This window comes from Symphodus melops (genome assembly GCF_947650265.1).
Source record: "Symphodus melops genome assembly, chromosome: 10".
Classification (NCBI taxonomy): domain Eukaryota; kingdom Metazoa; phylum Chordata; class Actinopteri; order Labriformes; family Labridae; genus Symphodus; species Symphodus melops.
In genome coordinates this window covers 22,307,757-22,367,488 of record NC_136700.1, presented here as the reverse complement: position 1 = coordinate 22,367,488, position 59,732 = coordinate 22,307,757, and the positions used below count along the sequence as shown (strand labels likewise).

The window sequence follows — 59,732 nt, the reverse complement described above, 5'->3', positions numbered from 1 at the left end:
GGCGATATTCAGAGATGTTAAAAGTATGAGGTTGGCACCTGTTGCCATGTTGAATTGTCATATTGGGGCTCCATTAATTTAGTTTTTTCTCCTCATGGTGCACATGCTGAACACTGAGTGAATTTACACATAGTTGACTTAAACTAAAATCAGCTAATCTGGAACCAGGAATGACTGTTATGAGAACCAGGAAAACAGCCCCAGGTTTGGTTGAAAAGAATCCTCAACCGAAGATAAAAAGTAAACAATGACATGGTTGTGGTCTCTTTTTCTGTACTTCACAATGTTACCTTATAGGCTAGAGAGTTCAACTAGCGTACAGGTAGCCAGCAGCCATGCACAGCCACAGAAACTATACGTATTAATTTTGCTGAAATCGTCACACAGGATGACAGTTTAAACCTTTTAGTCCTCCGGCAGACTCCAGGAAACACACTGTCTTAAATACTGGTGCAATTTATATTACGGATTTTACGGAAAATATAAAAAGTCTTGATGTCATTCAGCTGGGCTTCAGGGTCAGATAGGTGAGCTGCCTATAACACAAGCTCACTATCTGACAAAAAAGCTTTTTTGTTAAATTATATGTTGAAAAACCATGGTCCATTTACATACATTTGGTAATAATTTAGTTTAATCTAAGGGCCCAACAGGGTACCCTGTGCACAGCCCATACGCTCTCAGGTCCCCACAATTGTAGGAACATACATACAAAATAGCTTTATTTTATTGTAAGCAACGCATTTAGCATGTAGCTTTCTCAGGTTCACTCAGCTAATCATTTAGTTGTTTGGAAACATCAACAGCTGGTGAGCTTGGAAACATCTTTTTACAGGTTAATCATGAGGCTGATAGAGGAGATTAGCTGAACTAAATAAAAAAAAATCATCAAAGATATCTAACATTTGAAATAACTCAGTTTAACTGTGGGGTAAAGCCTATACAATAAACTTTGCTCTTTTCTTTCATCTTTCACTGAGCCATACAGATATGCACCATCTCTGTCTCTAAACAGACCACAACACAAGAAGTTCATCACTAAACAAGCAGCAAGCCATGTGTTGTTTTCTTTACTCTCCTCCTTTGTTTCACACAGAGAAGGCCAAGCCCTTCACTGTATTAGCAGCCTCCGAGCTCATCCCATGGCCTTCTGCCATTCAGTTACACGAGGACGGATTTCTGGCAAGACTTGAGTCAAACCTCCAGCAGTATTGAGCTTGATTAAAGCAGTGCTGATTTGGATACACATAGAAGGTCTAGCTCTTATGAGGCAGTTTACAGTTAAAATCCACAATTAACAGTGAAATTGTGATTTGACAAATTCACCCAGAGGTATTGAAGTTTGCCAGAAAGTCATGTGGTCAGCTGGACAATTTAGACTGTAACACTAAAAGACAGAAAGCTATATTTAACTCATTGATATTTAAAGATAAGTCATCAAATAAAACAGGCAACACACAACCTCACTCTTTGTCTTTGTAATGATATCTGATCTTGTCTTCAGGCTTCTTTTTCTGTATATAAACGTTTTTACATATTTGTGGATCTAAATTACTTGAAAGTAAATGTTAGCTGGTGTTACACCAGCTATGGACGATGCAAATTAATCTTTGGTGGCTATTTCACCAAATCAGAATGTGCCCACTAAAAGTGTTTCTTTTTTCCCCTTCACATGCTCAGATTGTTTATTACAAATTTTGAACAACATTACAGGAAGAATCCCAACATAAATAGACTTTTCTGTTCAGGAAAGATCATTTTATATTTCTTTTATTTTTTTGTTGTAGTGTGACTTGTGTTTTAAAAAATTAGATTGGGTTATCATTACAACACAAACAGACTAACCAATCATGGCGCAGAAACCCCTCTGTCCTTCATGGTAAATTCAATTATTTAGTTCATGGAGTCTTGCAGCTTTTACGAGAGAGCTTAGCCTATAAGGTCAATTAAAAAAAAAAAAATTGTCCCGAGGGCAATTCAAGAAATGCTCATGGTTCAATATAGATCCATCCATTTTGATGTCTGACATTTAGTAACACTAACTTCCAGTGGCACAAACATGATATTTAAGTGAACAAACTTTGATTTATATATTTCCACTACAAGAGAACATTGCTAGAACAGCACGTCCTCTGCTCAGAAGTCTACTGGTGCATTTCAAACTTTTTATTCTACAACCTGTAATCTGTGAAATATAGCATAGGTTAAAATATCAAATTTCTCCTTGATCATCTATTGTTAGAGCGAATGAGGCTTTCCCAGTACAGTTGATGGTATTATTTGGCTAACTTGGGCTGAAATAATATTAACTGTCAATGCAGTTTGTCTTCCACATACAGTCTTAGCTCCCAGCAGGAGGTTACTTGACCAGGAAATCAATAAATAATAATGCCAGACAGCCCCTCTGCACTTCCTTGTACTGTACATCACATTTTGTCAGAGGTTGGCTTCTTTATCAAACTTGTGTACGCACACTGAGTGGTTTTTTTATGTAATTAACATTTTTAGATAGTTTTAACAAAGTTTGATTCGCAGAAAGTCTGACTGAGGTGAACGTTACTGTAGCAAAAGCAGCACGTCACCAACTTCTGCATCATTAGCTTCATATAGAACTCTCTGGTATATGTACGGATACAACAGAGGTAAGATCATTTAAATAGTGTGTAATCTAAAGTCATATCTCTTTTGGATAGTCAAAACCTTTAAATACATCAAGTAAAGACTCAAGCAGACATGAACGTACTCCAATCTATTGGCCCTTGTTTTTTTTTTCTTCTTTCACTTCTGCATATCTTCAAGACAATTTCAAGACATTCAATCCCGATCTGAAACAGCCTTTTACACATGTACCTCACAGTGGTAGATTATCTGTTTGGTTTGGGTAAGGGGGGACGTCTGGTTGGAGATGAACATGCATAAACCAGACAACTGAGACAAGCATTAAAGATGTAAAGAAGAGAAACTTAGCTCTGCATGAACAATGTTGTTGTTCTCCCCTCTTGCTCGCCATGAATGCTCAAGACTATTACCTGCTGCATTCAAACATCCAGTCACCCAAAATTAATTCACACAGACTTTTAACATGGGGGGCTTAAATCTGCTTAGTGTCGGGTTTAATAGATCCAGCTGTTTTCATTCACACATGCACACCCTGACAATATCTGAAGATTTTCAGGTGTAAAGAGCATATGTGAAAGGGCCATATACTGCATGTCTGTTGTTTGTGCAAACGATTAAGATTGTCAAAACTTTTCATACCGTGGTAATTTTTTCAATACCACATGCCTGAATTGCAGGAGTGTGCTTGCATTTTTTGTTCATTAAAAACAATAAATTGTCAAATATTGCATAGCTAGGACTTGGAACAGTTATCAATGCTGTTTGACTTTTACTAGTTCATGCATTTAAGTTAAACATCTGTTATTTTGACAACCCTTAGGTAGAGTGCAAGAAGAAGAAAAAATAAGTTAAGGTAATGAGACTCTAGCATGAGCATTGTTTTATGGCTCCCTCAATGACACTCTGTTTCATGGACCTTGCTGCAAACAACCTCTTTAAAATCTTTTTTAAAGTTTAGCCCTAAGGAGCAATAGAAACATCAAGACCATAGAGGGACATCTCCACAAAACATGGGTCCTCTTCTGCCACAATCGAGAGAGCTCTTGTGCTTTAATTGTGATGTTTTTTTGTGTTACAATTGCATGCAAGACTTGCGTCCTATTCTGAAAGGATTTTCTGTGGCGGTCTTGATTTTAGCCTTGAAATAATCCTGATCTCCTATTTCTGACAATCAGACATTTCTCTCTGTGCACATGCCAGACTCCCCTCGCTGCTGGCTCTCTGAAATAATTGTCAGCAAACTTTTAATGAAAAATGTCACATTGGATTTTTCTTGATTGTAGTACCCTTTTATTGTTGCAGTTTTTTTCTTATTTTTTCCACCGTGTGATGCATTTAAACTCACCAGTAAATCAGAAGGTTTGGAACTCATTTTGGATACAAGCAGTCTTAAAAACACGGATATAAAGGAATATACAAATCTTAGCTTTAAACACAAGGTTGAACAAAAGCATTGATTTTTTTTTTTTTTTTCATCTCACAACTCAGCAGCAGCAGCCAGACAGTGTCTGACAAATGCATGACGGGTACTGGTGTGGTGGGTTGCAGAGGGAGGGGGGTCAGGCAGGCAGGGAGTGGCAGAAAAATCGACTGGCAGAGTAATGAATGGCTGGCAGCCAGGCTGTCAGCTCATGGTGGTTGTCCTTCGTGGGGGGGGGGGGGGGGGGGGGGGGGCAGGAAGATTTGGGTAAGATGGAGAAGATAGAAAAAGGGCAGGGTTACTTTAAGTACACTGAAACCACTTTAATGTTTTAGCATTTAATGACTATTTAACTACCTGTATTTGGTAACTAGAAACAATTACATCAAATGGTAATCAAATATTGTGACCAAGGGAACTCGCTCTAAGCTAACTCTGGTGCGCTACATCAAATGGCAACATTTATGTTTAATATTGTACATGGTTCCTTTACAAATAAAAGTTAAATAAATTAAAAATAAACAATATTTTTTTGTCCTCAATTTTTTAAAGGCACCATTTTTTAAAGGCACCTAACTGAGTTTAAAGGAAGCCTCCAGTTGTTTTAGTCAATCTGCCTGAAAGCAACAATGTGGTACTTATCCACCTTAAAATAACGGTTTCACAGGTGGATCTACGAGTTCAATAATTTTCAATACAGTGAATGGCATCTCTCCCTTGCCCAATGCCCAAAAACCCACTGCAATGTGATGTTAGACTGTGTTGTTGTCAGCATCATCGATGTAATTGTAGACTCGTATTAAGCTGCTTTACCGGGCGCTGAAAGTCATCCAACTGATGTCTCAGCTTCGCAAAAATAAAATAAATCCATCTTAATCCAAAAAGTTGTCTCTTTCTTTGTCCATCTCCAGGTCAGCTTTGCCTTTTTTAACCTTGCAACCTCAACGAACAATAATGAGTTACCTTCACGCCCACATATCATGGCAACAGCTGACACATACTCCACATGCTAAGACTTTGTAAACAACGGACTGAAGATACTAAAAGAGATCTTGTGATTTTTACGGTAACTTGTGAGTTGACATAGTTTTTTAGCATCTCACAACGTCTTTGCTCACTTTTCATCAGACCTTTGGTCAGCCTTGAAGCGCAGCAAACCAAATTCCTACATAGTGTTGTGTCAGGTGTCCTTTGCAGTCTCTTTACAGATGCCCAGTTCCTGTTTCAGGGTAGCCTGTGGTCACTTTTAGTTTTAGTTGTTTACATTTCCTGAACCTGGAAAGGTCCATTTAAGTTCCTTTAACTGTCAGTTTAAAAGAAACACATATCAGTGTCACTTTAAAGCTGCTTTTGATATTGTTTATGAGGTAAACTTCTTTTGCCAGTTTTAGTTATTCTTTATCTCATTTGAGGAAGCCTCCATTGCACTTCCTATCTTTTTCTGGGTACAATTGAACTCTGTCCACTTGTTTTAAGGTATCCTTAAGTAACCTCTATCTGTTTCCAAGACTGACTGAATGTTAGTTTTGAGGCTTTTTATCTATCGCTTGGTTGGTGTTAAAACTGGATTTGGTTGTTGGGTTTAGGTACAAAAAAATACTTTACCAGTAGGTAAAGTAATAAACAGAGAGAACAAAACCGGCTAAAACAAGGAAAAAGTTGTAAACTTAAGATTAATAAGATTTATTTTATCATCACCAACAACAAATATATTTTTGTGAGTGTGAGCTTGAGATGTGCTCATAAAGTCATGGAGGTGTGAACTCTATCTTGTGCCCTAATTTGTCTCGGAGATCACACCTTCTCTCCATCAATCCACCTGGTTAATATATATATATATATATATATATATATATATATATTGCAGTTATTTTGCTCCTACAGAACTTCTTTTCTTTTCAGCTCAACCCTCACACTTTACTTTTTACACAAGTATGCTAATTGTTATAATTAACAGCAGTTTCTGAGGGCAGAGGCAATCAATATGTTGTTACTAATTTAGCGCCAGTGTGCCAACAGGCTGTTTAATTAGACTCCATAAAGCGTCTTGATTGCTCATTCACTTTATTGCTTTTGTGTGCAGCTGTAGGTGAACAGTTCCAGGTTAATGAGTTGCAGCTTGATGTATGTAACGTAATTTGGTTGTTTTCATGTCAAGGACGGTTGTGGCTCAGTTGCTAGAGTGACTTTACAATACAACCTCTGCCAGCAGTGTGTCAGTGTGTATGAATGGGTGTCACCGATTTTTTGGGGGGGGGATTTGGTGTACATGTGACTTTGCGGTCTCTTGTATGTAGTGCAGGATTTTGCTCTTCCTCATCGGCTCTTTTCAACACAAGATGCTGCTTGATAGAGATGCAGAAATGATGGCAATAATCTGTTAAAAAGACTGTTAAAAAAGTCAAATGAATACGACATGAAAAAGACTTTGTTCAGAACTTTTCTGAAGTTCTCCTTAGACTTAAATATTTATACAGTGTTATATAAGCCATCTCAGTTCAAATTCTATCAATTCATCTGTTTGGGTGTGATTTTTATGATTTTGAAAGACAGGTGCACAGAAATGTCACAATTTTTTACCAGAAAAATTCCACGAAAATATATGTTCTTATAGGTTCTTTTTCATTTATAAGGCTGAGGTTAAATATAATAAAGTTCAAAGTTATGGGTGACTCGATATTACTTAATATAAATACACAAAACAATTGGACAACGAGAAATCCAACAGACACAATGTGTGGATTTCAACATGATTTATGGTGAGCAAAGTTTTGCAAGAAAATTGACAATCAGAGGGAGACTTCCATAAGTATTTTTGAAAATTGTCGTCAAAGTTGAATTTAACTGTGCATGTGGATTGAATCAAGCTGCAGGAAAAAAAGAAGAGCAGACTTTAAATTCAGCAGATCTTTGGGCTGGCAGTGTGGGCCAGACTATAACCTGGAGCGATGGCACTGCAGCATCCATTTCACACTGGCATGTACTGTGTTACGCTACATTCAGGAATCACAGTGAATTTCACTGTCTCCCAAGCTACTACTGCAAGCTGCAACTGCTTCCAAAGTCAATTTAGAATCCCTCTATTTGATTGGACAGTCTGGCGAAATCCTCCCTGGAATTTGATTGGTTATGTGCAGCCGTCTTGAATACCTAGCGACAGTTTTTCTGTGACTCTGCTCACAGGCAGATTTGTCTGCAGGGCTGTTTAACTGGCCAATCACAGTTCAAAGAAACACAGCACCAGCATAATAAACATACGTTATAGAGTAAAGTAGATGGAAGTGATTTGACCTCAGATTCAACTCGTTTTCTGGTAAAGTATTATATCACAGTATTCAAGTATTAAAACGGATTGAGCACATGAACAAATATTCACAAACTTAGATCCTCCTTAAAGAAGCCTGTTTGATAGAGTATCTTCCTCAATTATGTGCTTAAGTCCAGCACAGTATGTTTCTAAAAGTCCCTGTGCTCTTAGATCCCAGTAAAGTCTAATGTAATCTGTATGGTTTTAGTTTCTTTCTGTGCAGAGCATCAGCCAAAAACACCACATTTCCAGATATAACTCACATAAAAGCACCTTAACAGATTGAATAGTGGACACTTGTATTGTCAAAGATGTGGCTGTAATAGAGCAAGTTAATCATTCAAGCTTTAACACAGCTACTATTAGGGCAGATTTTCAACAACAGTCTGCATTTGTACATTCTTTTCAGCTGCAGAGTCACAGCCGGCTTCTTTTAACCATCGTGGACTTTAATGCAAGTGAGACATCAGTCTGAATGCACCCTTAAGCAGGTAGACCTGGTGTAATGGAGATGCAAATCCATTTCAGCACATAACCTATGTCAAAGCCCCAGACAGATGAAGAAACGTGCTGCAGGCGAGCAACGAGTGTGACACTGTTGGCTCTGCTCAGAGTGTCATAGAGCGACAAGCAGAAGACTTGGGGACTCAGGCTGAGCTTTTACCTTTCACAAATGATTACTACTTTGATTTACCCAACACTGTGGTTTAAAGGTTGAGCAATTAGTGTTGCCTCGTGTGTGCACTACAATCAAACGCGTGTATTTGAATGGGGGATGACGGTATGGGAAAATCAATGTTGTGGCAGAGCGTCATATCGGTGACGGTACTGATACAAGTTCAGAGCACACGCCAGTTGGGAGTGACTTGTTTGCAATCCATATACAAACTGAAGTCAAGAGGCTGATTAACACAGTATGTATTACAAAGGTTAAAGGTCTGCAAAATTAATTTGAAGAACATAAATCATCTCATTTTGACAGGTTGGTTTTTGATGATGAATGTCAAGTAAAAAAAGGTGCAGCTAAAAACTTATTGTAGTGAAGGGTGTTTGTAATTTTGAGCCTTTGAAGGATGTCTCACATGAACAGAACAAAAGTCTATTATACCTCGAGGTTAATTAAGAGTATAAAAGTAAAAAAGTATTGAAAAAAATACAGTACATGCCAGGGTTTTGTTTCAAATTTAACACATGTTTTTTTTTTTTTTTTTTTCCCACTTAGCCTGGAGCTGCTTACCAGCAGTGCGTTTCACCAGACAGATTCATGGTCCAAAGACTTTCTTCCACACAAAAGGAAACTCTTGAAAGTATTTCCAGTGATGACAGTTTTTGTAAATCAATACGACTCTATTCACATTTTGAGCCTTTCTTGGCGTTCCAAATCCTTTCAAGAGATGTAATAACCAAGAACATGTTGGTGTTGCCTTCAGAACTTGATGTTCACCTTAGTACTGAGTTTTACATGCATTTAGAGCAGCTTAAAAAAAAATTGTTTTTTAGGCTAACAATGGTTGACATCACTAAGGGTGAATTCACACCAAAGTCCTTTAGCTTGCTTGCTTTTGTCTGACCAAATATTCTTTTTTGGTTTAATGGGGTTTGTTTTCAGGTCGCACTTTTCACAAGAGAACCAGAATTTGTAATCAAATCCATGTGCAGATAAATATGTTCAATCATTGGGCAAAATAGTCTACGGTGGAGTAAAGCAATAATCGTGAAGGGAAAGTAAACAATCATTGGCATCGTTTTTATGCAACATTGTTCAGAGGACCGAGTGATTAATGCCGACTGAATTTTTCCTCATTCATTCTTTTTCTCAACCTGGTGAATACTTCATTTTTATGTGTACTTTTCTAAATGCTTTTCTATGTGGTCCTCTGCCCAAATATCCAGGAGACAGTGTCTCTTCAACACTCCATCATTTTTAGCAAACAACAACACTATGCTGCTAGCCAAACAAGTATTTTCTCATCATGCGTGTGGCAACGGGAGCCTGTTACGTCCAAAAAGGCATGATTTTTAGAAACAGGGCAAAATGAGGTCCGGTCACTTTCTCATCTCAGACAAACTGTATCAGGGTTCGTTTGGAAGCGAACTGAGACCACCTCTTCAGCTGGGTCTTGGTTTTGCTGTTTGGTGTTCACCCGAGTATGTTTTGAAATTCATTTAAGTACCACTAACATGTTTATTCCTGTTGGAAAATTGTCACTTTAACAATGGGTGTGTGTGTGTGTGACTTCTGTGGCTATTGCAGCCAGTCTCAAATGGACACTTGAGGAGCTGCATACCCATATTGGCTTAATTTTTCAACAGCATTCACTTGTTCCTGATGCTGTTTGGACCATTCCCCTCTCTATTTCCACAGATGTTCTGTCCATCCTATATTGTCCTATCAGAAAAGGCAAAAAAAATCCCATGACCAGCGCAGATTAATGTTTTATAATGTAATCACATTTATCTATATGTAAAAAATGTCTGTTATTCTGTGTGCCCCAATTAATATTTGGATTATTGAAGAATAAGCATTTAATGTTCTAAACACGCTCTTAGCAGCCTAGCTTTAGAAAGTTTAGAGAGTGTTTTCCACCTCCCTGGTCTGCACAGCAGGCTTTGATTTTGCTTTTTTTGCTGTCACTGAGCTTATCGTGCTACTGGCACAAACTGAGCCGTTGCTGCAGCTTCGTCCAATCAGCTGCAAACACATGCTCTCCACTTCCTGGTCTTTTATCGACCCATGACATCTGATTGGATTGAGAGGAGCACAAATGCCTTTGTCATCCTTTTATTCCTGAAATGGCGGACACGTTTGAGTTCATTTCTCCTGTCTGGCGGTGTGTTGAAAATGTTGTACCCCAGAGGAGCAAAGGATAAAACTTAACGATCTCCTCTTGAGAGATGGGATCGTTATAGCAGGAAAATAAAAAAGGAAAATCAAGTATTATGCAGGAATAAGGGAAACTGCTGGATTAAAACCATAAAACTTGGACTAAAGTGGGTTATTATTGATATAAAGATGTTTCTTTCAAACAGAGCGCACAGTACACTGCAGAAGTAATGGCACTCAGCTTTCAGTGGCAGCACCAGCTGTGCCCGAGCCAAACGGGCACCGACAGCGATTCAGGCTGAGCAGGGTCATGCGAGGACACGAACACAGAGGGGGGAGGGGGTGGACGAGTTGGTTGAAAGGGGCGGGGAAAGATAGATGGAGAGAGTAGGAAGAAAGTGAGGAAGGCAAAAAGATATTGCGAGGAAAAGGGGAGGGAGGAGAGGAGGAGGAGAGAGCGTTTGTTGTGATGAAGGAAACAAAAGCACAAGGAGAAAGGCAAACAATAGGCTGGGTGTCAGGGTTAGACCAACACATCTTTTTGTTGGTATTCGCAACCAAGAACGACTTTGTGGTTCACACGGACATCGTGAAATCATCATCCACTGCAAGAATTTGAAGCAGACTGTTCATTTCCCTGATCATGTCCAGAATCTGATACAAATACATTTCTTTTTTTTCTCCACAATAATAAATACTGTATGTATTCATTTTAAGTGCCAAGTTAAGTGGTAATCTTAAATCAAGTGTGTGGAGGCTTTGGTGACAATAAGACCTTATGTTAAAATAAGTGTTTGTTGCATTTTTTTTAAGCACAAAACCTCTTCACACTGGACTGTGCTTTTGCAGAGGTTTCCTGATTGACTAGTGTTTATTTAAAAAAATTAAAATGTATCTCGAAAGAAACACCTGAACTGAGCCTTTGTATTAGGTCATGGTTATTTTAAAACTAAATATTCTGTCTGGTTTTTTTTTTACAGTGTACCATTTATGTTGCATTCTACACAATGAGATCCAACTTATCTTTATACAACCGTTTAGATGATATCCTATGAAAGTTTTGCTAAAATCTGTTGTGCAATCTTACTTTAACCCTAGGTCATAAAATACCAAAGCTTATCAATACCTGACTTAGATTGCTAGTTTGTTTAGGTTCAGTTTAAAGTGCCGTTAGCAGGTCCGTGCAGCGATCTTTGGAGGGGCAGGTGCTCAAAGTTACAGTAAAGGGGGGCACATGGAGCACGAATTTGAAACACTATACTTTGTCATGTCACCGGTTGAATGGTGGCAACCTATATCCATAAAGAATGTATCATGGAAAAACAACATACCACATGTGAGGCATCGCTGCAGAGTGAAATATGATTAAAATACAATCTGATAATAAGGGTAGGATCTCAATGATCTTTACACACATCATGGATGAGTATATTCCCCTGATATGCCACATAAGGGAGCAGTGGGAAACAGATTTTGGGGTTCCTCTGTCGGATGAAATATGGAATTTGGCACTCACAGGGGTTCATTCATCCTCTATATGTGCACGGCATGCCTTAAAGTACATCGGCTACATCTCTCTAAGGCAAGACTTGCAAGAATGTTTCCTAACCTGAGCCCGATATGTGACAGGTGTACACAGGTTCCGGCGACTGTTTACCACATGTTTTGGTCCTGCTCAAAACTTACACAGTTCTGGTCTTTATTTGTTGATACTCTCCAAGTCTTATGTCTGCATGGTTGTGCCCTCTTCTACTGTGGGTATCCTTGGTGTGTTTTCAACTCTAACAGATTTGCATTCTCCTCCTAGCTTTCAGAAGGTCATTGGTTTTTCCTCTTTATTAGCAAGACGTTTAATACTATCCAAATGGAAGGACGCATCTCCTCCAACACACAATCAAAGGATTAAAGATATGATGCACAATATTAAACTGGAAAAAACCTGTGTAAATAAAATGTTAAAAAAAAAAGAAAAATACAATCTGATGCACACAAAACACACAGTGACATTTCCGACTAAGACTGTACTGTATAGCCACAAATTTAATCAATTCATAATCTGTCCTTTATTATTCCTAGTGCTAAATTAATGGAGTAAAAAATAATGAAATGATATAGAAATCATGTATTGAAATACTTTTCTTGTTTTATTCAGTTTGACTATTGATGTTTTGCAAGAAAGCAAGGTTCTAAAAATTATAGAATTTGTATGCATATTATAGTTAATTTGTGTGTAAATGTTATAAACAAACATGTACTTATATGTTTTAATGAGAGGTTAAGAAAATCAAAAGTCAAATTATTCTACTATTGTTGTATGTATACTGTAATAGTACAAAATGATGTGAATATGCATATTGCATAGTTTTAATCAAATAATACAGTCTGTACCTCATTGCCTCTAAAAACAGCTTGACAGTAAAATAAAACGTCTCTTTTATACACTTTGCAGAAGACAAAACAGACACAACATGCTGTGTGTGGTTAACTGGCAGCTGTAATTTAAGAGATGTGTGTGTAGATGACACAGAGGATGCTCATTGTTCACTTCGCTTTGTCAGTCATTTCGCAAGAATCCACCGTGCACAAACGAATACCACTGCAAAACCTTCTTGCAGGACCAGTTGTTTTCTACTCAAGGGTATTCTTCGGCTTCACAAGACTAGCAGTGACCGTCTCCGGCAGATTAGCAATAAGTAGCAGGGCATGCACGTCAGGGCAGTGACGTCAGAGTGAGGGCAAGTTGTGGATCATGTGACCAACCAAGATAGATCTAAATTATTATTATTTTATTTTATTTATTATTATTTTGGGAAAACTTTCATACATACACACACAAACACAAAACTGACTTTGACAAAAGGGCACTTTGGGCATTAAGAGGCAAAGGGGCGGGTGCTCCAGCACTTAGCTTGTTGACTGTAATGTGATGAAAGCTGAAGAGTGACAGGAAACGTGAGGCAGAGTGAGTAGGGTAAGTTTGTACCAAACAGTTGCTGACCAGGTGTCAAACCATGTACCAGTCCAACAAGGACTGTTGCCTCAAATATGGGGCGCCCGCCCTACCAATTGTGCCAAAGCAGCGTGTCGTTTTTCCTTCTTTCTTATACATCATTAATGTAAAATGCTCTATTGCCTTTCAATTTTGGTCAAACAGAACGACTGCAAATTTAGAAATTACATGTTGCCAAAGTAGTAATTGAACATTGACTTTCATTGTAACGAGGGATAGAAATCCATAAAAACTATTGGAGTTAATTGAAAGCCTGTTGCGCCTTGCCGGTACTGAAGGCATCCATGCATACCAAGTGGCTTGAGATGAAACATAAAGAAACACACATCCACCAAGAGTGTTTTATTCTGAAAATAATGCATTGTGTCCTGCAAAATAGAAGCCTTTTGTATCTGTGAGGGCTCTGGACAGAGCTGAGACGCAGCGGAGCCAGTGAAAGCACACACATTGATAAAAGTAAAGACCTATCACAGCAGCAGACAAGGACCGAACACGCATCTGCTGGAAGTTAGCCGTTCCTCTAAAAACTGTTTTTGCAGATTTGCAGATTAAACAGAAGCTCCCTCAGGTGGGTTCAGTCCTTGTAGCAGAACAGATAATTGTGTCAGTTTGAAGCAGACATAGAAAGTTAAATGACTTTAGTGTGTGCGTTTCTTACTTTTCCACACGATGTCCCGCCCAAACTGGGCACACAATTTAACGATAAATACATTAGCATTAATTGTTGGTATATGGCATTAACTGTGAGATGCGTTATCGCTCATCATTAGCTGTACTTAGTTCAGCTGACGGAAGCAAAGCAGTAACTTCTAAGGAGACTGAACACGTAGTCTTTGAAGGTGGGAGATAAGTAGAAGTTCTGAAGAAGTAATCACATTTCAAGAAAACAAAACTCATTCCTAATTAATTTTCTCATGGACGAGTCTTTATCTAACAGGAGGACTGATTCATTCCAGTTTCTATCTCTTCTTCCCATCATTTAGTCTGAGTGCAGCTCTGATTTCAATCCTCTTTGCTTTGTAATTTCATAGAACAACAGAAGGATTCCCAAGACCTGAGCCAAACAAGATCACAGATAAACCCTTATGAGGGAAACACTGTCAGAGGAGACTAACAGTCCAAGGCAACACATTCTGATTAGTGGCCTTTGCATGGGGGTCTTTTCTCTGTGGTGAATAAATTAGTAACCGTGCATTAAATTTGTGGCCGTGCAGTATCGGACGGTACAAGAATGTTGAGGAGCTTGGCATTCCAACAAAGATTAGGAAAACTAGTGATAAGTTCATTCTGTGGTCGTCCTCAGCAGGTGCTCCTCTGCTGTGAGGACTAACCTCAGTCATTCTCCAATAACAAAGGTCTGAATGATCTTTTTGCGAATGATATTGGAATAATAATAGGATCAAGGTGATCAGAGTTTCTAGCTTTTTGAGGATTGTTCTGTGCTACGTGTCCTGAGTCCGAACCTCAGATCAAAGGAATGTTCCAGGAGGCCGCCTCTGGGCAGCGTGGTGGTTCAGTCTCCCAGTGACTGAGCGGGCATCCTCTTGGTGTTCCTGCTTTCTGACACTCTCCAAAGACATGCTCCTTAGATGAAGAAGTGAATCTTCCTGTAAGTGTAAATGTGAGCATGAATGGTCGGTTGTTTCTCTGTGAGCCTTATGATTGACTGGCGACCTGTTCACATGATGACAACTTAAATCACTGGATGTTTGGTATAGAAAATGACAGGAGAGATAAAGGCTTACTCCCATCATAGATGAACCAAAATGTTATTTTTAGTAGTGCACATGGTGTTGAAAAGTGTTGTTGCTTGAAGTGTTGAAGGATGAACTAATGGTCCCCAAGCTGTAAAAATAAAGCTGATAAAAACTGAGACATGAAAGGGTCCAGATTTGTGGATTTGAAAATATGGTCCGAAGAGATGATACTTTAATTGCAACTTTTTTTTTTTTCATTTTTCTAAATTCTTCAACTCCTACTCAATAAATGATATTGTTGTGCGCTGCCTCCTTCAGCTGAAAAAGTGTTGAGAGATGTCAATCATTACATTTAGAAATTGAAGCTTGGACTTTCAATGGATTCAAAATAATATCTGTGGTTTAAAACAAGGAAGTTGCATTACCTTAACTACCTTGACCTCTTCCAGATCTTTGCTGAATGACTTTTAAAACTCTTGTTCAGTCAAAGTGTTTTTTCGGCTCATTGTAAAGTAGAGTTTTAATAATTGAAAAGGAAAACAACTAAAGAAATTTAAGAATTTGACTGGCTTTTTATATCGTGGAACTCTTCAGAGGCAGTGCCGCGCAAAGTAATTCTAAAAGACTTCAGATTCAATTGATGCAGCTGTGTTGGAAAATATCTTGGAGTATTGTCACAAAGATCTTAGACATCTACTTGGAGGTCCACGACAATAATATGTTTGAGTCTCTCAGAGCTTAAACTTCAGAAAACAGTAGAGGCGTAGTGGAACTGAACTTTTCAATGTTCGAGGGACAGTTGCAGTGCCTCCATTTTATGTCAAATGAACTCCAGGGAAGATTAGGAGATACTTTTGTCAGACCGGCCGTGGCTGAATAGAGAGAAAGAAAGGGGAAATTTAGAGAGTTTGAGAAAGAAAGCGGCAGAGCAAATGAAACTGGACGATGAAGAACCACGGGGAGACTGAGTGAAAGAAAAAAGGGCTGAAGAGGGAGGGAGAGGTAAGCGATAGAGAGCAGGCCAAATGTGTCTGGGAAAGTTTTGGAGCTGAGGTGCATTGTGGGAGAGCAGACAGTGTGTCTGGGGGGTCTGAGGTGTGGATTAATGCCAGCGATTGGAGGAGGGCTGCCGCAGTTGTGCGTGAGTAGAATATCAGACGGAGGGAGAAGAGAGAAGAGAAGATGGAAAGGGTACAGGGACTGAATTTTTTGGGGGAAAGGGTGTTGATATGTTCCGCTTGAAGACACTACAGACGATGCATGAAAGGTAGTGCCACTAAACTTCAACATAAATGTAAAACAGCACACTTATACAGTCCTCATCTGCATTACGTTTAGTTCTGCTGTTTAAATTTAAATTGGATGAGGATTAATCCTTGAAGTAGGAGGACAACACTCAGGCTCGACTTCTCATTCTTAAAGGTTTCAGATCATTTAAAGTGAGAAGTGAGGTTTCGTTCCAAAATAGTAAAACTCCAGCCTGGGTTTATCGTGTGCGTTTTGAGGCAGACCCCATAATCCACGATCTATGAAATGGCACCATACAACTCTCATTTCTGCTGAGAAGTAATTTGAAGGGATTATGAGGACTGCAGTAAACACGTCCTGTGAAGCCAGACTCAGGCTGAAGGCTTGATACAGTAAAATTTCATTACAGCAAGATTATTGTGGATCTACTTTGAGTTTGAGGCATTTTTCCCTCGTTTATTCCCTCAAGGAAACTTTATATTAGTTACCTGCTTGCTTAGAGTTAGTATTAGAGTTCGTATGTGAAAGGTGGTAAAGGTTTGACTAGAGATCTTCCATCAGATTACTTATAACGCGTCCTTGAAGGGTGCCAGATCTTGTGGCTCACTTCCTCAAACTTCATTCTTTTTTTGGAATTCTTTTATATTCACGGGGGGAAATAAGTGTGTTGGTTTGACACTGATGATCTGTCACTCTGCTCAAAAGCCTCTTTGACCTCGCAGTAAGAATGAAGTCATTTTAAAAATAAAAACACGTAACTATAAAAACCCACAACATGTGTCACTATGAGTCCGTCGACAGTGCCAACAGTTACTGTTGTCTGAGTGTCAAACTTGTGGCTTGGTGGTTCTGTGATACAAAAGGAGACTTATTTCTAATATTATATTTATAGTCTAATATAATATATATTCTAATATAATATCTAACATTCCTACCACCAACTGAACACAAAGTAAACTAGAGTTGAGCACAACAACAATGTTAATGGCTATGAATTAACTGCTCGTTTGTACAGAAGCTTAATTGAAAAGATTTGCATCATCTACAAATCAAACTGGAGTGACCCTTTGCTCGGGCTGGGCGATATGGACCAAGTCTCATATCTTGATATATTTTCACTGAATGGCGATACTCATAATGATGTCTTATATTAAAAGTCAGATGCACAAACTCAACATGTACATGAAAATAAACTACCAGTTTGTGAAATAAATGAATTTTCTGCATTCCAAAATAAACTTTTCAGAGCGAGAGAGAGAGGAAGAGCAGGGTGAAGAGGGAGAGACAGTGAGATAAGAAATGGGTAAACTGGCAGCTCTACCGAAGACGTGTATTACATTATTTTAATTGCAACATAAACTATATTGATATTGCTGATATTGTCTTAACCTTTATCTTGTTTGAAAATATTGCGATATGTCCAGCCCCCACTTTTACTACAGATGTTTTTTGAGAATACCAAGAGAATTTGTCGATGGACCAAACCCAATTGACTATCGGAGAAAACAGTCAAAGAACAGTAATATGAAGATTATGTACAAACTCACTTCAGCGAATAGCACAAAAGAAGTTTCAGAGTTCAGGTTACATGAATGGCTGATGACTCATTTTTGAAAAGTTTCTTGAGCTAACACTTGTAATAAATTGACCCTACACAAAAAAAAAATAAAAAAATTCTCCCTTAGATTTCCAATGATACAATCTGGTTCAGCTTCAGACCGGAGAATGGGTTTTTAACTCTTTGAATCTGCTGCTTCTGATGGAAACTTTCAAGTAGAGAAACATTACAACAGTTTTGTTTTTTCCAAAATTATAAAAGTTGGTGCTTCATTTTGTGCTGTTCTTAATGTAAATGCTTTAATAGTTTCTTCAATGTTTATTTTATTTTTTTTCATCAAAACATATTATTAAACCAATTGTTTTGCTTTGAGCTTCTTTAGGTTGTATGGGTTTCATTTTTGGTACCAAAATGACTAATGAGCTCATACACAAACGGTGCCTTTAATGGTTTATTCACAATATAAGTATTTTATTTAGGATCTAAATATTTAGTCATTTCTAAAGTCTACTGCAAAGATTCAGCCAGTTCCGAGTTGCGCTAAGAGCCACATACAAGTAGTTTTAAGTTGAATATTAATAAAGACAACACATATTCTTGAAAACATTTATGTCAGCAGTAAACACAAACTTTGTTTTAAATGAATTGATAAATTATGCCAATAAAACAGGGACGACTAAATGTGAAGGCTCTGGCTATAACCGTTTGTTTGTTTATTTATTTAGATACATTTTTACAACACAACACTTGCATTTTGTTGAACTTCACTTTTACCTGGTAAATGTGACATTTCCTGCTTTTGAAATTTCCCACAACAACAAAACATCAGTTGCATAAACTGGGCTGAAATGAACCCCTCCCCCAAAAGCAGAAAAAGTAGCATAATCTAACCAAGTGGTATAAAGTTTGAGTTAGAAAGGTGGTCATAAAAGAGGACAGATTAAGTTATGCTGGATGTTGGATGTGATCCAGATAGATGGGATAGGGATTTGATGATATATACTTTTTGTTTTGCAGTGCACATTTGGTGTGAGGACAGTGGTCATCTTTTGGATAATTAGGGATCACATTGCTGTAATGGACAGAAACTGGATGATTTGATAAGTTTCATTTTCGGGCGATCTTTTCCTCACACTTGAATTCCTCAAATGTGATGTCAGCATGCCCTTATTTACCAAACCAGCCTGTGTGACGCCTATAGTTGAACCAAAGAATACCAAAGAGATGAGGGAAGTGAAGAGCTAATTTTGGGGAGTGTCTGTAGCTCTTTTCGCGGCTGCACAGAGATAAGCATTTATTATATTTTAAAGTTTTATATTGAGTACATATCTTGTCCTTCAAGCTGAATTGAATTTTGAAAGAAAGAAAGAAAAAACAGACTCGACTAGCACCACCTCAGCGGAGCATGTGTATCTCTGCTCCAGCAGTTTAAACTGAAGCTGTCTCCCTGTCTCTGAGTGCTGTATTGATTCACTTGGCACCCACTTATGTCCTATAATGGAACAGAGCTCATGTGCTGTCACTAGCATTCGCAGAGCTGCACGACCCTATACCTATTAATTCCCAGACTTAAAAAACATGACAAACAAGTCCTGCACTTGTGGGGTTTTTTTTCAAAATGTCAGCCGCTCTCACGCTCCTATTACTGGAGCTGGATGTTATCAAAAGATATCAGTGTCAGAGGGACCTTTTTCACGAGTATTATGATACAGTCAAATCTGGAGTTGCTCTAGAGCTGCGAAAGGCAGGCATATGGAGAAATGGTCTGTATCTGTGCCTCCGTAAACCAGAGCCAAGTCCCGAAATGACTCCTTCTTCTCTATTCGCAGCTGAGGCTAACTAAAGATTGGTATTTGTTTTTGGTGCATGGAAGCCTTCCAAGAAATGTGTGTGTGTGTGTATTTCTGTTTGCACTTTTGTTAGTGCATCCGCGAGTGTGTACGTGCAGGCCAGTCAGTCTGCTTCTGGCTGTGTGGGACGCTCTGGGAGACGAGGATACACTCGTGTGTGTGTGTGCGTGTGTTTCCAAGTGTTTATGTGTCGGAGTAGTGGGGCATTTTGGGAAAGAGAAGGACTGAGTGAGTAGTTCCTCGGCTGGACTGTCCCTGTTGCATTTTGGTAAAAGTGGGGAGAAGAAGAAGAGGAGGAAGAAGGAGTGTGCAGGGAGGAGAAAAAAAGGAGAAGAAGGAAGGAAAGGGGAGAGGTTCAGGGGTGACAGGAGGATGGCTTCATGGCTGCTTTTTCCTTACGCTGAATCTCCACACTCCCCTTTCTCTTCTTTTTCAGTTTTGCCTGATTCAGCTGAGCGAGGGAAGACAAGAGGAGTTTGAAGACTGAAAAAGAGAAAAAAATCAAGCCAATTTTCATCTTCTTCTCTTTTTTTTAAAGCTGGGATTTTGGCTGTCTTACAAACAGATGTTGCCTGTCATTTGCTTGGGAAGCAGCTTGTAGAGGCAGAAAGATCACGTTCGGCTTATTATTATTACTAACGGGCGGTAAACCAAAATTGTTAAAACACACAAAAAAATCTGTTTTTCTGTTATCGTTTACTTTTTCCTCCTCATTTCATTCTCTTCCCACCTCACTAGTCTCTCCCTCTCTCTCTCTCTTCCCCTTTTTGCTTTTTCTTTTGTCTCACTCTTTCCCACCCTCTCCCTGAGCTCCTTTTCTTTCGGCTGGTTTTGTTACTGTAGTTGCATGTTTGAGCGTCTTTTTTTCTTTTTTGATGGGCCACTGTGGACATGCCTGCCTGTTCCTTCTGCCAAGCACCGTAGGCCCTGCATGTATAGGAAAGACTACGAATCGGTAAGTTATCACGCTACATATGTGTACAGAGAACATTTGTATTTCTTTGCTTTGCTTTCTGGCTTTAAAAAGTGTGTTTGGATTTTGTGACTTCATCATGTTGTTTTTTGTTAATTAGCCATGCTGGGTAAATAGGCCTAAACTGGATGCTACCTGTTGGCTAGCCGTGGCTATCTGTTTACGTTGTGCAATATTACAGTATAAAGTGCTAACAACATGCCACTTCCTCCCTCTCACTTCTTAACCCCTTTTATGCCCCCCTCGGTTTTTTCTCCTGCACACACCTCTTCTGTTGCCGGGTAGAATTAGGCGAGTCTGGAGGGTAGCACCTCTGGTTTTGGCTTGCCGGTTGCTGCCGAACAATGCGACTGGTGGCCTTTAGCTGGTTTGTCGATGCTTTCTGACACAAATGGTGGTGCAGCGGTGGCGGCGTCGGCCGGCAGGGTGCTGTGGACCCCACTGACCTCTTTGTTCGGCCAATCTCAAGGTGTCTTTCAGCGCGCTGGCAAAGACCCACTGACATACTTTGAGCAACTTGGCAACAGCTTCAAAGTCAGACATCTAATTTAAATTCAGGCAGAACGAAGAGAAAGAACGATTCAGCCTGAGAGTCTAAATTCAAGTATTCACTCAAGTACACTTTCTTGCTTTTGCTGCAGTTACATTTGACCTGATTTATCACATTTAAGTTTTGGTTTTTTTACTAATTCAAGCAGACTTTGTCTTTTATCCAAAATATAAAGCTTGTAACTTCATAATAGTTTTAATTACTTAAGTGTGTGCGGTTTGTCTTCAGTTGGTCATATACTTCCTCCTTGATATCAGTGTTTTATCAACATTTTAATAAATAAATTAAGATTTAGTAATCTTATTCTTTAAAGAAATCATCTTAATGTGACATATTTCTGCCACTTTCTCCAATGTGAAGTAAACAGTTTTACAACTAATTTTCTGTTTAATTTTTCCATGCACAAAAGAAAAATCTATAAACCTTAACAGCATCACAAGTAACATATGGGATTTCTGTAGCAGTGTTTACTGTGCACTCAGGCTTCTCTGTGTCATCCCAAAGTCCTGCTCAAATATCTGCAGGTATTGAAGAAGTCAAAACTAGCACAAAATGTTTAATACGCAAGTAAAATTCATTTGCTCAAAGTTTCATATTTTTTAAGTCTCAGTGAATGGGTTCAGCCACGTGCCTTTGAAAATGCTGCTCGAATTTCTCCGCCTATCATCACAATACTAGCTCTCTCACAAGGAAAGGAGAGCTGGCAAAATAATGAACTATAAGGAAATAATAATTTGCAAAAGATGAAGTTCAGTTTGAACCGAGGTGGAGACGATGCAGCGTAGAGTTGGATCAAAGTGAAACCTGGAGTTGAGTAACTGGAGTGAAAGTCCCGAGTAATACTATGTTAAAGTCCCTTCCTTGAAGTTTTTTAAATAAATTATTCTTATTATACAAGTGATGTTGCCTTTATTGCAGCATGTTAATAATCTGTAATCTATTTTATTCAGGGCCTTTGACATAGATCAAAATGAAGTGGAGACCTTATCAGTTGTGTTGGATAATAGCTTCTCTTTTTTAATCAGAAAGTGGCATTATTGTGTGTGAAACATACCACTGATCTAACCCTTGGCTTTTTACTGAGATTTATTTATTGACCTGTAAGAGTTTGTAATTGAAATACTGTTGAAACACTTCTTATATTGGAGATTCAAGTCTTTCTTCTTCTCCCTGCTTCTTTGTTCAACCAAAACCACGAAATGTTACGTATTTTAAGGTTCTTCTTTGAATGGCAGCTTCTCTTTTTTTGTCTTACTTACCAGTTACTCAAAAGCTACTTAGACAAGCCTTTTAAAAATGTGACTAAATAAACGTACATCTTTGTACTTAAAATAAATATGATGCTAAGATCAGTACAATACTGTTCACAATATCTCACAGCCCATCCCTCTAGACAGGGCAACTAAAACACACATCAACCTTTACTCTTTACTAACTCTCATCAAATAGGCTTAGTAATTAAAGTATATACAGCAGTATTGAGTTGAGTATTGACAACAGTTCAATAATAATGACTCAATATTTATCTTTTAGGGAAGTGTCAATACTGCGATCACAATACGATTCTATCACAATTTAGTTTGGACTTATTTACATGAAGACAAAAAAATATAATTGTCTTATTTTAGTTGTCAGATTAAAAATCTCCATTTGTTTCTAATGATTTATACATGCTATTTAGTAACACTTTCAAATTAAAGGTTGTAAAATTACTAATAAAAACATTGCATACTGTTTTCCCATAATAGTGGCACTAATAATAAATAGAAAACATCTCAAATTAAAAGTCTCTTATTCTGAATGAATGAAACAGTATGACACAAAGGTTCATTCTCTGTAAATAAACACATGCAGCCAGTGTTTCTGAAAGTGAAGCTCAGAAAATATTTTTTAAAAGACCGAATTATTCTCAATTTAGCGTCACATAATTTACGTTTTTATTCATGTCTTCAAAAAGTTGCATCTTCTAACATGTTAATCATCAGCCCAGATCATTAAAAAACAACTGCACGTCATATTCTCGGAAACCCTTCCATTCGTTTGCTTGTTTTTTTAATTTTTTTATCGGCTTTGTACTGTTCATACTGTATGTAATTAAGATGTTTTGGTGTCTTGAGCTTGGCAGTGTGCTGCTTTATAACGTGCTGCTTGCTGTTGGTTGTTGTCATTGTATCCTTTCTATCTCAGTCCGTTCAGTATTTGTATCCTGTTTTGTTGCGTCTGTTATTCGCTCGATTCATGTCGACACGCACTGCGTGTCTGTATTACAAATTTCTTCACTTGCATCCGCCATATCTGCACGCCGCTTTTCCTCAGCCGCTTGCGTTGAAAAGAAGGCAAAAATAGGTAGTGCCCTCTGCTGGTTGTAAAAAAAAAAAAAGACTACCGCAATATGTTTCTGACGAGTCTATTTAAATTGTTGATATTCATATTGATTTGTAATTGTGCTGCAATCTTATCGATGTAAACCTTTTTTTATTTTTTTTGGATGTTTTCCTGTGTTTTGAGTTAAGTTCATTGGTCAATGATTTTAGAGACACTGTTTAATCCCTCTGTTCCCATTGTGAGACATGCAAAATGGAGCAATCTGTAAAGTATCAAACCTGTTATTGTTAAAAAAAAAAAAATTTAAAAACAGCTTGGTGAGTGGCCTCGTGCTTCAAAATATGAACATCCGGGCACCGTCTCCAGCTTCACTCGTTTAGCATGAAGAGCTCATAGCCAGTTTAGCGATGTACCGTCTGGTTAGCTTTTAACAATAAGAAGATTGTGATAATGATTTTCTGTTTGTGACAATCAGTAATCTTTCTTAAGTCAGTTTCTTCTCCTTACTTTTGTTTAGCTAGTCAAAATGTGTCAAAAGAACTTTTAATGCAACATAAAAACAATAATGAGCTGGAGCATGATTCTATGAAATGACTCTAGATTTGAGGAAGGGACTTACTGAGCGCGTGCAGAATAACTGCTATGACTCTAGTAAGATTGTTAAGAGTTTTTTAAAACTATATAATCTTAGTTATTTTAACTTTGTTAGCTTAAAATCTTCTGTCATGAAAAAAAATTCAAGCAAAGTGTTGCAAACTGTCTTAACTGCACACATACGTTGGCAACTTGTCAGTAATAAATCATTGCTGTATCATTACTGACACGTTGCCAATATGTTTGCTATAGAGCGTGTGCAGGAGTCTGTCTGCTTTTTTTTTTTTTGATACCTAAACGCAATAAATTAAGAACCTATAGGATTTGCTTTTTTGCTTCTGTGGTATCCCAACAGGCTTTTAGATGGTTTGATTTTTACTAGAATCATTGGAGTTTTAAAAACTTGGTTTTGTGACAACCCTACATTACACCATGTTTATGTTTGAGAAGTAAGGCATTGTTGCAACTGACCCCAGTCTCCCCTAATTGAGTTAAGGGTGTCCTGAATTAGGAGATTTATCTCTTTGGCTATGTGAGCTAATGGATGTGTGAAGTAATCTGCTCATGGTCCCAAACCCGTAGATCCGAACTTGTGTTTACTGACACCACAAGCTTGTATCTACAGGTCTGTGTCTGTGCAGCTCCAACAACACCAAGCAATGCAACAAGGAGGGGGCTGCTAACCGAATCTCACTGACATTATGAACTGTTTTCTTGACAAAGAAACCAGCCGTTTTATTTTTTACAATGGTCAAGTAAATGTTTACAGCCTGCTATGCTTCCTCTGTCCTTAGATCTGCAGCTCATTGTTCGTCTTCAAGTTCAAGGTCCCTTAGGAGAAGTTACAGTCATTTAAAAAATACTTCCAACAAATGTCAACAGATCTGTCAATTCTACTTACAAACCCTGAAAAGTGCTCGGTAACAAGCCAATAATATTAATATTTACTTCGTCACATGTGCAATGTTTTTTTATGATGTTGATACTTTAAAGAGTATTTTGATTATGATTAAAGTCTAAAAGAACCAACAAATTTTCCCGAGTGACTTGAAAATAGTTTTTAATGTAAAAAAATTTTTTATGAATCCAGTAAAAATATTTTTTCTCAGGCTAAAACAGGAATCGAGTATATTTTTATAGACAGACATTTTGTTTTAGACAGACACATGAAGTCAGCAAGGATCGCAAGCTGATCTGATCTAGTTGTCACAAAACCAACAGACCTGTTGATTAAAGCCCGTACAGTAAACACACTTTATAGTCGACACAAACCGCAAGAAGGGCAAAAAAAAAGTCTGCTCAGTTTTTATTGAAGTTTTTCACTTGAAATAAATACTTGACAGTCTCTCCTTCTTCAAACAAACCGATCCAGTAGGGGTGTCATCGACTAAGGATTTACAGTCGAACCTTTTTTTGTCTTTTAACTTACCATTTGAAGATTTAGTGTAATCTCCCAATGGAAATATTTAGATATACAGTCCTGCTACAATACATAGCTAAAGAGTCACCACAATCCAAATCCAGTCAACAATTATTTATCCAACACATTACATCACCAGATTGCTTCAGATTTACCACTGTATTTTCTGTATTACTCAATTTTAATGAATTAATTATTTTGACCGTGAAACGTCATGAGATGAGAGCTTGAGTTGAGAGTCCGGACCTTTCCATGTTTTGATTGGCCAGTTGCATGCGACTGTGCTGATGACTGATGTTCCTTGTAGCCAAAGAAACTCTGAACAAGTGGATCATGCTGATTTAAATTATAACTTTGAGTGATTAGTTCATGCAAACACTGAGGAGAGTTATTTTCAGAATTTCATTCAAAGAATTAACAAGTTGACATCTACAGCAATATAGGCTTTTGAGTCATGATTTATTGGGAGAAACTAGACAAAATAAGATTTGGATGAGGCTCTTTTACAAACAAATCTTTGAGTGTTTGGGACACCCCTAGTGAACGGAAAATAAAAGTTATTTTTAGAGGGCAGACGGTCAGGGGAGGCTGTGAGCTGAGCTGTCATTCAGTTTTGTTTTTTTTTTTTTTTTTAGAAGAAGTGAGATCATGAGATCATTCCAATACAATTTTCATCATCAAAACAATGACACCTCATGATTTATTTTAATACAGTGAATGAAGTAGTTTCTTGCTCCTGTGAGGAACTTTGTGTCCTGTTTTCTTTTAGCTCTCAAGTAATAAAACATTGATGATCTTTACCATGAACAAACGTACAGTAGGTCATTTCTACAGCATGGTAATTGTGTTGTGTGAAACTGACCCTGCAGTAGTTTACAAAGAGTCAAATTACTCTTTAGAAAGGGTACGTCTTCTCACAAATGGACTTGTTTGCTTTTGTTGACGACTAAAAGGTGTTATTATCAATTTAAGTCTCTTTGATAAACAACTTGAAATTCGCCAAAGGAGCTTTAAGAATCTTTTGTATTTGATACTTTTAATGATGACTATAGGAGCTGTGCATGGGAACAACAGTGGCTCCCATATTTGGTTTGGATTCCTTCGGTGTTCTTCAGTTTTCAAGCTTGATTCTGTTTATCTGAAAAGTCCCTTCTTCTCTGAAACGTACACAACCTATGATTGAACTTCGGCAAAGACAACAGCCGTTTCATAATTTAAACCGTTTTTTGTTTTTTTTCTTCCAGACCTTCAGGGGCGGCGACAGAGCTGCAACATAATTTTGCTCTGCTATTTTCTTTTAATTTAAGAATTTGAAAGACTTCATTTTGTCAAAAGGTATATTCTAAAGCCGGTTGCAGTTGTGTTTAGGGAAATCAAAAGTACCAATTCATGTCAACTGATGCTACACATCTGAAACTTCTAAAAATGTAGTTCATAACTCAAACTCAATCTAATCATATTGAGTTTATAATTGTTACTGAAGTGTATTTACCTCGATTCCTATCTAATATTACTATCTCCCAGTCCTACCCTCATCTAAAAAACTTTCTATCTCCTCCAGAGACTAGAGGACTTAGAGTGTTAAGAAAAGGCCAATGAGAAGTCATTTAAAAAGGGCTTACATGCTGTATAATTATGTTTACCATTTCCGTGTGTTTACTTTAAATGTAAGCTTGTAGAAAATTCAGGAGGAGAAACAAATATTTCAGTCTGCAGTCAATTAGCAACAGCCTGGCCTTTCTAGTGTTAATGAAGTAGACGTCGGTCTAATTAGCAATGCATACAAACAGCAGTCGTTGTGCTTGTTTTGCCATTACCTCCCACATGTTCAGGTTTTCAAAACATTAGAGATGCTGTTTCTTTAAGGGAGGAAATCTGATCAATGTCTTTGGTTGGAGGTTCAGAACTCATTTGTGTGTTTTTGGGTCAGTGACGCAAAGAAATTGGAGTGAGAAATGTTTATCTGTGTTGTGTAGTGACTGTATCCAAGATATGAAGCTGCCCTGCCAGAGCAGCTCTGCAAATGTTCTCATCACTTGGACATGCTGTAGTAAGTGCATCATGTCCATTTTTTTTTTCTTTTTATGGTTTTTTATTTTTACATGGGTACCCTTTTTCGAGTTCAAATGTTTGTACACCTCCCTCTGTTTTTTTATTCATGTCCAGGACTGCTTGCTCCCAGGTTGAGGTAGTAGGTTGTATAGTTGAGAATTACACCACCGGGAGATAACTGTACAACCTCCTAGCTTTCCCTGAGGTACGCATGGCGCTCTTCACAGCTGGATCAATACAATCACATGTTGTTACAGTAAAAAAAAAAAAAAACAGCCTGTTAAAGCGAGATACAGTCCATTCAAATGGTCAATAACAATCTAGGCTGTTTGCTGATGGAGCAGGAGGGGAGAAAAAGCTCTGATTTCCACTTGAGGGTGTGTGATGCCATGTGTTTGTCCGTGTGTATTTGTGCATTAGAGGTCGATTTCTGGGTGTTTGATACAGATGATGTTTATGGTTTGACGTTTGAACACAAGTGTTTATAAGAGACATGACATTTTATTTTATAGAGAAGCCCTGGGGTTTAACTCTGAGTGATTTATGAACAACAAGATTAATGTCCTATCCCCTTTAATGTCTGCTGCACTGTTCAAGGTGGTAACGTTGTATGGCAAACAGACATATTTACATTTCTCTTACAAAGACAACATGCAAACTTGCAGTCTTGATTTGTGTGCTGTTTTTGTTCAAGTGTTTCAATCCACGTAATAAACAGAAATAGTGACTCAAAGTTTGAATTGAAATACATGAAGTGTTATTTTATTTGGTCCACTTAATTTCAGAGATAGTGGGAAAAGCCCATTACTGTCTTCAAATACCTAATTTTGTTTGAAATAAAAATGTATACATTTTTTTCACTTAAAAAAAATGAAATGTTCATATTTGATAGACTGGAAGAAGAAACTTTTCTCAGGTTTTTGCGTATAAATTGACTTAAGATTCATTTTTATTGCCCAGGAGTTTGTCTTTGTATTTGGATGCACAGTAAAAGAAATGGAAGAGAGGTCGATAGAAAAGAATAACTGACAAGTGAAAAGTAGAGCAGACCATTTTCCAACAATAATGTCCTAGAATGTGTTCATTGAAGAGACAACCATGTTTGTAGCTTTCATTCAAGTATCTTCATTTTGTGTCTGATGACGAGCTGTTCAGTTTGTACAGGAATGTGCAGAATGTTTTAATATTTTGCAGGTTGTGTTGTTTTCTTTTTACTTTTAATTTTACCACCGAAGGTAACATGGTGCAAGACTGCATTTGTTCAGACTAAGACAGGCGATTTCTAATAATCGAAGACCTGTCTGAAAACACCTAACTCTAAGATTACAGTTATTGAAGATATTAAAAGGTGGTCATTTTCTCCAATCCACTTTTAAAGATATTGGTTGAAATTGTCTTTAGGTTCCAACAGAAATGAATATCTCATGAAATCTGTCATCTGTAGCACCTGTCAGCCTGTAAAAACTGTAAAGCCTCCCCGTCTCCCTGCTCTACCCCACAAACGAGCCCACATTCAAAGCATGTCACTGATGACAGAGTTTATTCTGTGAGTTTGTCGTTGTGAATAGTAAAAAAGTCATGTTTCATTTTTTATTTTTTTATTTTATGTATTATGATAAGGTTTATTGTTTTCTTACCTCTGAATGAAACTTAACGACTGCACATAGCAAGCAATGAGCTGAGGTCCACTTCTAAAGCAACGGCGTGCATGTGGGGGGGCGTGGCTTTTGAGGGGAGGGGGGGTAGACAGAGCACTGAGAGAATGCTACTTTTCACAATCATGCTAGCTCCCATGTTTCTGTTAGGTTTTTTTTTTCATATTTGCCAACATATTCCTTTAAAATGTACAGCTTTGTTAGTTGTCTAATTTATTTCAGTCTTAAAAGCTCTTGCTACCAACCTTTGGTTTTATGTTGATTTTGGCGGCCCCTGTGGACATAGCAGTACCTCTTACACCTGCCGATTTTACCCTATTCATGTGTAGGTAGTGTTTTTTGACAAAAATCTCATCCCTAAAGAATTATTTTGGTGCGGTCTGTCTTTATTGAACAGGGCGGTGTATAGAGTAGAAGCCGTGGGAAAACATAAGAACAGAGAAATTGGAACACTTTTTGGCAGCATGTACTGTAGCTGAATTAACGATACGTCTGACGCCTAACCCCCTCTGGCTTTGTTTTCTGAAATTACAATGTAGATATAGAAATAAATCTTGTGGCTGATGTTCTCTTTTGCTTTTGTTGGTTAAAAAGAGCCATTTGTATTCATTTCAGTCTGTTTTGTAATTATCTGAAAACTCCTCACAGTAGCTTTAAATATAAAATGAGATCATTTGCGTTGATTTGAATCTTCCGCCCATCTTTTCGTATTTCAGTCTGTGTTTATGTGACTCAGTTGTCAGCAGAGTTTTCTATGTGGGTTGATTTAAAGTAGGTTGTTCATGTGATACGACTGACATGTGAGAGCTGTGTGTGAAACCTCAGCTTCATTTCCATTGTGAGCTGATGTTTTGTTGTTGTTGTAACCTCATTAATGCTGACGCTTGTTGTAGAAGTCCGGCTGTTGTTTGTGAGGCGACACGTAATGGTTGTAAAGCGTATCAGAAACAACAGGAGGGGAAAAAAAGTTTGAGAGTTGAACACAAGCCGCATTCCCATCGAGTTTACAGGCGGTAGAATCATTTGTCAACGTGGACAATTGTTGTCACAATATTTTCTATAAGCAGACGCACAGACTGCGTGGAAGCTGCTGCTGTCAGATATCTGACTTGTGAAATATTGTGACACTCTGGGAGGAAAAGAAAATATACTAATAATGAACAATAACAGTGACAGGTAGTAAATCTTCAAATGATTCCAAATGTCTTTGAAACTGAAAACATTTTAATTATTGCCTCTTCCAAAGGAAATCCCTGAACAAACTTTGTGAAATAAACTCCCCCCCCCCCCCCCCCCCCCCCCTAACCTTTTCTGTTTCTTCTCTCTTAGTGTGTGCAATCCTTCTCTGCGATGAATGTTCTTGCTTATCTCCTAATAAAGCTTCCTCTGCTGGATTTATCATCCATAAATAACAGGATATAAACTGTGAATCAACTGAGGCCTCCCTGTCTAACAGGACATTTTGGGTTGTAGGTATAGAGAGGAGAGCAAAAGACTGCCCCCTGTTGGTTCCCTCTGTTCAGTTGTGTCAGGTGGAGATTTGGTGACTTTGCAAATTAAGGTAAGTTGAAGTTCGATGTGTGATTTTTTTCAATGATTGATGCATAAAGACAAACCAGAGCTGAGAATCACAGCTCACCTTCCTCTTCTTCTCTTTTCTCTCTTTTGCCCTTACCCTTCAACAAATATTCTTCTTTTTGTCTGTCTTTCCTCCCATTTTAAAGTCTTTAAACTAGGAACAACTTTTTATGTCAGCGTGTTTCATATGCATAAAGAGGGCTGTCCCTGCACTTTAAAGTCTTACTTCACAGGTTCAATTAAAACCTCTACATTTCACTAAATGCATTATTTTATTTTAGAATTTGTCCCTCAGAGAAAGGCTTTAAAAATAATTTAATATATGACTAGTAAACACCAATGATATATATTTATAGTAATATTACCTCCTGATGACAGTATTGTCTAGTCGTCATAGGTCTAACATAATAACATTGTACATTACTCTTTATTCCTAGACCTTTAATTTAATCACCACTGTTGCTATAGCGACAACCCCATACTACCTCTTCAGCACATGTCCTCCTCATCCCATCAATCAGCCTTGACAGCCTTCAATCATTCACTCTGGCCAACAGCACTACCATGCAGCGAGTGTGTCCTGTGTGTCGCCCTGCCCTGCGAAATGCACACACAAACATCCACACTGTACTCAGTGTGTTGTCTACCTCTCACCACTCTGCAGACTCGGTGTTGTGTGCTCACATGGAGCCGTGCTGCTGCTGTTTTCTCACATGCGTGGGCTCTTGTGTGACAGATCTGGGTCTCTGCTGAGGAACAACTTGGCTGCAGTTGAGGCCATCACAGGCACATCACCAATACATGAAGAGTTTAAACTGGATCAGGAAATCAATGTGGCTGAGATGGCGTCTACCTGAGTAGAAAAGCTAACGAAAGTATTTTTATTCAAAAGCAGCACTCTGGACGTACTTAACCTTTCTGCCTATTTGTGCATGTGTGCCAACTCAGCATGCGTGTGTTAGAGCCTTTGTCTGCCTGCATGCTATTATTAGCGACTCGCCGAAGACTGGCTCTCTGTGGACACAAAGCAGGTGATAAATAAGGATAGCTGCACTCTGCATTTGAGTGTGTGCTCCTAAATGTATGCGTGTACATGTAGGAGATTAAAAAAATTGGTCACGTCAGTAATTTTACTGTAAGGAGGGGTGAGAGTGTGCTGTGGATCCAGATGCACAGTTCTCTGCAGCTGTATAGAGACAGAAAAATCGGCACAATGTGCTGTCTGCAGCAGTCAAAGAGGATTGAGATTAGCCGGCTGCAGACACAGTCGGTCGATCAGTCAGTTAGGGAGGGAGGGAGCAAGAAGAAAAGCGAGAGGGCAGTGTGGTCTCAGGGATTTTTCCTTTTTTCCTCTCCGGTCCCGTCGCTGATTTGAGCCTCCAGCTGGCTGCATGTCGTGGCTCTCCTTTTTTCTGCTTCATCTGTCCCTCCCCCATCATCTCTCCTCTTTCTCTCCTTCTCTCTCTCCCTCTTTCTCTGTCTCTCTCTACCCCAGCCAGTGGAGATTAAATGTAGCTCTATAAGCCAAAGCACATCATGTAGCAATGTTTCTATGGTCCCTTCTCTCTCACACTCTCTCCCCCTCTCTAAATCTGTCACTCCTTCCTTTCTTGAAGTCAATGATGTTTGCAAAAAGATAAGAGAAAAAGACAGATAGGACTGCAAAAGTGGACTGTTTTTTTTTTTTTTGCATGCAGAAGAGAACAGAGGATTTGTTTTATGGGGTGGAAAATGGACAACGGCAAGGTGGAAAAAAACAACGGAAAGGAGGACTACTTTCTCTCTACATCCCTCCTCCCTCCTACTCTTCCCCCCTCACCTCTCTCTGTTGTCTGATACAGAGGAAAAGTGGGCCTCTGGCAGTAAGCGATTACAGCTGTGAGGCAAATTAATGGATGATATCCCCCCCTCCTTTTTTTCTCCTCCTGCCGATCAACAGGGCAAAAGAGGGAAGAAATAGCCAGAGGTGGGGAGAGCTGAAAAAGAAAGATTGAAAGAAAGAGGTGGAGTACTAATATTGGGGCGAAGTAGCGGAGGAAGGGGGAGGAGGGAGGAAGGGGGGAGTTATGGTTTTTTCCTGTCTTCCCTCCTTTCCAGCTCTGCATGCAATTGAAAGAGAAAACAATGCGAGGGGGAAACGGGCTAGGAAAAAGAGAAAGCCGAGACAAGAGATCAGCAGGCATGTTCTTTAACATGGATTTGTGTGTGCGTGCATGCTAAAGAGTGAGAAAATGTGTGTGAGAAAGTGGGCGCACCATTTTTTTTTTATCTAACAAAGAGCTGCAGGTTTGGATAAAAAAAGTAAGTAAGGTGCAAGGAATGGTAAAACAGCATATGACAGTTTTTGTGTGAGATGCATGCAGGTGTATGCATGTGTGGAAGTGTGTGTGTGTGTGTGTGTGTGTACGCACCCCTTCCTCAGCCCCTACCTTCCCTCTCTCTCTCTCCCTCTGGTAAGGCAGCCTACTGATATCTGCTTCACTGACACGGTGGCCCGGCATGGCTGCAAACACTGATTCTCAGTGCTGGCTTTTTTTTATTTTTTGTTTTACCTCACTCAGTCAGTGACTCATGCTCACTTTCTTTCACCTTTTTTTCCCTTGCCTGTCTACCTGTTCTAGCTAACCATTAGGTATCATTTCTACTCAGTGTTTCGTTTTCTGGTAAGCGTCTTGCGACTCGCCTCCTCTCCAGACTGCTCGCTCTTGCTCTGCGTGTGTGTGTGTGTGTGTGTGTGTGTGTGTGTGTGTAAAAGAGAGAGAGAGCTAGAGTGAGACTGTGCACATGGTTCACTCTGGCTCATGCATCCTTATGCCTCTCTTTCTTGTCTGCGTCTGTCGCTCCTTTGCCGCTTATCTCGCCTGACTTGAAGACGGTCAATTGGACAGATCTTGCACTCCTGTTTTGTGACCAATAAAACTTCTTCTCCTGAAATCATTACTGGAATCTCATTGGCGTGCTGTAAGTTAAACAATCTGAGCTCGTTCTTTTCTCTCTTCTTTTCCTTCCCTCCCAAGCAGGAAGCAAGCTAGAAGAAGAAAACGAAGAGCGAAAGGGGGCATCGTGGATCCTGTAGGGGAGGGTGAGTCGATACCAAAACGAATACTCTTCCTCGATCCTTACTTCCCTCTCGGCTCCCCATCTGTTTCCTAAGCTGCGGACCACCATGGTGGCATGAAGGAGCCGCACTAGAGCTTTGTTATCTGGCTTGCTTTTCTCTGTCCGGAGGATTCAGAGGACCACACTGAGCAGGGATTTGCACTGGTAATGATTGAGCATGCACTGCAAGATTTTACTAACAGTGACAGTCGGGTGAGCATCATGTGAGAGGGGGCTGTTTGACGCTGTGCGGTCTCACAGCTTCAGATTTCGATGCTGCAATTGATGCATCCACACAGGGTTTTTTTTTTTGTCTCATACATCTTGACAATGATTAGCAATCAGTGGCTGATTAAAATTTTTCCCACAGGCGGCAGTCGATCTTTAGACATTCTGTTACTGCAGCAGGCTCTGTACCTGATGGCAGGGAGCATTTTTCAAAGTGCTGTATTGTTCAGCTGTGGTGGGGGAGGGGGATAGGGAGAAAGAGAGAAAAGAGAGAGAGAGTTGGGTTCGGGGGGAGCTGGCCAGTGTTGTGTCTGGCTGAGGTTTGCACTTGTTGTATGTTCATGACTACATGTGGGGGCAGAGGAGGCTGCAGAACATGCATGAAAAAGAGGACTTGATGCGTAACAGCCTGTGTGTAGCAGGGAGCGCTCGCTCCGTATGCAGGAGATGCTCAGACGCTCCGAGTCCTCATTTGACTTATGGACGAGTTCAGAGCATAGAAGCAGGCTCGTCTTGGAGAGAAGTCAAAGAGCAGCTCGTGTGAGGAGGTAGAGGAGTGAAGATGTATCTCTCTCTGTCCCTGAGACCCTAACTTGTGACGTTATGTTCTTCATGTCCACGGGTTAGGCTCTCGGGAGCTGAGAGGGATGCACAGCCAGCGCTATCTCCTGCACGTTCATGCTTCGAACAATGGCGATCAGAGCAGGGAGCAGGGGAGGCCATGGCGCAGCGAGGCTTAGGCGTTCGCTGCATGCTCGCTGGGTTACACATTTTGATTTGCCTCACACCCTGCTGCACATTGCACGTCATATGGGCTTTTCTGTTTTTCTGTGTGCTGCACTGTGCACATACGCTTAAAATGTGGATAGAATGTAGGCAGACTGCTGAAATCTCTTGGGTGAGGAGGATGGGGATGTGGAGGCATGTATGTTTTAAGTGTCATGTGATTAAGTTCAGACAGGAGGAAATGAGGGTAAAGATGGATGACATGATGCTCTCTTCCTTAACTGCAATAGCCTGTTAAAACAAAGGCAACACTCATTATAAATGTTTGATATTTGCTCAAATTAAATATAGGTCAAGCAGTTTTCAAACTTTAATGAGATGTTTTTTTGTCATATGTTAATTAATTATTTTTTACCATGATAAGAATTGTTAAATTCAGATGTTTTTCAGTTAGTTAAAATGCACATGCTCTACATTTAATATTTTAACCACCTCAGAAGAAAACATTTCTCCTGCAAATCCTGAATACATCCGATTTTAGCATCCCAGCTAATTATTTAGAGACTCAGTAGCATACCACTTTGCACAGGTACAATTATAACGCAGGTGGAATTCTTATTTTAGAACTGTTTGCCTCCTAAGCTACTTTCAAGCCTCTGCTAATAGGCGCTGCTGCTACATCCGGTGGTAGAGAAGAGCTAAAAAGCTGGTTAGCATCAGTAGTTTGTAAAGTGGCTAATGCTGCTGTGATAGCATTAGCCACTTCACAAACCAGTGGATTCTGTTAAGTGAAGAAGCATCTGTCAGTGTGTGATAGCTCTTTGTGTCTGCAGCAGACCTTTGATGCATGTGTGTGTGTGTGTGTGTGTGTGTGTGTATTTCTGTGTGTGTACCTTTACGAAATGAGGGCAGCACAGAGTAATGTTGAGAGCGTGACCATGACAGCTCTGTACATTATGTGCTTGACCTCAGTGAACCTTCGGCGATGTTCATGCTCACTTGCTCATGCTAACTAACACACATGTCTTGGTGGCAGATGGATACACACAGACACACACACACACACACTTCAGTGAGTGAAGCTTCCCGCAGCTGCCAGGCGACAAACACGCCGACATCTACAGTATATAAGTGTTTCTGAATATGCAACATGATTAAAGCAGAGTGGCATCAGTTTGTCACTTACAGGAGCACAAATCTTGCATGTTGACTTTGGATTTGGAGAACACTTCAGTTGGTCGTAGTAAGACTGAAGTATGTTGTGGCTGTTGCAGGATTGTTTCACCTTAGTCTTCTTGCTCCTTGCAGCTTGTTCTCAGTAGGCTGTGACTCTCCTGAGGTTTGCATTTGCATCTCAATTCTCAGCAGCAGCTCTCTGACAGCATGATCCATCGATTTATGACTTCATACTGTAGCTACTCTCTCGTTTTAATGGGGCATGGCAATACTATTGATGCTTTTTAAGGATGCTTCCCTGCGTTTAAATAGATGCTTAAGCTTGTGCACTTGTGGAGCTGAGATCCAAGGGTGGTGAAACAATACAGGTTCTAGATGTGTCTGCTGCACGGCCCAGCATAGATTTATGTGAAGGAGCTACTTGTTTGTTACATTACAGAGTATTAGTTAACCTTTATCAGCATTGGTCATACCTGTTTTTTTTATTTAATAAAAAGGACAAGAACAGATGTTAAAATGGAAACAAAGAGTTTATAACATGTATATAGGAATATCACAGGGTTCCCAAAGTCAGAGTATGTGAGGTCATCATGATAAATTTAGAATGTGTATAACTGTCTGCATGGTTTTTTTTTAATGGAAACAGTGGCTTGTTTGAATTCAGCTGTATGTGTTCATATCTCAAATATCTGTGACTCTGAAGCTTTATGTGTTTGGATCAACGCCTTTTTCTGACATCAGAAGCATCACAGTCTGCTTCACACTTGACCTTGAAAACTATTTATATCATCCCCCCTCCTTCATCGTCATCTACCTCTAACATCAGCTAATCTTGGATACTAATTTGTTGCGTTTTTTTGCAAAGCATAACTATGTGATGTCTGCACATTAATGTTAACAAAGTCATATGGATTATAGCTTCAACCTGTCTGGATTGTTAATCTGTCATTCTGTCTCCTCTCTTATGTAACGTCTCTATCTTTTGTCTGCCAAATATCTGCATCATTATCGTTATTTGTGAGCTTGGTGTACAAACATTAACCTGGAGCAGTTTGTGTGAAGTCTGTAAGCTGAAAAAGGGGGCTGCAGGCTCGCTCTCCATTGTTCAGCGGCTGCGCTCACTGTCTGTACACTGTGTCCCCATGGCAGAGGCAGACATGGAGGAGAGACAGACAGAAAGAGCGACTGGTGGGCATATGCCAGCCTCGATAAGCTGCTTCATTGATGCAATGTCTATTGAATTTTGTAAAAAAATAAAAAGGCTAATCAGTTTTAACTTGCAAAACTGAGAGCTGCATTCTGATAACATTCAAATAGATTTATCGATAACATTATTCGGTGATGAAGTGGTGATTCGTTTAGAAGTGGCTTTAGGGGTGTTGGTCAGTAAAACCTGTAATGACAACATTCTCATTGAGATCGTGCACCATTGAATGTCGGACTTTAGTTTTAGTTTTATTATTTAAAGCGTCTTTCGTGGCTCAAATCATCGATTGATTCTGAAAGCTAGCAGGTCGCTGTTTATGGATCAAATGTCCTTTAAAGGTAGACATTTTAGGTGGACTGCAGATAAGTGCAGAGGACAGTTCAGGTGTTGAGGTGATACCGCAGCAGGTTGATGCCAAAGCACCTCGGGAAAACGCAACGATAATTTAGTCCGATCGTAAACATAAACGGGAAATTATTGATCGGAGAGATGGGTCACTGTAGGAAAAGGCGTCAGACGAGGCAACGTCTCTTTGTGGCTGCAGTGATGCATTTAGAGTCACCATCCTGCAGTTTTTTTCTGCCACTCCCTTCGACACACTGCCTCGACTCAGCTGCAGGCAGGAGCAGCACACCCATCACTAACACGAGCTGGTCAGCATGCGTCTGTGTGCTTCCTACAGCATCCGTCAGCACGTCTGCAAAGTCTTATTTCTGTGTGAGTGCATGTGTGTGTGCATGTGTGTGTGTTTAGCAGCACTGCAGAGGGGTTCACCACCCGCTCCTTCCAAGTCTGTTGGTGAAACAAGATGGCGTCGCAGCTCCACGTGGGCCCTCCCTTCCGCGCTGCCTCATGCCCTCTCTACCAATGGCACAGGAAAGCCAGTGGAGGTCATATTTGGAATTGTTGCACACCTGGGCCATATTTATTCCCTCATAGCTGACATTGCTGAGGCTCTTCTCAGTGCTGGAACTTGGCCGACTTTAGAAGATTTAGGATTTGGGGCCGATCCAGAGCTTTCATTGTTTTTCTTGGTTTCTTTTTTCACGCAGTCTGTGTATCGGCTGCCAGACTGTATGCTGTTTTGGCTGCGATGTGGGCGGTTTAAAATGTTCTGGTGGGGTGGACGACTATGTTTTCAGCATGATTCGTCTGCCTGTGTGTGTGTGTGTGTGTGTGTGTGTGTGTGTCCTCCCTGACTCAGGCTAAAGCTAAGGCCAGTTTAAAGGAGCTTGGGGATTGTGGAGCCACACCACAGCAGCAGATTAACCAGGCTACACTGTAACCTCATTAATCTGAGAGACACTAATGTCACTAACAATGTGTCTGCAGTCACACACGCACACGCACACACACACAAATGCGTTTTAAGCTGCTACCTTTGTCTGCAGCTCACTCAGGTATTGATAGTAATGACTGGAGTATCCCTGCTCGGGGTCAGGCTGGATTTATTGATATTCTGGAAATCTTGCCATGAATCAACATTTAACTCTTCACTGCCACTTTAACTGATTTGTTTAAATCTTTAAAGTAACATACATTTATGCACATTAACTTGGGTGAATGTTTTTTAATAGTTATCTGGCTCCTGAAAGCAGGAAGCTGGTATCTGCATATGTAATCAGCTTTTGTGTTTCTTCACAAAAAGATGTGATTTAAGAGTTTCACCTTATTTCTTCAGTTCTGTTAATTGAGCTGGCATGGTTTTTATGTCATGTCTTTTTTTTAAAATGATCATGACGATAATTAGAGGCGGGTATCGAGTGGCCTCACAATATGATATTATCACGATACTTGAGTCGCGATAAGATATCATTGCGCTTTGAAACATTTAACAATGTACTGCGGTTTAACTTTTTAAACTGCATATTATGTCCTCAAAATTAAACCTAATGAGGAACTGTTTTGTCAAACAATAGGACCCTCTCACTTTATTCATCTCACTTAAGTCTTTTTATTTATACACAACAGGAATTAAGCTGCCAGACTGATCAACACTGTGATTCAAGTTAAACCCTTTTAAAGGCTGCATGCACCTCACAATATGAACTGTTAGTATTTCAGTCTTACTGAACTTAAAAAGGATCTTTTAATAATGCAGCTTGTTCACTTTTTTGTTAGAACTGTTACTTTTATCTTTTTTTGTGTAAAGTTACAGCAATCAGTTGCTGCTTTAATAAGTCCATCAACTGAAATGCACTCTCTTGATTAGTCCATCTGTTTAATTTGTTCTAAAGCAATGCCAATACTTCAGGGATGTCACCTTTGACTGGCATAATAATTGCTGGCTTTTTTCTCTATTTGTGGATATTTCACAGACAAAACACGCAACATACTTCCTTGGCAGGGAAGAGACCATGATCAAGAAGGAACCCATGCAGGGCCCAATCATTGCACCCCGCTGGGCTGATATAATAATTCACTCAATATGGGAATCTTAACTGCATAGTTCTGTGATGTGGGGGAATGCTTTTATGCTGTCACCTTATATCTTATTTAAAAATGTAAAAAAAAAAAATAAAATTTTGCATCTGAAAAATGTGAGAACATATTTTTAGTTTCACACAATTTTGAAAACTGAAAAATCTCAACATTGTATAAAAAGTATGAAGTTCATCATTTCACAGAAAAATTCAAAACTTTGTAACACATGTATTACTTTATACAGTATGTGCCTTTTTTTTCTTTTTATCATGTCATCTAATTTGTTAGAGGACATAATAATGAGCAAGTTTGATTAAGAAGCTCAAAGAAGCACAAGTTCACATAGTTAAAGATTTTAGACCTGACACTTCGTTCAGCTCAGCGGGTCGTCTGTATAAATACAAGTCCACTATCTCTATATGTTTGTGTGTTTTAGTGCCACGGTGTACCAAGTTATGGACAATGTTGGGCTTAATCAAGAGTTCATTGATTAATCGTCGACTTTGAAATATATTGCCAACTATTCTGATCATTTCTGGATGGTTTTTGTCATTATTTGTCTTTCTGCTAAATGAAAGTAAATGAACTTGTGGACAGACAAAACAATTATGTTAAAAAAACATTTGATGTTAAATAAAAATAACCTGTGATGTACCAGTCTTTAGTTGCAGCACTACTTTATAGCTACGCGTTGATGCTTATGACATCACATTTTATGTTAGATATGCATTGAATATAAGTGTAATTGATTGAAATAACCAGATTTAGGTGAAATAACTGCATAGGAATGTTTTTAGCGTTTAATGATTTTAGTTTTGACGTGCTTTGCTTTTTATGGATCACATTTTTTTCATGCACCATAAATCACTTCTTCCTCAAATTAAATAATTGTTAAGGATGGAGCCGAGATGTGAGTGCAGAACAAGCGAACCTTCAGAGGCCTGGTACTGAAATAGAGACGTCTTTAACAGTTTTATCTAAATAAAGCCTTCATGCTGTCATTTCACACGATTGTGATTCTTTCAACTGCCATGTTTATTAATAGAAACTCAGGATATGTTGTTTGATTGTCTTCCTGAAGAGATATGTCATGTTTGCATGTCTTATATTTCATCTCTGGAGGTATTTTTATACCTTTTGAGCGTCATGAATCTGTGTCAACCAGATTGTTCTCATGTTAGCTGGGATTTTTCGTTTCTGCAGAGCTAATACGACACATTACAACTTCCTGTCTGCTGACCACAAAGATAAAGAGATGGGACAGCACATGAACTGAGATTTAAAAAAATAAATAAAAAAAAGACAGATGACCGCTAGATCAAAGTTTTCAGTATGCTTGTTTTCATAATCGTCTTAAATAAAGTTTAATGATATTAGTTAAATGGGTTACAACGCCTTAATAATACGTAATTAGTTAAGGTTGGTCATGGTATATAATTAGAGTAAGTATTTAAATAATTGGGGTTAAGTATATACACTTATTCCATTGTGTTTCATTTGATTTCAGTGAGAGTGCTGGATGTACTGTACATTACTGTATGTGCTGCATGCAATCAAACAGATGTCAAAGGGTTGTGTCTTCTCTCTTTCAGTCTGTTAGACCAGGTCAGGACAAGTCGAGGAATGGTCCATTAGCGTAAAACGGATATGACACCCACACGGATCAAGCTTCTACTGCCCATACACGAGCATACAATCATTGATGGGGTTTACATGATACCTTGACCAGGATACAAGTGCACTGTACATATTGTCTTAATCTTAATCTATGTCTTGTATTTCCACTGTGGCTTTGAAGTTGAGATCCTAAGATACATTTCAAAATTCATTTTAACATTTTTATTGTTTTGTAATAAAGAATGTTAGATGAAAATAAAATGTTCATGAAAAGTGTCTTTTTGTATTTCTTGAAGTTATGAATACTGAACCAGATTTAGGTCAATTCTAAATGTTAGCACAAAGTTACCTGCAGGATGTGTCGAGAACTGCATACTTTTATACTATTTATGGTACTTTAGATGTCACGTTGAGTATTAAATGCAATACCAATCATAGTATACAATTTTGTTTATGCAAGAAAGGTGAGGATGTATACTAGATTGGATAGAATTTGTAAATCGGCACATTGGTCATACTCAACCACCTAACAATGCTCTCAGCTCTAACACTATCAAATAGCTAAGCTTGCCAGGCTGCTTATTAGCAGCATTCAAATAACAGTACCCTTACTTTAAAATACATGTCAAATTATATTATGACTATTGTTACGAACGTCCTACAGCGCCACTCAGGCATAAGTTTATGAAACATTAGTAGCTTCTGCTATTAAATTAAATGCATAGGTCTAAAAGTGTGATATGATGTCAAAGAAATACAAATGTTTTAGTTATTGATTTTAATTAGCAGCCTCAACACTATCCCTTTCAAAAATACAGTAGATGCCACGTTAACATTAAAGCACATTTTACTATGTTTAGCTAGATGCTAAATTAATTAAAGCTTTATGCCAACACTTACAGTATATCATTCAGGGTAGTAGCTGATCATGATTACAGTTTTATGTCTAAGGAAAGGCCTTTTTTTCAGTGCTAGCATGTCCATGTGTTACATGATTTAAAGGTTTTTGCTAACACTGTGTCATAATAGCATAATGTTTTGATAGTTTGTGCAACCTGATTTAAAAACATTATTTTGTGTGCAACTACACTCTTTAATGTTCTGACACTGTTCATATTTAGCACTAGCACATAGCAGTGTTAAATTTATGCTTGCATTTTTGCATACAATGATTGCAGGTGACTTTTTTTAACATTGCTGATAACACTATTCAATCGGTTGACAAAACGATCAATATTGTTTCATGCTAACATTTAAACTTTACTTTTCTTAATATTACTTCATGCTAACACCTGAGTGAAGTCCCTCATCAAAGTCTTCAACATTATAGCATTGAATGATCGTCTCTTTGGAAACTCTGACCTGTTCTGGTGCTGAAGATTAGACATCCGAAAGTTCATTCCTGGAGTTTTTTAGCAATGAAGTGTCAACTTTTTGTGGTGTTCATTCAGCCTCAACCTGCTTCCTCTTCCTGAGTGATTCAGCGCATTTCCAAGAATGACTTTCGACATTGGAGCGTTCATGTCTGGACTTGTTGGAACCAGATCTAGTTTTGTTTTTGGTAACGTGACAATGAAAGGATTATTAACACACAACATAAAACTGATGCAGCAAGAGGGTTTTTAAATGTAATGATGAAAGCAAAATAATGTGCAACATTTGATCTCATTATTGAGTGATTTATATAAATCTTCCGATGCAGCAAACACATTTTATTGTTAAGTTGCTTGAAATAAGATGAACTCACAAATTCAGACATAGCCTTATTGAATCAACAAACTTAAGTAAAACATGTTTCTGTAATGGCAGATATTTTTTGCTGTTGTATCTTGAAATTACATGTCTATTTGGACACGTCTGTTGAACTGCTTACATTAAGTGTAATGACATATTTGTGACTAATTAAACAAATAGCCTTGCTCGGAGTTAAGTTGTGTATCAGGCTGAATGGGTTACATCAAGTTACATAAATGACTCAGCACGCTGAGAGATTTTTTTCATTCCACGATGTACCATACGTGTTAACTCCCTAATCTCACCCTGCAGAGGCTCATATCTAGAATCTGTTTTATGCTAAAGTGTGATTCAAAGTTATTGGGAGAACAATTATGCAAGCTTGAATGTCTGACTGAAAAAAATAAATAAAAAGTAGATCATTCAGATAAATGCTTGTCATAGAATTCTTCTTTTTTTTTATAATGGTATATATCATATGAAGGTTTTTACATTAAGAGCTCATAAATAAAACCCTGAAATACAGTGCAGTGTTTTGTTGTGTTTTATTACTTCTTTTAAACTTATTGAATAAATAACCGATGCTTTTTTGTGTAACAATATGCATAAAAAGAGGAGTAGAGACTTAATAAAGATGTATTCTTTATTAAATAATGACGATGAGCAGCAGAATCACTGAAAATAGAAACATCTTCAGGTTTGCTGAACTCGAATAAGGTAAGTTTAAGTGTGGGCAGTAGGACATCCTGTTTTGAATTGAAATAATTACAATGAGACATTTAGAAGACAAAGATGTGTGTATGTGTGTTACATAAATACAAAACGTGCATATTTGTTATTATACAGCTTAAACACATCACATGTTTTATTGGCGTGCCTGTAACATTTTGATTCCCGACAGTTTTACCAGGACAGATAACTATGAGCTGCTATGATTATATGAAATAATCTTTATTTACAGCTATCTCTTACCACACCTTTTGCAGACGTGTAACTGTATGGAGTTTCTATTGTTGTCACATAAAAGAAGGTCATTAGGCTTCAATTGATTTCACACCAACATGCTGCCACAAGTGAAAAGATGAAGGTTATACTGATACATATACTGATGGTTATAACAAATCAAACAAATACACATTTGAAGAAAATAATTAGGTGTGGGATTATTCAACCAAATAAAAACACCTGCATGTGGACATCTTAAACAAATTGTCAGTCCTGACCGCTGGAACTGAGATGTAAATGCACGGAGAGAGAGCGAGAGAGAGAGCACGCAGAGCACAAAGCTGGATCTCTTCTCATCCGACATCTTTTCTTCCTCTCTCCATCCCTCCATCTCTCGCTCGCCCTTGCCTGTAAATCCATGCTGAGATTTGGCTCGCACACATTGGAGCTCTCTGCAGCCGAAAAAAAGTAGGCCAAAAGCCATCTGAGGACAGAGCTCGGGGAGAGTAAGGGGTAGAGACGGGGCGAGAGAGGGGGGCATGCGGGTGAGGAAAACATGACTGAAAGGATCCGATAGAGGACATGTAAAGGGAAATGTATTTATATCTTTGTCACCATTATACCCTATAAACAGTTTCATTTAGGCCCTTTCTGATTATATATAACACGCTTAAGATCTTTGTTTTTAAAAGGCCAACACACTATTTTTAGACCTGATCCGACTTTTATTTTTAAATCTTTATTATAAATTTATAAATGGTTTGCTACTGTTTTAATTTGTGGTTCAACTCTCTACAGCAATGCTCAAGATGATATTCTTCCAGAAGGTTAATGGTTTTATGATCTTTATTATCATAAACAAAGTCAAAGTCATCTTTATTTCGTAAATTTTTCAACATGTGCTGGAGATACAAACTCAAAAACGTTTCTATCTGAGCCACTTATGTAAACTAATTGTAGAAAGATTTTAAAAATAAATGTACAAAATATAAAGGATGAAAATACAGATATTAAAACATTTCAAGATAAATCCATACCTTATGAGATATTTCTTCATAATTGTGTAGAGTTAGATTTAAACAAATTGTCTGATCGCCTAAAAGCTTGATGTGAAGCAGGCTCCGTAACTTTAAGCTTTGAAATCAAACTTGGGTAAGAGCACATTCTTCTTCTTTTATCCTGAAGTGAAACATTTGTTTTTATCAATGACTAAACATCAAACTAGATTTATTTGTTGATTGTATTTATTTGTTGCTTTAAAAACAAGAGATGAATGTTAAACTTCATAAAGTTGAAACCGAGCCTGACGTCTTCATTTCTGTATTTATTTGTTTAATGCAAGCAGATGAAATATTAATTTAAAGAGAGCACTGAATATATTTTAAAGCTGTATTTTTATGTGTTTGAAAGAGTCCTCAAACACTGTTTGTCTCTGAAAGGACTTTGTTTCTCAAGGCTCCATTTAAAAAGAGGCTCCATTTATAGATCTCTTTTGTAGTTCTTTGTATTAAATCAAAGTAATGTCTCCTGGTCTCTCTGCCCTCCTCCAGGGTGTAAACTCTTTTGTTTTTCATCTTTAGAACTTAAGAATCCATCCTCCACTCTCTCTCTGCATCGAGGTTAGAAACTTTGTCGAGGACAGTTTTTTTAAACACTCATTCTCTAAATAAAGACTTTTTCAAACACTCCCAAATACCCTTTTTCTTTTCAGTTTTATAAAAGACCGTTTTCCAGGAGGATTGCTTCCTACGTATTTCAGGCTAAACTGAAAACTAAAGATTATGTTTTTCTAATAAAGACCAAATATGTGTTTGATTTTCACTCAGGGCTGCTTTCTTGAGCTCTTCTAAACCTGCTGCTTTTCCCCCTAAAACACTTTGCAAACTTTAAAGACAGAATCTTAAAGTTTAATTCTGACATGATCTAAATCTTACCGTAATGACTGCTTGATTCTTGCTTAATTTTTTAACAGTTAAAAATGAAGTTTGTTTGTGTTTTTAATATATGAAATGTCTATAACTAAAGTTTTATTTTCCTTGCTCATTCATGTTCCCAGAAATGAGTCTGTCAGCTGTAATCAAAAACAAGTTTGAGTCTGGAAATCAAAGATGGAGGGGTTTCCTTTTGTATCTTTTATTGCTGCTACTTCATCAAAATAAATGTCAAATAAATCATTTTATTTTGAAGCTTTGGCACAGTTGTAAACTTTCATAATCAATAAAGCTTTTCATTTTGTTCAGTTCTTTGCAGTTCATTTTTTAAATCTGTCAACTAAGTTGAGGTTTGAATTAGATTTTGCATCGACAGCATCTATCTCTTTGATATTGTATCTGTTATTCAAATTGGTTAATAGCATTTTGTATCGTCATATTGTTCATGTGTTTGAATGTTTCCTTCTCGTGCTTTGGAGTTGAATGTGATCGGATCTTGTCCACTTTTACACTGTCTGTTTACCCAAAGGCCGAACTCGGGACATAAGTTTGAACTTAGAAATATAAACTCTTTATGCCGCACATCAGTTTCATGCTCTGTTTTGAAACTATGTTAAATTGAATCGTCCCTATATGAAATAAATCAATTCAAATGTTGTGATTCATAAAGTTTGTTTTCTTTCATGACGCTCAAATTTAATTTGAATCATCAATTCATGGTCTTACAAATATTGAAGTTGTGTTTTCAAATTAGAAAAGACTGTTTCGATATCCACAGAAATGTGAGCATTTTATCTTTCTCAATTTTATTTTAACGACTGAAACCTTTTACTTTGCTGAACTTCACTACTCTTTCAAACACTGTATTTGTCCAAATTCTAGTAGCTACAAAAAAAACTCTGATCAGACTTTGCATTATAAACCATATTTCTCTGACATGGTGAAAGACAAATGTAATATTTCAAGTTAACACACTAAAACTAAGGTCTGAATCCTTTGTAAGGAGAAATATCTGCAGATGCAGCAAATACAATATGTTACAGGACATCACATCTCTTCCCAAGAAACCCAAATACAGTTTTCCTGGCAGCTATCTAGAAACTAAACAAATTCACTTGGTAAGATTGGAGTAATTAGACCAATGCAGTGCTATTACATTTACTGTCTTTCACATTTATTCATTGAAAGAAATCACCTGTTTTTCCACATATGAATGAATGTTTTAGACAGCTTAATATATTTCACTCTTAAATTTTGCCTCAAGACATTTCTGAATCATTTCAATTTTGTGATATTATAATGTTCAGAACATTGTTTTCAGGCTTCCGCAGTGCATTGTCCATGAAATATTTTCATAATGATCATTTTGCTAAATCGAAATGATTTTAGTCTCCTCTTCGGACGGCAAAAGCTTTATCTGCTTTGAGGATTCTGAACTCTGGGGGGTCACTGTCATCAGGTTGGAAGTCTTCACACACAACAAAGATTCACCTCTTGTCATGGTTACATTTTTAACATAGATATTTACAGGATGTGAGCTCTTTTATATAATGTGAATAATGAAACACTACTTACTGCGTTGGCACTGACAAGAGACAAAAAGATTTATGAAGAATTTCGAAATATACGAGACCTTGATTTGAAGAGATGAAGAGGCAACTAATTAGGATCTGACCATGGAGAAAACCTTTTCAATTGTATCCAATAATTAATCATCTTTTTCATGCACGTTTGTAAAGCTCTTTAAATTGACAATTAACACAGTTGCATACAGTACAAGGTGAAAATACACTTTTCTATTAACATTTTGAAAGTAACATTTGAACATGCTGTAAATGATATTATTGAGGGGAAAAAAAAGGGGGTCAGATTTGTCAGGACCCTGTCAGCTCAGCTGCAGTCTGAGCTGTCGGATACCTTGAGCTCATTTAACCAGCATGCTGTGTTTTCATTCAAGGTTTTATATTGTGTTTTTAAGATAATAAAAATAATAATAAGTTCCAGTAATTATAAAAGCAAAGTGTATCAACAGACAATTGAATAGATAATCAAAACACAGAAGTTTTACATCCTGAAGTTTTATATAAAATTTAATTAAGTTTCCACTAAAAGTTTCTGCTCTCTTTATTATGATGATGCTGTACGACAGTTTAAGCTAGGCATGTAAGACAGACGTGGGACATTTAATCAATCAATAACATAAATATCACATAAAGACATCTGACACATGTAACACATAGCATTTTTTGTGCCCAGTCTGGCTAAACTCAATGTCAAATGATTTATAAAAGCATTTTAAGGATGAGTTACTGTTGTAAAAATAATTTTCTCTAAACCACAGCATGAAGTTTGTGTGCATGTACATTTATATTTCAGTGGCCATTGATGAAATCATTTGCCTTTTTTTCACATGTCCATTTGTTGTAAACATAACTGTTTCTTTTTTTGTCAAAAAACATCTGGATTTGATCTCGGCCATTTTCGTTATTTATGGGCTTGCCTTGGTATCCATTTTATTTATGTTTAAAGAGTTCTGATCATGCTGACACAGTAACATTTCGAAATGTGTTTCTCCTCTGCTCAACCACGACTGACTGAATCACTTGATGAAGTAAGACTAATTTTCATCATGCAATTAAAATTGCGATCGAGTGAGATTATTTAAATGAGACTTTGCATGGCTGTAGTAAAACTTTGGCTTTCAGAGCTCAAGTTTTAGAAGTTTCATCAGTCACATCAGAGCAGGTTAAAGACCTGCTCAGAGCAGCTTTTCAACAAGTACAAATGATTCATTTTGGAGAATTTTCCTTCAACAGCTTCGTCCCTGAAGGCGTCTGAAGGAAATCTCTAAACACAGTTTGGATGAAATATCCAATTCAGGGAATTCAGACCATTACAAAACAGCAATGTTGATGCAAGGTAAGCAATTTTATGGGTTACCTTTTCTTTTTTATTGGTAGATTAAAAATAAATAATAATGATATTACAACAAAGATAGACAATCTTTGATGACTACAAACAATCCAAACGCTACAAACAACAAACAACAAAACAAAGAGGTGACGATAAAGAAAGTCTGGAAGGAAGGACTCCAATTCACAAAAATATTTATTTACAAAATGGAGGATGGGGGGTCAAAAATCGAACACAAAACATAAAAACAGGAACATAGGTTGAGTGAGTCTGATCAGGTTTGTATGCTTGTGTTTGAGGCGGAGACATTTGCTTGTGTTTTTGAGGAAAATTAACTGTAAAACTGAGGACATAACTTGTTTTCTTTCTTTGCATCAGTTAGTTTTTGTAATGCTTGTTATCTGTTGCATAATCCTCAGAACAAAATGCAAAGGTGGAGTATTACTGCACCACTATCTGTAAATCTCTGTTCCTTTCTTTGGTTCCTTGAGATAGCTGGTGGATGGCCTGCCTGAACCACCAACCCCTTGTTCCTCATCCCTCTTCCTGCATCTGTTAAAAGATTTTTCTTTTTTTCTTGCCGGTCTTTGTTATATGATAATGAGTTTGGTGTTTTTACCTGCTCTTTTGGAAAATTAAATAAAGAGTGACATCTTTAACCTGCTTTTTGCAAAGTGTCTCCAAACTAACACAGCAACAAACATGTTGGCCAAACGATCTAGAGCGAGATCAATGAGATCTTATAACATGATGTGAAAACCTGCAAGACTAATTGGAACAGGTCTGGGCATGTTGTGACCACTGTTTGTCAGTCGCCTGCCCATCTGATGTTACTGATTGATGATGGATTCTACTCGCTACTTGTTGTTAGTTCTAATCCCAGAACTTCTCCGGTGTTGGGTTTGTGTAGTTTATAACCTGCACATTTGGTAGAAGCATATGGCCCGGGCTCTTTAGTGTGTCCTCTAGAGGTACTCTCCATTAATAATGTCGAGCAAACCCAAATGTGGTAACGATTGTAGTCATGACGCATCTTGTTGTGCATGCAAATGCAAGGTTAAGAAACAAGTGTATCTCTGATCTGTACGGTTTTGAAATCAGTGTCCTAACAAACTGAACCTACTTATTGAAATCAGGGTGAAATGTACTTACTACTATGTTTATATCTTTCATTTAAACATTAATTTAAAGGAAAAGGGGTTATCTGGGCCAAATCTTTGTAACCATGTAACACACAACAAGTTTGTAACAAGTCAGTTCCTTATCGGCTTTCGTGAATCCTCTCAGAGTTTAAAAGATATACTGAGGAGTCCTTCCACAACTAATCTGTAATATGTGAAAAGATGTCCTTGATGCCTTCCATCGAGATTCATTTCTCTCCTCATCTCTCCCCCTTCTGGCTTTCGAGGAGTTGTCAGGCTCTTCTGGATTGTATTTATAGTTTTCATTTGAGCCAGCTACTTCTGTAATGAAACTGTAATGATGCCCATTCACCGCTGCCAGAGTAAACCCATTGACCTTGTGGTAGTGCATGGCATGAATTCGGCCCCGTCCCTGCAGCGAAATGCGGGACTCCGGAGAGGCCACCTGGAGGTCTGGCTTGGCCGGCCCACAAACCCTCTCAGGAGCCTGCTGTGGAGAGGAGTGAGGGGAGAGAGAGGAAAACAAGGGAGAGATTTTCCATCTGAACCCAAATACCTTCCACCTCTTCATATCTAATTTCTCGTCCACCGCCTCCACCCATCCTCCCCGCTTGGTTTTTTTTTTCCTCTTAACTCCAAGCAGCTCCTTTTCTTTTCACAACACACAATGAGCTCAAAAATACACAATTCTTTATGCCTATGTTTCCATTTCTCATGTTGAATTCTCTGCATTGGAAGCAGGCAGTGATGTTTTCCATGTACTCTACAAGGGCAGTGCATGCTATCCATTTCAAATTGAACAGCTTCTTCCTGTTCCATAATCATTTCCACCTTGTTACACAGCAACAGTTTCTCTAAGCTACTGTATGCACAGGCTTACTCATTTACACAGTATGCATTGCAGGATAACAGTTCAAGATGAACTCGTTATTCATGTATTGGAGCAGACTACTATCATGGTTTTTCACTGTGCTAGGTAACCGAGATTAAATACAGTATAGGCTGTTATTAATTATGATCCAACACAGCCCAGTTAATACATTTTGGATTATAGGGGGGCAAAAAGCCCAATCAGATTCCACCTGAGGACCAGTCCAGCCTTACCTCGCCCTGGATCCACCTCCCAAGGAAAAATTATCTGTGCCCATCCAACTCATCATGCACAGCACTACGCACTACTATGCAACATTATGGATGCAAACACAGAACCTTTAGACAATATGTTTGCCATTTTTGCCTGATGTTGCCATACACCTAACTTGAGTGTAACAGAGGACTCCTCTTATTCTGGCTGGTACAAATGTTCACTATCTTTTCCAAGTGATAATATTGAATCCAGATCGCTCCATTATAATGCATGAACTGCACACACTGAATGACTATTGTCTTTAAGGACCTGCTCCTTTAAGTGCACATCTCCGTTTGTCTGCTAAGCATGAATCGTGGGTTGTTACAATGATTTCATGTTTTTTTGGGGGGAAATTATGGTAAGGCTCTCACTTGATAGTTAACGTCGCTTGATAGTTAACGTAATTAACTCGCTATCTACCAGCGTTGTTATTCAGTAGTAATGACAATGTTAATAAGTCTCTCTCTCTCTCTCTCTCTCTCTCTCTCTCTCTCTCTCTCTCTCTCCAAGATAATAGCCTGCTGTTGCCATAGAAACCAGAAAGCAGATCTTTGCACTCCTCTGTTTTCCCTCTCGCTCACTCTGTCTCTCGCTCTGCTGGAAAAATGACAGTTGAGTCTGAACTCCATGGCCTTGCCTTACCTCCACTCTCTCTCTCTCTCTCTCTCTCTCTCTCTCTCTCTCTCTCTCTCTCTCTCTCTCCCTTACTCCCTCCCTTTTCATTGCTCTTCTTCTCCTCACTCTAAAACTCTGTGATCCTGCTTTTTTCTTCTCCATTTTCCGTATCTCTCCCTGCTTCTCCTCCTTCCTTTCTCTCTCTCTCTGTACTACCTCAGCCCCCTTGCTGCTTCTTAATCTCCGCTCGCTGAGCTGCGGAAAGTGCTACACACGCAGAAAGCGGGGTCATGTTGAGTTTATACTTGTGTCTGCGTGTTGTTTGCCGCCATCATGTTAGAGGAATGAGGCTGGGTTGAAATTCAAGTGATTATATGACAATCAGAGAATGGGAAAGAAAAAAAGGAAAAATGCCCCCCTACCCACTCCTTAAACCTCCCCCAACCCTCCAGCTGTCGATGCTTTTGTCATGTGGACGCTCCTTCTGCTGGTTCCTCCATCCAGAAAAGCCGTGTCACTTTAAAGTTTCAGGGGGAACTTTGAGTGTTCTTTCCAGCAGCACATAATGTATCATCAAAGCCGGGATTAAAAGGTTTATTCTCCTCTTCTTCTTCTTCGTCGCTGCTGTGGCTGCAGGAAGATTTAAGCTTATTAGCTTAAAGAGCAGGGGAAGGCAGCTTCAACTGATGTATGGCAGACTTCAAAGATGGTTTAATCTGCCAGTACACATGCCCCGTACAGCCTATTTATACTAGGAAGCCATGTTTCTTCCAAACGACTTCCTTTGGCTAGCTCCGGGTTTTCTGTTTGTCAGAGTGTCTAGACAGCTGAGATGGCTCTTCCTGCACGTTAACACCATCTCCCCCCCGGCTCACACATATCTGAGCTGCTCTGAATGATGAAAGTACAATGTATTTGATGTGCGCCGTTGTTTTGCAAGATGTACCGTATCTTTCAGCTTATTGCGTAATTGGCACTGATCTCTTGCACTGAATGTCGGAAGCTCAAAATGCAAACAAGTAGAATCAAAACGAGATGCTAAAAGTATAACACACGTTCTTAACTCTTGTAAAGTTGGTGCAACTGTCTTTGCTTTAGTACAAGTGAAGAAGTGAAAGCTAACTTCTGAAGAACTTTTTTGTGCCAAGATAACTGAGATATGTGTAGAAAACGCCCTATAAATGATATTTTAAAATAAACCTTTACTACGTAACTGACATTTGCTCCAATGTGTAAATCAGTATGATGGGGAATCTGCTGCTCGTTGTCGGCCATCTTGGCCACCAAGTTGTCCGAGTTGCTCACAGACATGACCTTCAAAAATGCCACTCCTCCTATGTCAAGCTAAGGCTCTTTGCGTTACACACTGTATATGCCAAGAAATCATCTGTTCGTCTTCCATCCATTTTTCACAGTGAGCATCTTTCTGTTGTAAAGAAGTTTAAAAGTGTTTCAAAAAAGGAAGTTTTTCACAGAATATGTTGCAAAGAGTTTTTACTATGAACTCTAGCTCAGTTGGGAGAATCACTCGTAAACTAACCGAAGGTCGAGGGTTCAATTTCCAGCTCCTGCAGCTGCATGACCTCTTTGTCCTTGGGTAAGACACTTCACTCCAAGTTGCTCCTGCTGCCCTATCAGCAGTGTATGAATGTGCATGAATGGAATTAGTTAATACTGGTCACTTTACATAGCAGCCTCTACCATGTGTGAATGTGTGGGTGTAACCTGCAGTGTAAAAACACATTCAGTGGTCTCAAGACTAGAAAAGTGATTTGCAAGTTTAAGTCCATTTACAATCAGGGGTTTCAAGATGCATCTCATTTATCACAACTAAAATGATAAGCGTCACAGTCAAAGGGCCACAAAAAGAAATGCGCAGTCGACCTGGTTTCAAAATCACAATTGCCTGCATTTCAGTCTGATGCTCTCCACCTTCAGCAAACAGCGCTTCTATAAAACCCTTCTTCTGTGAGGTAAGAAACAACTAGATCAGCACACAGGGAACTTTCTGTAGGAAGTCACCTTCTCCACGACATCATCTATAACTTTTTCTGGTGTTCTTTTCGAATTTTTAGTATAAAAGTATAATCCAGAAACGATATTTCCTGCTCTTTAAACATTTCTGTAACAAAGTGTTCTCTCCCTGTTTTAGTTGATCACCCAATAAAACAGAAGAAGTAAGAGGTAGCTCTCACTGGATTATGAATTCTGCAGTTACAGTCGATCCCTGTTAATACGCTGATCTGATTCATCTGTGCTCAGCAGGAGACCTTCATGATCACTGTCATGAGAGATAATTAAGTTTAACTCCAGATTAACATGAAGATTTAGGTGCAGAGTTCATTTTAGCATCATCTACTTTGCAAAAATGTGTTTGTGGATAAAAATGAGATAAGAATCATTTGTACCGAAAGCAGATGTAGTTTCAGAATGAAAAGCCTTTAAATATTTTACAAAATAAAACAGAACACAACAACACAACCACAAACTATTATTATTATTACTATTAAACCCGTCTCTTCTCTTCTTTCAGTGAAATCAGATTGCCTGGAAAAGCACAACAGGTAAAAATGTATTTAAAATCTAAAATGCATACTCATTCCTTTTACATTGGAAATGAAGGTGTCTTCATTTTCAATCGTTGTTTTGAAGACTTGCTGATAATGTCATTATGTTGGGCAGTTGTGATGTGACCATAGTTTTGTTTTATTTGGGTTGAGGTTTAAAATAGTCTTTCTTGCTGCTTGTCCTCCTTATTTCCCCACAAAGTATTAAAACACTGAATGTGTGTTGTCAAACCATGCAGCAGAACCAGGCTAGTAGCAGTTTGTTTGGATGTTTCAGTCTTTTTCAACTTTTGAAAGACAAATAAAACATCAGTGTCATACAAAGGAGTATCAAGGCCACATTATGGGGGAAAATATTGATGATTTCAAGGTTCATACATTTAAGAGAATACACTAAAAACTTAAAAGAATAAAAACATTTGTTAATTCTTTTCTTACATTAGAAGAGCAGCAGCCGTCTGAATGAGAGGATATTGTCAAAAGAATCTGGAGCCTGAAAGATACTGCAAAAAGCTGGAGCTATCCTGAAGAAAGAACCGCACTGACTTGGAGGAGATTGTCTCTTTTGTGGCAGCGGAAAAGGCTTTGAGAGTTTCCCGATGACTTCTCGTCTTCTGACCTTTCAGAATAATCATTTAACCATAGCCTAATTTAAATCGTAACTTAACAACTTTATTCTCATTCATTTACAACTTTAATTTAAAACAATAGTTCTATAATTTTGCCCTAATACATTTAATAGACCACATTAGATCCAAAATGTTACCATAGGGCAGCTTTACTCTTTGGACGTGTTGAATGTCCTCAGAAAAAACTCCTAAAACGAAGTTTTGCAGAGAACACTCATGTGAATATTCCCTTTTAATTTGAAGAACACTGCAACCTTCGGATGTTTTATAGTTGCAGAAATAGTCTTCCCCACACAGAGGCAGCTTATTAATGGAAGTTTTAATTGAAATATGAAGTTGAGCTTCTTTATCATAATTTCATGCAGAAAATGTCAGCCTGATACAAGGAACAAAGCATCTTTAGTCTCATAAGGTCAGTGGGTTTCATGGATTATTTTGATCGCATGAACGTCAACGGTTGTGAAAGAAAATTAAACGTATTCTGGACTTAATGATTATCAACAAATCTATGCAGGAATAAAGAGAAAAAATAACCTGAATCTGTTTCTTATATGAAGCTCAGGAGTCCTTCATTCTATTCTTGAATTGTTGTCACAGCTTGAGGGAATTTTACTTCTTTCACATGAAGTGTGACATCAATTTCATGCGTCTCAGTGTGTGTGACATATCTGCACTGAGCTGTTAACTGCTCTGAAAATAGATCCTAGTCTTCACCTCTCCCCCCCCCCTCTCTCTCTCTCCCCTCTCTCTCTGTCTCTCTCTCTCCCTCTCCTCTCTCACACAAATTGATGAATCTGTCTCCAGCTCTGTAGGTTTCATTTATCTTTTACTTTTCTGTTATTATTCATTGAAACTGTTTGAAATCTACTGTACACCGAATTTCTACTACTGTACTACTGTTCATCCTCTTTGAAATCCTCAATTTTGGTTTATTGTGATGCCAGGTTAGCATGATAACACTTAAACAGGAGTAAATATACAATGTGAAACGGCACATTAAATGCACTGGAGAAATCTGGGAAAACCTCATAGAAAATATTATTGAGCATTGCCAAGCAGGACCTTAAAATGTGTACATGTAACCCTGATGTACATATTTTTTAGTCATCCTTAATGCTGTTTTTTTTTTTTGTTGTACTTTATAAGTGTTGTCATCAGCAGCGCCAATTGCAGACCCAAAAACCTCACAAGTATAGGTGGACGACTGCTAATGAACTGAGACAGAACATAAGAAACAGAGGCCCTTGCTGAAAAGCTTCCCTAACTTCCAGGTTTTGTGCAGCATGGTTTGGATGCATCGTTTCAGGAAACAAGTTTTATGTTAAAACAAATGCGGCCAGTTCCGGTAACAGGCTTTTCAAATGCAAGGTTATTAAATACTGTACAGTGAGCATTTACTGATCAGATTCCTAAAAGTATACAGGGAATGTCTACTGTCAGACTTTGTAGGCACTTTGCAACTCAGAAGCAACAAGAAACTAAACAAGGGGTAATCAAACACAGGTGAGACTAACGACACAGGTGAACACAATGAGGGCAATCAAAACTGGAGGCAAACACAGGGTGCGTTTGGATTATCCCTCCTATCGCCTTTCACTATCCACGTTACCTTAACTCCGTGGAAAACATCACAAGGCTAAGGAAAAGTGTTAAGAGAATTCATAAAGGACTTAGGGAAAGGGGTGGTTTGACAATCCAACAGCATTTCCACCAGGCACCGTAATAATGCCTTTTTACAGGTGAAATAATCCTAATAACCGCAAGGTGTGAATGAGAATATAAGGTAGGCTTTATTAGATACCAGGATCTTTCACTTTGATTGTTTGACAACATCAGTACCACGTTCAAGGTTCAGCTTTGGCTTTAGGATTGTTCAAAGTTCAAGGCATATCATTGCAGCGGTAACTTCCATGATCCGTGTCCCTTTTATTTTTTTATTAACAAGGTTTTATATTACAATTTCTTGTATTCAATCAACATCAAACAACAGCAAAGCATCTCCACTACACATGATACAAAAATCTAAAAGTCCAAAGACAATGTTCACTTTAAAATATGTTCACACACAATGTTCACACACAAAATAAAAAGTAAGAAATACGACGGCAGAAACAAATAAGTCAAATCAATACAGAAACCAAGTGTAGATTGTCTCCACGTTTCAGCTGCAACAGATTGTTAGTTTTCGTGAACACTTTGACGCACGAGTCGCTTTAAAAGTTATGGCCGCAAGGAATTGTGGGGCGGCACTTTCTCATCTCCTTTCTTAAACGACACAAAAAGGCTTTGAAGGGTAACCCGATGGCTGCGCACAAACAGTTTTAATCAAAAGAAGTTTGTAGGACTTATTTGTCAGCGTTTCGTACACAGTAGATGGAGGCTATAGATGAAAAAGACAATTAGAAAAAAAGTTAAGAAACTTAGTCTGACCATAAAAACATTGAACTTTCCTAATTTCTGCAGAAAAACAGCTAAATATCCCCCTTCCCCTTTTGCAGCCCTGACCTTCCAATAAAAACAGCCTCTTATTCTGCACAGGGTGTGAGCCAGATTGAAAATATCCCCATAGTGTTTATCAGTTTACAGCAGGACAGAGGTCAAAGAAAATTATGCAGCAAGCTGCTCAGAAGCTGTTTTTAAAAATAAATCTCATCTTGGAGGCTCTCAAAACTTGCCTGCCCTTTCAGCTAATAGTTTGGTGACTAAGAAGCAATTTATCACAATGTCAAAATCACTTATTGAGCCATTAGTCATTGCTGCACTCATAGCAAGAAATGTCTTGGATAAAAGCAGGTTAGAAAGAGGAATTTTATTGCTGGAACATTAATAGTGTTGATTGCAGTCTGATCTTCTTCACACCTGAAATGATAAAGAAACTAAAAAGAATGACTCACAATGATTTCTTTATTTTTATTGTCGAACAGACCACGGATTTACCTCCATTTAATAAAGAAGTTTGATGACTGTCTCTTCGGACCAGCAGTTTAAGTTTTGATTATGAAACATTTCAATGTGTGTTGATATGAGTAAAAAGAGCCTCCTTATAATTGCATTCTAAATCTAGTAGTTTGGTAGCATACTGAACTATTATTTTGCCATGCGGTATGTGCACAATATTTACTTCTTAGAGCTCTGCTCGTTGACTTGTCCTCCCCTTTAGAGTGGAGAATGAAGAAAAAAAAAAAAACAGAGAAAAAAAAATTATTGAGTTCATATTCTAAGTTAGAACAGGGGATGTCACCAGGGATCTTGAGGGCTGAAATCCCTGGTGAGTATGCTATAGTTAGCTAGCTAATTCTTGCCTACCATTTTTCCCCTCTCATCACTTACAATAAGGAAGATGTGAAAAGGGTGTTCTTGCTCGTTTTCGTGGCCCGGAAAAACCATACATTTCTTTGCCTCCCCGCTCGGTTTACAGTTTGATGCTATGAGCCAATTCCTATTGGTTGTGGTCTATAGTCACAACATTGAACCTCAGAATTAGCATAAAACTAGACTTAAGACCTGTGATAATATCAAACAAGTTTGAGTTAACCGTAATGCCAAGAAGAGAAAAGAACTGCCTTCACACTTGGATAGGGCTTTATGACCACTTTACTGCAAACAACTAATATCACAGGAGCAAAACTCTTGCGACTTTTTTCAGACACTGGAAATGTGTCTGTGACTTTGAGATCGCTGGAAATGTTTGATGCAAAGCCAGCATGAGAATAAATCCCGATTTAGAGTGAAGATTTAACAAACATATTTACAATGGGCCAATCAATCCCACACACCTGCCCTTGCACAGAGAGGTGATTACCCTCTCACACCCAGTGAGAGACCACACAGTTATTCACAAAGTTTTTTAGACCTTAAGAGCGCCAAATGTGTAAAACTGTACAACAGTACTCACAAAAGTGAGTCATGCATGTTGGCTTTCTCTTTGTGCACTCACCTCCACAGGTGCATCCAATCACTAAAGCTCTTTACCTGCTGACGTGATTGCAAAGATTTTACTTTTAAATTACTTCTTTAAATACATTCAAAAGTGACACCAATTTGATCGTGTTCATTATTACTCAATGTTGTGGATCAACTACATCTTCTGAAAAAAACATGTCATACATTTTAAAGGGATATTTCACCCATTAGCATGAAGCTTTGTATCATTAGAAACATGGTAGTAGTGTTGAATGGTCATGAATCCAAACCTCATTTTGCCATTCAACACTACTACCATGTTTCTAATGATACAAAGCTTCATGCAAATGGGTGAAGTATCCCTTGAAGTTAAATTAGAAGCTCTGGAAGAGGATTCTCTGTACTGTCAGGCATTACATTAACCTCTAAATAAATCAAATCCAAGAGTGTTGTATATCTGCACTCCACATCTTGTTTCCCCAGAAACTGACGAGAATTATTCTGAAAAGAAGAGGCGAAACACTGGCTGCGTTTATGGACACAAATAATCGGAAAAAAATAAAAATGCTTCATGTTAGACATGTGGGACCAGTCTGCACTTGTTAGAATGGTTGTACTCATGATTATATGCTGATGCATGAAAAAGCACAGCATAATCCAATCATTTTATATTGCGTCTATGTAAACATTGAAATCGGATTTCCCAATCAGAATGATTTCAATCAGATTGAAGAAATTGTGCTTGTTAAGGTAACCATTCACAGAGGTATTCAATTAGCTTTCATATAGTATCTTATAAGGTGTAAGGCTTAAATTACCTCCTCTCCTCATCTGATGCCCTGATGGGAGTTAGAAGTGTAAATGGAGCTGTGCAGGAGCTTTGCTTCACAGAAAGCAAGGCAAGCTAAAGAAAAATAGACTCCTGACCTTCAATTTCCCCCCCAGTTTTCTCCACAGAAAAGGGCTTGTAAGAGGAAAACCACTTTGAGAGATAGTGGAATCCTTTGCCATGACATTTCTTAAAATAAAAATTACAATTGCAGCCTGCAGTTGTGCACATTTTGCCC

At 38.4% G+C, this 59,732-nt stretch overlaps 1 long non-coding RNA gene across 1 annotated transcript; it reads left to right on the top strand.

Moving 5' to 3' along the window:
* Nucleotides 1-33,654: 33,654 nt before the first annotated feature.
* Nucleotides 33,655-42,947, top strand: LOC306830130. Its single transcript, XR_013779931.1, has 2 exons — nucleotides 33,655-33,762; nucleotides 41,133-42,947. It is a non-coding gene; the product is annotated as an uncharacterized lncRNA (long non-coding RNA).
* The last annotated feature ends 16,785 nt before the right edge of the window (nucleotides 42,948-59,732 follow it).